The sequence below is a fragment of the Netta rufina genome, assembly GCF_964035555.1.
Source record: "Netta rufina genome assembly, chromosome: 13".
Lineage (NCBI taxonomy): Eukaryota > Metazoa > Chordata > Aves > Anseriformes > Anatidae > Netta > Netta rufina.
In genome coordinates, this window is record NC_140136.1 from 8636793 (window position 1) to 8708881 (window position 72089).

Below are 72089 nucleotides of genomic sequence, written 5' to 3' on the forward strand. Positions count from 1 at the left end.
TTGTGCTCTACAAGCTGCACAAAAGTCTACAAAACATCTCCCAGAGCAGGCCCAGAAGCCATTTTGTTCCCTGTGTCAGACTAAGACACCAAGAAGTCCAGCACTGTTGGCTGTTACATGGCCTTTGAGCTGGATCGCCACCAGGAGCCTGGGCACACAACAGAGGTGGCAGGTTTGTGTAGTGGGTTTACGTGGCAAGGTTTTGGTAGCAGGGAGCCATAGGGGTGGTTTCTGTGAGAAAGATCTAGAAGCTGCCCCATGTTTGGGAAGGGCCCCATTGTTTTCCAGATCCGAGCCAATAAGCGATGTTGTTTTTCGCCTCTGTGAGAGCATATTTAAGACAGGGAAAAAACGCTGCGCCACACAGCAGCCGGGAGAGTGAGAGGAGCGAGGAACAGCCTTGCGCCAAGGTCAGTGTAGAAGGAGGGGGAGAGGTGCTCCAGGCGCCGGAGCAGAAGTCCCCTGCAGCCTGTGGTGAGGACCATGGTGAAGCAGGATGTCCCCCTGCAGCCCATGGAGTACCACGGTGGAGCAGGGTTTCACGCTGCAGCCCGTGGAGGAGACCACGGTGGAGCAGGTGGCCCTGCACCGATGGAGGCTGCCGCCTGTGGAAGACCCCTGCCGGAGCAGATTCTGGGCCGGACCTGTAGCCCGTGGAGAGGAGCCCACGCAGGAGCAGGTGATCTGGCAGGAGCTGCTGCCCGTAGGGGAGCCAGGTTGGAGCAGTTTTCTCCTGAGGGATGGACCCCGTGGTACAGACCCATATCTGGAGCAGTTCTGAAAGAGCTGCTGCCTGTGGGAAGCCCACGCCGGATCAGTTCATCAAGGACTGCATCCCGTGGGTGGGACCCCACAGCACAGGGGATGAGAGTGACCGAGAAGGAGCGGCAGAGAAGAAGTGCTGTAGACTGACCATAACCCCCATTCCCCGTTCCCCTGCGCCGCTCGGGGGGAGGAGGTGGAAGAGGGTGGATGGGGGGAAGGTGCTTTTGTTTTTTTTTTCCTTTGTTTTCTCACTTCTCTTGCTTGTTAGTTGTAGGCAATAAATCTTACTATCTCCTTATGCCGAGTCTGTTTTGCCCGTTACAATAATTATTGCGTGATTTTCTCGTCCTTATCTCAATCCTTGAGCCCTTTTCACATATTTTCTCCCCATTCCTCTTTGAGGAGGGGGAGTGAGAGAGCGGCTGTGGTGGAGCTCGGCTGCCCACTCGAGCGGAACCACGACAGTTTGAAAATCTGCTGAGCAGCCACATACCAGACATTTGAATGAGTTAGGTACAAAATATGTTCTATCCCATTGCCAGCCAGGCTTAAATCAAATTGTCTCGGGTAGTTCCTTGTTTGATTTGAAGCTGAACTCTGTGGTACTTGAATTTTTCCAGGTGGGGCTAGGCAGAACTGGTCAATGCTCCATCTTAGCCCAAATTAATGAAAATAGTAGCAAAGCTCCAGAGAGCTAACTCTAGATATCTAACTAATGTTATCAAGCTCACTTATTTCCTTACACAAGCTATTTATTTATTTATTTATTAATACGGAATGTGATTCTGATGCTGACTGTTCATCTCTGACTACTGTACCCTGTACCTCTGTACTTCAATCACTCACCACAGTGGAAAACTACATAGGGTCTGATTTTTATTTTACTTTTAGATTATTTTTTAAGATTTACTTTTATATTTTTATTTGCTACAGTTTTCAATAAAAAACACATAATTTTGAGAATTCTGATGGAATAAGGACATAAGACATAAAAGAATTCCAAGCTTTTGGGACCCAGAAAACTAAGGCTGCCTTTTTGTGAGCCTGATTTAAATTCCCATTCTTCAGTTTTCCTGTAGGCTTACTGGCAGCAATGCGTAAGATTCAGCATTCTATTTCGTCAGTCAACAGAGTGGAATAAAGAAACATGTAAGTTATTTAAAAGCTTTTCTCATCTGTGGTCATATCAGTTTCTGAGGCATGATTTTGCACAAGATCATGTAAATGTTGGTGGCAAGATTGTACCCCTTGACATGGTATCAAAAGCTGCTTGACATATTGGCAAGAACATGACAGAGGCAATCTAAAAAACCCCAAACAAACCCTCCTCTCCCATATCGGTGTAGGTTTTGAGAGTTCCCTTAGCAACCAGCACTGAACCTGCATACCTAATTGCTTCCTGCTAGTGATGAGAGAAATTGTGTACATTTGTACTGTGGATATATGAGAGATAGGGGACGCGTCAGCCTTGCTCAGATGCAAGTTTTCCTGGTGACAAGCAGCTAGAAAAGGAGGGGACTGTTTTTGCCAATGGGAGCACATACATCTACGTAATGTACTCCATTCGCAAAATAAACATTACTCTTGGTTAACATCTTGATGTCTGTAACTGATGGAATCAGAAGGAATTTTGTTGTTCCCCCTACTCTTCCATCTCAAAATGATGATCCTTAAGCAGGATGTCTGAGAGGGAAAATATGGCCAAAACATTATCTGGATTTGGTAGTGTCCCTTAACTTACCTGCCGCACAGTTGTGCTGATCCTATTAATTACTGTTTGCCTTCAAACCCACTGGAGTTACAGTGAATCTCTCTGTGGCCTTCCATGGATGTGAGGCTTCAGTCCTTCCCTGAGCTCAGGCAGACAGTGAGAGAGATTACCTTAAAGTAGCTCCTGCAAGTAAATCCCTTCCCAGGTCGCTCAGATCCTTGGGAGCACTGCTGCAAACTACAGCCCCAGCCTACAGTCTTCTCTAATTTCTGTTGGGGACTAACCCAGCACTGCTGTGCTGGGCTGATTTTTGCACTCAAATTATAAGCCTGAGACTCCAGCAACCACTGCTGTGAAGTTTAACACAAATAAATGCCCTGTCGTTCTGCCAAAACACACTGTTCATTGGGGTACTGCAGATGATACGTAATGAGTATAATTCCCAGCATTTCAGAGGTAGTGTTGGCTGAGATTAGCAAGACTAACTTAATAAAGCACTATCATAATTGCATATTCACTGGGAAAGGGAAAAATAATCAAATGAAAAAGGACAAAACCAGCAGGGAAAGAAAATTTATTTCCAAGCATCTACGAGAGTGCTACAAACAATAGAGACTAAAACTCAAAGCATTTAAAACTATTAAAAATGTAGTTGACAATGTCCTTCTTAAAAATCAAACATAAAAATGTAGAAAATGCAGTTATTAATTCTAAAACTTGCTCAATAGTGAAACAAAACCAGATAGCATCAATGAGGATGGAGTCCTACAAATGACTTTTTTTTTTTAACTTTATTTCCATTTGTTAATTTGTAAATTGATACTCATTTCATTTTTTAATGTTTATTTAAATTTATAATGGAGAAATGTGCAAATCTAGCAAAATATTCTTTGGATTATAAACAGAGAAAAAAATCAACAACCAAAGAAATTTGAACCGAGTTAATAATAAACTATAGAATTATATAGAATGCATACAGCTATAATAAAGTGAAATATTACAATAAACATTGTAGAGCAAATCTGCTGATTTAGCAAACTTTGCCTTATAAAACATAGGGATATAATGGGACAAGTGAATATGTTATGATTATAGAGCTGAAACATCATTCATAATTTTAATGAATTAAATTTTAATCTAACTACACATATGGGGGTCTTCAGAAAAGCAATACACCAACAAATCAGATTTCCTCTCAGATCAAGCAGTTTGGTACTTGACTGCAAATGAAGGACAGGGTCTGTAAAATGAACAGTAGAAAAATGTATATCGCTTCTATTTATTGCCTCTTCCCATATTGCAGCTGCTGATCTCTGACCCTAAACAGCAAACTATATTAAATTTAGCACAACTACAGCTGTACACAGATGCTGAAAATGTTGATGCACGGAACATATTCCAATCCCTTGCTCATTCTGAACTAATATAAAAAAAGTTATAGATCATTTTTCGATTAAAAACATACATTACAAAGAACAACTCTGAAAGCACTCTGTATTTCTGTCATCACAAATTAAAATGTCTTCCTATCAGTGGATGATGCTATTCTAATGCAGTAAACAAAAACAAAAAAATCAAAATAAAAGTAAGTGCCAGAATCTTAATTAATACTCAGGTAAGGTAATTGTCAGGTAGAACAGTCTTTAGGGAAATTATAGCTAAATTGGGTCAGATTTAAGTCTCTAAAACCCGCAGAAGCTTAGCACAGGTATGGAAATCACAAGCCTGGAGTAAACTGTAAACACAGAGTGCTCCTGTCCACTTATAAAGTCATTTCTGAAACCTCTGGAATTCCTAAGATATAAGATAAATGCATATTACATGGGACATATTTAAAAGTATTACACTTAATTTAATCCAGAAAACACAGTCATATTATATGATGATTATTACTGTGTTCTGGGAGCAGCCACAAGCTGTATATAGAGAGGGTACAAAATGTTCACCAGACGTTACATTTTTTTTTAATCTAAAAAACATTTGTAAAATGTACTTGATTTTTAAATAATCACTTAACAAGGCAACAAACCAACTACAAACACATAATAAATAAGGCTATTAAAAGGTCACAACTGTAGTAAATTAGTCAGAACTATAAATGGGACATTAGAAACACTATGTTTTTCCTTATATGCTTAATAACCAGAACAAGAATTAAAAAAGAATCAGTTTATTTCAAAGTCTGCTTCTTATATTGAAGCACATATTAAAGCAACAGTACAATGTTCATAAAATATAAGTGTGATGCTGTAACATTTCTTACATGTCAGAATACTGATATTTGTATGTATACTAAAATAAGAATTTTAAAATTGTACAAATAGATACATTAAAAATGACATAGAAATAGGGCGCCTCCCACTGCAACAAGACAGAGTTTTTATATCTGGCACGTATTAGTTCAAGATGAAAGTATAAGCAAAAAGATTTACAAGAATCAGCAGTAACAAGTTTGATGCTCAAGAGACATAATAATTGTACATTGTACTGTACATACATCATATGGGTTTAAGCTGGCTGAATATTATATATTTCAAGTTTAAAAATGCACTACCATATAGAGTGTCCATAGTTTAAGGCGAAATTACAGCTCAGAACTGTTATCTTTTCTAATTTGTGGAAGCTTCTTTGACATAAAAGATTTAGATGTTCATAACACATAAAAGATTTCCCTTATTTGTAGGTTCACTTTTAGCATTTTCCTTCATTTAAATATTTTGTATTTCTTAAGTGGGTATTTTTCCTCTAGTGAAGTTGGCAGCCAACTTCTATATTTGCCTTTTGCAGGAAAAGGTACTTCACAGTATTTACCACTTTTATGTCCTTTTTTATCAAAGGAATCCTTTCTGTCAAACTTACATGTTTAAATGAGACTTTTCTTGATTTTTAAAAAAATACCTGCTTAAATTTCTTCTGGATTCTTCAGAACATCAGACACAGTTCTTAAGGCCAAATCTTAAACTTTATTGTTAAGAATCATCATCAAAAGTGTCTTTGGAGCCATACAAGTCTGCAAGTTTCTTAAATCGAGGTCCCCAGTTTTGTAGATAGTCGTAGTCCAAATCAGAATCTGTTGTCGCTGACTCTAACGAGCTAAGTGAACCAGCCACTGAGCCTCTTCCTTCATAGCCGTAGATCTGAATAGAGTCATACGGAGGAGCAGTTGGATCATTATCAGCTTCTTGTATTCTTGTGTTGATGAAATCATCAACATCAACACTATTGGGAGCTGGTCGAAGCCCTGGTCTTGGCATATACTGATACTCAGGTTTTATGTCTTTACGAGGAATAAATCCATTGATGCCATCAGGGTTCTGCAAAGTAGCTATGTCAAAAGCTTCAGTATCTTCTTCTCCTCCACCTTCATCATCATAAGTAATAATGTTCTCCCGGACATCTTCTTCTTCAAAAACAATCAGAGGTTCTTTTTTCTGCCTTTTCAGTGTTACAAACAACACTACAATGACTATAGGGAGGGGCGGGGGGAAAAAAAAGCAAGTTAGTCTGTACCTCAAACAGTAGCTGCTTTATAAATAAGATTATTGCCTTCACTGAAATCTCAGCTTTTAAGCAGCAGTTCAGCATGTATTTTTGCTAACATCTGCATTTTTAGAATATCCAGCTAAGCAAAAGCTACGATGTTTGTCCACACGAATTGAGCATACTGATTTGAGGGTTTCTCATTGGGCTGAAATCCACTGCTCATACTAATTGATCATTAATGCAAGACTTTAATTCAGGAAAAGCATTTGTGGGTCTCTAATGCAGCAGCACTGCCTGAGCTACCCAATCACATCTCTGCCTGCAGCAAAACAAGGATCAATCTTTACTGTCCCCTGTATGCCCAAAGCTGAACTCTAATTCCATGTTCTGGGCATTTCCATGACAATGGAATTTTTCTGAAGTAACAGATGAAAATACGTGCCTTTGTTGACGTGTTCCTTCTCACTGCAGATTTCTTTAAATTACTTAAAAATACATAATAAAATACTATAAATTACTATGGACAAATTAAAACATTTTATGTAAATATTTTCAAATCATCAGGAAAAGCTTTATAGTGCTTTCTTAAAAGCAGGTCTTCTGAGCCCTTCATTTGTCTTCAACACAAGAGAAGTTAGAGGGAAATAGCTGGCAGGAGCCATTAATCCTGGCTGACCTCAATAAGGAACCTGTCATCCAGGGAAGATCACAAAACTTAAAACTGTATGTCGTGACCTCCTTTAAACAGTGTCCCTGATTAACTGATATTAGGCCACAAAAGGACATTCTCTGAGCACACACAGACAAATTCTCTGGTGCTTTCTATTGCAGTTATCATATATTGTGTTTCAGCCTGCCAGATTAGTGCCACCTGTAAAAATAAATGCTAAGAAATTAAGATTGACTTCTCCATCTTGGAGCCAAAGTTTTTTTTTGCTTTTGGTGTTTTTGTGTTTTTGTTTTGTTTTGTTTTTTAATACAAACAAGTATAGAAGAAAAATAAGTATAGAACTTTTTTACCTAACAAAATCACAATGCAAGCGAGAATGGCGATTAAAGCTCCCGTGCTCAATCCAGCATTGAGGATGTAGGCTTCGGCATTACAGGAGAGCAAGGAGCCATTGCTGTCGCAGCCGCAGACTCGAATGGTGAGGGTGTTGGTGCTGCTCATAGGCGGGAGTCCACCATCACTTATTACAATGGGAAGAAGGTATAAATCTTGCTTTTGGCGACTAAATCCTTCACGTCTAACAAGAACACTTGCTGTGTTATCTGTTTAAAGAAGGGAGATGGTCATTATCATTTTTTCCTCAAAGTTTTCATCTTAGCAAATATGGAAAAAATATATTTTGCCACAGTGGCCCTGATTATTATTATTATTTTTTTTAACATTTTAGAATGTAAAAACAACATGAACAAAGTATCACCTTCCTAATGACCCCAAAGCAATTACAGTATTTTGTTTCATCCATACCCCCCCAATTTTAAGGGTGATGAGGGTAACACAAGGAATACAAAAACTGTCTCTCTTGGTTAGTACTTTTTAACATGTATTGTTCTCTTTTCAAAGTATCTTAGCATCCTTCATGTGCAAGTTCACCAATTACTTAAACACCAAAAGGGAATATGCTAACAGTAAACAAAGCAGTGATTATACGACTCGTAATGTTTATGTTTATTATAAAACAGACATCATATAAACACTTGAATATTAGATATACCAGCTAAGGCAATGTAACACATTAACCATAAATACTAAACAGTGCATATGTCACCGAAATCCTACCCTGCAAACCGTTATCACGGAAAATGACAATATTTTTTGCACCCCAGCAACTTTCTGGGAAAGTCACAATACTTCAACAACCGTTAGAATAACTGGGCCTTGGTATTGCTTGGTATAAGCAATTTTGAAAATTAAAGCCTTTAGCATAGGGGAAGAAAATGAATCCCCCTATTGACCTATTGCTCTTGGTGTCAGACCTGCAGGAATGGAAAACACCGACATGGCCTGTGTGAATGAGACTCCCACCAAAACACAAATCCAACGCTTACTGTGTATTAGCAGATCAGAGCCTCAATGTTCATCTCTTTCAGTAAGATGCACTGAAGCAAGCAGCATTTTGGCAACACCAGTTTTTCACCCAAACTCCTCCAAACCAGAATTCAGACAGCTCGATCATACATGCACAGGCTGTCGGGACACATTATGAATTATGTGGCCATGTACTGAGTTATGGTGCCTGTCTAACACCATTTCCATTTGTTATCACTGAGCAGTTGCCTGCCTTGGGCTTCCTGGTCCAGGGCATCAAAACCAAGCATCCATCTCAGCACAGAAAGCTGTTTTGGATAGTCCTGGGGCAAAAGCATTTGAAAGGGAAGTGTGTGACGTGAAACACTGGGATGAGATGGCTAGGGCTTCCTGCTCCCAACCTTGACAGACAAAGACAAGGAAGCATGAACAGCATTGCTTTATTTGTGCTTCTTGTTTCTCAGTTCTCAGACTGAATCAAAGTTTATAAAATTGTAAACATCCCGAAGTAAGTAAAACAAAACAACCACATCTGTGGTTTTCAGACCTTCAAAAACTAGTTTATGACGAGAATTTAATTCACATAACCTTTTCTGTTTTAAGAAAGTTCTTTGCTTTTCACTATATAATGAAAAGAAAAAAAGAGAATAGAATGGTCCTTTTATCTACTAACAGAGGGCTATTCTCTTCCATTTTATTGCTGCCTTGGGGTACTGCAAAAGATTAATCATTTTCCTGTTGAAGAGTCAGCATAAATTCAAGAATTTAATAATGCAAACCATAAAACCTCTTTTAATGATCTAATCATTTGCCATGAAAATCTGTGAATAAATTATACCAAAAGTGAAGTGCTCTTGCCTTAATCACCCTTGCAGACAGTACCCCTGATGTAGGAGAAGGTCTGAAACAGTCCCCAGACTTGATGGACACAGATCAATTTATGGGATGAGAAGGACACTTGTACTAGGGTACTGTTTATTGAGACTCTCCACACTAGAAAATTTTGCAGATCACACCAGAATAGGATGAATTTTTTTAGGACTGTCTTAGATACATTTGATACATGCAGAATTAATTCACCTCCCAATATCACTTCTGGTTTTTCGATGTGCCCTTTGTCTCCTTTCAAAGTCATTCTACCCCTCTAAATGTTTACATGAAACATTTCCCAAGCTAGGTTTTGTGGCACAATTTTTTGAAAGGATTTTAGTGTTTATCTGATAGTCTTATTTTTGGACTGTAAGTTAATGGGCTCATGATAATTTTATATAAATAGAAGTGTAATATCTGATACCTATTAACCTAACAACAAACACCTGAACAAACATATATTGATACAGCATCAAATTAATCCAAAGGGTTTTCTAAAATGCATTTAATAATTCATTTCATCAACCTGAGAACAAAGATCTGCTCTATTAAATTAGAGTGCAGCAGGACAGACAACTCTTGTGCCAAAATATATGAACATCACTAGAGGACTGAGATACAACTGCCTAGAGACTGTAAAGGCAAACTGGAAGGAAATATAAGCCGTATCAAGTATTAGTATATTTAGTTTCTTGGTTACACATTTTTTATATCATATTGCATGTTTCCTGAATTTTGGTAAATATTATTAATAGCTTAAATAGTATTCCTACTAGAAATAAGAAAAGGATGGAAAATTACTCAGTTATTATACAGTGTGGCCAATTATGTTATACTAAAGCTGAATGTGATCCAATGGGTCATTTATCTGGTTTAAGTTGAGGTGATTTCTAAGTTAATATATACATATATTTTTAAAAGTAAAATCCAATCAATATTCCTGGCTAAAAATTAAAAAGGACTAACACGTCATTTAATTTCTTTTCTGTGTATGTTCACTTCTCACATTTAGAAAGAACATAATATCCACAAGAGAAAATAAAACTCTTTTACCTAGATAAAAGGTAACATATAATCCTAGCTAATATTCTCATCCTCGCTTTTTCATCATTTTCAAGTCCCAGGAGTATAACTATAATCCAGGTATAATGGCATATTTTTTTTTTAAGTCAAGAAACAGAAGTTAAATGTCAATACCAACTTAAAACTATTACTTAACACGTATGGGAACTACTTGACTGGCAGTCTTGAAGAACACAAAGACAGAAAGAAGAAAATATCTGTCTCAACACCATCCAGAAAATACACATGCTCTCATTTTTCCAGCTATTATTGTCACTGATTTTAGTGGACTCATGAACTTAATTTCAGTCTTCATAGAGCTCTGTCTTGCATATTTGAAAACATCACTACACCTCACTTTTGCCAGTGTGGTATGATGCATCCTTGTGCAGCATGCAAAAGCGAGGTGGTTGCAATACTGCCAGCAGTATTGGCTTTGTGCCTGGCCTCCACACAAGGTGAACCCAAGTAAAGGGCGTTTCAGTTTAGGACAGACAGGGCAGGATTTAAAGCAGGAAATCCATCTGCTAAAAATCCATCTCTCTGTGGTGAAGTGCTATGAGCCTCTGCTGCTCTTTTGAAGCTCTGACTTCAATAGGAGTAAAATTGAACAGAGCCTGGGCAAACACAGTGCTGTTTACTTATGTGGTATAATGTAAGTAAACAGCGCAAAAGTAATTCGGTGTTTTATCACAGCATGTGATAAGCCATTATCTCATGCTTTCTACTGAAGATAGTCTCAGCTGAAAAACTTGGTAACACAGTAGGCTATTAATAGGATGTAGAATGTGATTACTTTTTTGGATTACTGCAATATGTGATTACTTTTAGGAGTTGGTAGAAAGAAACTCTATTAAATGATAATTATAGGACTGTATTCACTTTAAAGTTTTGTAATAGACCCAAACATTGGAGTTTTCATTAACTGTTCTCCACAGTTAATAAAGCCATTTTTCTCTGAAACTAGTAATTCCCTCTGAAAGCAGTGGCATGGTATATAGACTGCTCAGATTTACAAATGAAAAAGAAGCTTTAAATGATCATGTAAATTATTTGACTTGCCAACGATAGCACACTGTTTCTGAGAAGTTCTTTATATGGAAGTAAACAGAATTTTAACTCTCTACAATATCATAACTTTTTTTTTTTTTTTAAATGAAACAACACAGAAATAGTTAAATTAGCAACATGACTGCAGTAAGGATTGTACAAAAATGATAGAAAAAACAGGATGTAAATGGATGGATTGCACCACACTATTTATTTTCTAAACAAAAATTTGTACAGGAAGATTCAACCCTTAAATACTGACTTGTTGAAATAACCTTTTCAGATATCTAGGTCCACTCACTACATTTGATGGACATCATCATTTCTATCACTAAACAGTTTTATCTGGGCTTTGTCATGAGAGAGAGAAAGAGAGAATCTGCTGAATATGGAAATGAAAGATTAATCGAATTGGCTGGAGTCAGGCACCATAAGACCATTTGCCGGCAACTGTATCAAAGCATCTCAATTCTGATTTACACATTCTCTGTTAGATTATACAATCTAATCCATTTTCAATTTAGTATGTTGACCAGAAAATATCTTGTAAGGAGAAATTTGACCTCAGGGTCTCAAGCAAAGCATTCATTTCTATTTACTTCTCTCTAAAATACATTCATCAAATTTTCAAAAATGGTGTTTTTCTTACTTCAAAGAGAATAAATATACTCTCTCCACTGGATCCTTTATGAATTGCTTATGTATGTACAAGTGTCAAGTACTAGGCAACAATATTACTTTGATCCTTCAAGAATTATGGAACTTTTGTTTAGGAATTCTGATGATAATTGCCCTCACTTCAGATGTTGATGGCGATAGAAAACATACCACAACATAACATTTGAGAGAAAAAAAGTTGTTACTGAAATTATGTATCTGGATTATGTTGCCTTTTGTACTTCTGTCAATCTACAATAAATCATTATTTAAACCAGTTCAACTGAGTTCTACATTTCAGAAAACAGTTGTTTCCTTCACACATTAAAGCTTGCTATTTAAAACCAGTTCTTTAGAAGCTGAAACTGTATTTTTTTTTCCCTGTACAGGAAAACAACAAATGAACATTGAACATAAATGCCATACTGATTATCACTAAATAAACAGAATAAATATTTATAATGGCTGAATCTGTATTCCTCCCCCCCCCCCCCCCGATTCCTCAACATTTGGTAAGTCAGGTTCAATGATGTTATAATGTTAGAATATCTAATAAATTTTAGCTTTCATCTATGCTTGTTTGTTTTGTTACTAAAATTTCTTACCTCTTATGATGCTCATTCTGACTGCAAGACTGTATTGTATTTCATTAAGAGAAAATTGGCAAAGGGACCGGGATACCCATACACTGCGATATCCCCGCCCTGGATTTCTGTTTCACAACAGAAATTTCCTACAAAGGTTTAGTTTCACAGTGACTTCTTTCCACTAGGACCCTAGTCCATGTCTCCTGACATCCAAAAACCAGCAAACAGATTAACGTAAAAAATACAAGCAACATAATAATTTATCCTTCCCTCACTAATTTTAGATTAGGAAGTAGTTTTGTTTAAATCAAGGAGACCTGCTAATTAAATTTACTGAACATTTTTCTCAATGTTTTTTATCCTCTTCCTGGGTGATAAAATGGCAGTGGATTTTCATGTAGGGTATTATTATGTAATTTTAAATATGTATTCAAGAAAATAAGGTTAATAAGCATTACACTACTCCAAGAACATTCCTGTATTTCAGCTGCATTTTTTCTGCCTTCCTCCCCTAAATCTCTAGAAAACAGGCACCCTGTCAAAATTAATGAAAATGCTGTTGCATGACATTAAGTTGGCCATTAGTTTTCTTTTGTCATTTCTTTGGACACTATTATAGAGGGAACCTTCATACAAACCTCTGTTGTCTCTGAGTGTAAAATTTGGATTATGAATAATTTCAGGTGGTAAACTGAAGATAAATCTTGGTCCATTGGCCGAGTCATCCTTGTCATCAGCACTAATTGTAATAAATTGCTGTAAAAGAAAAGTAGTTTGTAAGCAAACAGCTCCTTCTCTGGATACATCACATATAGACAGCATTCTGAGAAATCATTCGAATACAAAGAATTACAAAGTCAGAGGAAATAGCTGAAAACACCAATATATCTCAACAAATGTATGCAATTATAAACATATTGCAGACTCAAAGCTAGAAAGGCAATCTTTATTTTACATTTAATCAACACAGGATTATAGGTGTAAAAGTATAGATATACCTAGATATACATTCTTATATACAGACCTGTGCTAATGATAACTTAGTAGGCTAAATAACATTTTGCAGAAAATTCAGCAGCTCACAATGTCTCTTCCAAACTGCTACACCAAATCAAAAAGTGCAGGTAGTGTATAGTGCTTTATTTCCACCTGATGCTCTCCCTTTTCCTCGCAGATTGTTCAGGGATAAATCTGTAAACTACACCATACAAGCACTGTACTGTCGTTCTTCTTGTAAGATGCTGAATATTTCTTAATATCCAAACCAAGCTCACAACTGAGAAAGTTGTTCCCAACCAGCTCTGTTGCCCATGTACTGGTGGGTACTTACAGCCAACATCATTCATATTCAATACACAAAGCACTCTATTGCTATCTGTTGATAGCAATACAAAATAAAACCACAGGAAAAGTACACACAGGATGAGTGCTTTAGGCATTTTGTACAAAATTTAAAAATAAATGTTCAGTTGCTGCAATTTATTCAAGCTTTCAACACAGAACTGGGCTAACACCCTACAGTAAGAAATTCAAATGTGGTGAAGGTGGAGCACACAGGCTTACCTGATTGCTTCGAGCATTCTCACAGACAAACGCTTCATAGGCTGCCGCAAATTTGGGGGCGTTGTCATTGACATCAACAACCTTAATTGCAACCGGAACTTTGGCTTCCTGGTGTTGTTTGTCTATGGTGTAAACAAAACCAGAATGAAATGGAAGCAGGAGGATCCCTCAAAACTAACAAAATCGTAGCAAAAACTGTATTACTTGTATGCAAGTGAAAAAGAAATAGGCTAAGGTATTTCTGTTAGGATTTACTGCAACATACCAATTTGAGTCAATTGGAAGACAACAGAATTTATAAAATTGATAACAAAATAATTCAGTGAAATACTTACGAACTTCAACTGCAAAGACAGAGATATTATGCCAAGCAATTTCTTCCCTATCCAAAGCTTTTATTGTCTTGATGTTGCCATCATCTGCATTAATAGTAAAATATCTTTCAAGGTCAGTGTGACGATCAATTGAATACCTAAAGATTGAAAGTCGGTAATTAGGTAAAAAAAGATTTAGCAGTTTCATGTATCCTTTTTTTTTTTTTAAAAAAAAAAAACATTATGATTTTTAAATAACTGTAAGCAGTACCCTTAATATTATTTTGAATGTAATGATAAATGGTTCTTTTAAAAGGATGTTCACTAGCTTCAATTCTACATTTAGAAAAAATATTGTCAGGATGCTAGTAGTAAGTGAAAATTGTTGTTCTTTGAAGTCTCTATATTAAAACCCCCTGATTTTTTTTTTTTTTACATTCTTCTCTTACAAAATATGATTACAATATCTACAGATATATTTATGTTTTTATCTGTTTCATATTAATGACAAAGATCTTTAAAGTCTTCTGATCTTTGGATTATTCAAAATGTTAGTCGATCATACTAGCTTATTAAATATTATCTATTACCTACACATGTCCACAGTTTTATGCACCTCTGATTTTCATCTTTACCATGCAATTCTCCAAAATGTTAACTATACCCATAAAATGGTGTTTTATAATTTAAGTTACACCGAGAACATGACAAAAAAAAAAGTACCCTAATAGAAGACTACCCAATATAACTGCAGAAAGTAGGTGTGTATACGTGGTTTTCAGTAGAAATTAATGCTTTGCATTTATCTATAATAGTCTGTAAGGCACTGTACGGATTCCTATCTTTTGAGAAAAAGATGCTGTGATAATAAAATAAGATATTTTTAAGAAGGATAAGATATAGAATAGAATCTAATTCAGATGTCCTCAGGTATATTTTAGGTAGACACAGCTGTGGTACACTTACAGGACTTTCTGATACAGACTTTGAGAAAAGAGTACCTTATGGAATAAGGCATAAAAGCAATGCTGTATGGTTACACTTAGTAATATTCTATGTAAATTAGGAATCTTACTGTCTGAGGTCTATTGTGCTATCTTAATAATTTGTATAACAATACTAAAAGCTTACCATGCTTACAAAGAAACAGCCTGCTCTAATGAAGCATACCTTATAGCACTGTTTGCAGCATCAGGGTCTTTGGCATGTACTTTTCCAACCACAGTGCCAGATGCTGCATTTTCTTGTACTTCAAAAATATAACTTGGTTTTAAAAATACAGGTGGTTCATCAGCATCTTCCACTGTAATCTTCACTGTTACTGTGTCCTTGAATGGTCCATTGCTGATGAACTTCGGATCGATATGTACGTTGGCTGCCTCTACCTTCAGACTGTAGGACTTTTTGGTTTCAAAATCTAAGAGCTGTGAGAAACAAGAAAATAACGTATTCATTCAACAGAGTTAGCAAAACTAGTGTAAAAGCAGTCAACAGTCTCCTAGTATTCAATAACATAAAACAAATGTGAGCATATCTGTCAACAAGCTTGGACTGAAATGTGTGTATTTAAAAACAAAAAGACTGAAATAGAAGGAGCTACATTCTATGTATGGAGCAGCATAAGAAGGCACTCAAAATATCAAGACGAGTCTTTGTCTTGCTCTTTGCTTCCTGCATCTCTCAGGAAATCATCTTTACTGGGGAAATTACCCTTTCCTTTGTGCAGCCTTCCACATAGCACGGAAGAGGAATGGATAGGAAAGGGGTCAGCCTTGGACTATCCATGTCTCTTTAGAGATATGGATATGGACAAAGTGAAGTTAATTTTTTTGAAGTAGTAGAGGAAATACAAAGATGGCTTGCAGTTCTTTGATTTCTGTAGTTCTTTCCATCCCTAGATCTCATGTCACTTTACAAAGTGGAGGTGAAATAATGCCAGCTAGGTCCTTTAGAGAGCCTGATCCAAGACACAGCATATCTGCATTGTCATCAACGTGAAATGGCTGCAGTGTTGCAGCATTAGTCACCTCAAAATGATCGTGCGTCTAAATACCTGAGAAACAGGTGCCAACCACAATTCACAAAGTAGGCTAACAACATAAAGTGAATGCAGGCAGTGACAGTATGCCCACATTTTAAAATGCACATGACATACATTCCCACTTCTAGAACAAGTACAGTAATTGAACCACAGGATAATTTTGATTAGAGGAGATCTTTGGGTCTCCTCCAGAGAGACTGCCCCAATTTACAGAGCAGGGCTAACTTATAAGTTAGGTTGCCCTGGCCTTCTGGTTTGACTTTTGAATATCTCCAAAGGAGATGAATAAAAAGATATGAAGGGCAAAATAATAATGCTTAAATAATATTATATGATTTCTAAATTATAATTTAATAACACTTTTAAAAATCATATTGATGTATGAAATCACCTTAGTATTTCTGCTGCTTTTGGCATAGCCTGTGACTCCTTCAGAACAGTATTTTGGACAATGCACAGCTGAGGAATTCAAACTATAGGGCATGAGGCTGTTCAGACTGAACATAAAGCAACAGTGAATGTCTGCTACTTATCAGCACTAGGCAAAACTTCATTAACAATGAAGCTGATGGCATTGTATTTTACCGTGACTTTTTATTATGAATTCATTTAGTTTGTGCAATTAATCCACTGTACAGTTTTTATGTAACTCTTCTTGGTTATTTTCTTCCATTCCAATTCAGCTAATGGGGAAATGGAATATTAAGAGTTAATCACAGCTTTAGAAACAAATTAAGTGAAATTGCATTTACTGATATTTTAGCTTAGGTGATAACCCATTACTACCAAATACTCTGTCAGAAACAAAGAATACTGCACTTTGGTAGGTTTGAAAGGACAGTACTACTCACCTTCTTAAGCTTTACAACACCTTCCTGAGTCTCATAGTCTGTTGTAATTTCAAACATATCCACTCCATCTCCATCAATGATGCTGTAAGCTACTAAGCCATTTTCTCCAATGTCCGGATCTTTGGCCTTCACCCTTCCTACTTCCTCTCCAGGAACAGCTGCTTCTGACACTGACATCTGGTACACACCTGGCAGAAAAAAAAAAAAAAAAAAAAAAAAAAAAAACATTTGCCTTAAGTATGCAGTCTGCTCTCCAGTTGTAAATTTACTCATTTAACTTATAAATTCCAACTAACCACAGTAATTTTTTACACTTTGAAATTCCCCGAGGGAATGTTATGGTATAAAGAGCTCTGAGAAGGCATATGTGAAATCTTAAAACACATTGCTAATCTATATAAAATTACCTCTTCATTGATGTTTTACATAACATCTGTATACCTATCTGTTCTGGGAGGGGTTAAAAAGACAATTGATTAGTCAGAATAAAGAAATTGTTGTGACATCATCAAGGTTATAATTCATATCAAAGGTGTTACTAAAAAAAATGAAGGAAAATTTTTTCATACAACTCACAGTATGACATTCAATTCTATAGTTGTGAAGTGTTTCTGCCAATTTATTCAGTAGCCACAAATTACATAATATGAATTGGATAGACCTGACTGCTGTACTGCCTAAAGAATAAAACTGCTGCTTTATATGACTTTAATTTGGAGTATGAATGCATTGTTGTAGTGATTATAACAGTTTACCACAACAGAGAATACATATATATACCAATTGGTGTAGGATTCCATACTTAAACAGGCTTTACCTCATCAAACTTAAAAGGGAAAACCATCCCCACACATCCCATAGTTGTGGTGCCACACATTTCTCTTTGTGTATTAAGGACACTAGAGGAGACCAATACTCTTTCTGGATAAATCTCTTACCAGCAGTTGTCCTTTAGGGACCATTGCTTCCTGGAGCTTCCCAACCTACCACAGCATTCACATAACATAACCTGGTTCTAAACCTACAGATCTATGTCAGCATTTTCTGCCATTTCATCAGTATTAGTACAAACACCAAAACAGCACGAGAAAATAAAATAATCTGATTTATCCTCCTCTCCATAATTGTTCTTTGTTGCTACAGTAGCACTCTAGGAACATCCGGAGACTTACACCAGTCAGGTCTTGGCTCATTACCCATAAAAACAATTGGCACATGTCATGGAAATAGGCCATTAACTCCTGTCACAAAGAATCCAAAATTTAAGCACATAACTCATTAAGGGTTTGAGCAATGAACAAAACAAAAAGAAAAAAAAAGTAAAAAATTTGCATTTGGCTATTCATATAAACCGGTCAAACCCTGGTTTTGTTACAAAGCACTCCCAAATAAGGTTTTAAAATTAGGGGCAAATGATTAAGTCAAATAACTGATAGCTCACATTTCTGAACACTGATTTAAATATTCTCCCAAAACAGATTTCTTGTTTTTTAAACTCGGTAAAATGACTAGAATTTGCTGAGAAGAAAAATACATAATTTGATGGAGTTACTGAGCAAAAATACCATGTAGCGGGGTCCCAGGTTATGACTGGATTAAAAAGATATGGTTGTGAAATGTGTAGAACCTGACTTTTTTTTTTTTTTTTTTTTTAAGGATTTAACACTTTTCTGTTAGAACGGTAGAAAACGCTAACAGATTTTTACATTTACGGACTGGCTATGTCATTTAAGCTCTGGCTTGAGGGTCCAGGAAATTGCAGCATGGGCAGAGAGCCATGTTCACATCCAGGATGTATCAGTGTTGTACGGATGCTCAGAGGGGAAGTAGGGTGGGGTAGGATGGTGCATGTGCTGCACTCCAAAACAATCCCATGCAGAGATGAGATGTAGGACAGCTGTGTGGGTCCATTAATATACTTCCCTCAACTGGGAAGACTGAATCTGTTAATGTCATCCCTGACTAATTTTGTACATGAAAAATAAATAGCACAGGTATTGAAATAGACTTATTTGACCACCAGCAATGTACGTCAACCATCAATTCCAACATGTAATTGTACCAAATTGGTTTTATTGCCATGATAAATATAAAGCATAAGGAACTTCCAGTCATAACTTTTATACTTACTGACATGCATCATTCCCTGAGAGTGTTTAGAGAAGTAAAGGATGAAGCATCAACACTGAAAATGAAAGGCTACGTGTAATTAAAAAATGATGCTCATTCAAGGGTCTGTTAAAGACCCGAAAGGACATAATCAGGAGGTGTTAATACGCTGTACAACACTTCTGTCAAGGGCCCAAAAAGCAAGACTCTTGGACATAATGTAAGAACTTATGTAAGAACATAAAGTAGATCTCCTTTCCTTTGTCCATCTTCATCAATAAACAAAACGGATTACTGAAAGGCTTGAGGTTAGGCCACTTGGAGACTTCTTTCAAACATGGGTAACCTTTACTGCTTTCTGCTGCACACACACTATGAGAATACAATTTACTGGATCTCTCTCCACAACAGAAGAATCTGTTCCTATATAAAACTTGTAGGAATTTTGTTTTAACCTCCTCCTATTTCCCCACAAAAATTACTTAATATTCTCATGGTCTGAGCAGAGAAGTAAACACACTTTGATTTTTAAATGTCTTTTACATCCACACTGTAATTATGAAAATGGCAAAGGCAGTAAACCAGCTTAGCCCAGAACTGCTGCAGAGGAGGTACGTCTTCTAGTACAGAGTTGCTTGAACTGTCCCAGAAAATGAGACTTCTTTTTCCATTAACAGAGAAGTCCACACTGTGTCTCCCTGATCACATCACAGGTATATTTCTAATATAACATGGTCCAATAGTGTTAAAAATGAAGTATAGAGTTAGGAATCTTTGAAATCCAATTTTAACATTAAAAAATGGCTCATTGCAACACAAAGTAAATCACCCAGATACTGAAGTTCTATATGTTATTAGCAAAAGTGTGTAAATAATATTTGTCTATTCCTATGTGTGCTGTGATAATCCATCAGTTACTGATTTTTGAAGTTTTGAATGTCTGATGCTATGCAAATATGGGTATTAGTAATATATGTTATTAAGGACTCTGTTACTTACTTTGTGGGAACTTTGGTGGGTTGTCATTGACATCTGTAAGTGTAATTGTCACTTTGGTTGTCCCTGAGAGGCCTCCCATGTGTCCTCCCATATCTTTTGCCTGTATTACAACATGATACTCTTCCTTAGCTTCTCTGTCCATATTTGGAAGGGCAGTTCGAATAATTCCTATAAATACAAAGAAAATATGTCACATATGAATTTTCACATGTTCACATCATGAAAAACAGGACAGTGTTTTTTTAACATGCATTAAAATGCAGAAATATTTGCAATAATGTTCCAGATTATCTTTCCTCTATGCTGTGCATGACACTATGCAAGCAAACTAGCCCAAATATATAGAATAGTTGAGCAAAGAGCTGCACCAGAAAATTACAGTTCAGCACAGAAACTGTTATTTCTATCATACCATATCATACCACAAAAGATAGAAACGTCTTTCTAGTGTAGTGTACCAAGAAGTTCTACCAAATGCCAGGGGAACAACCTGCTAAGCAGCTTAGCTACCATCAAGAGAGAACAAAGGAAGCTTTGCTCAAACACACCAGCACATGTACTGCCTTGGTCAATACATTTAATTCTTCATTTTAATGGATTCCAGTTATGAGGTCCTACTCAAATAAACTGGTCAATAATACCTGTTTGAGCTTCCACCGAGAAGTACGGCTGACCTTCAAGAATACTGTAAACCAGTTTGGCACTGTTCCCATACGTAGGATCATCAGCATCGGAAGCTGTTACCTGAATAACAGATGTACCTAAAGATGGAAAGCAAAGACAGAGGAAATACAAACAGAAGCAAATGTGTCTGTAAGAACCAAGGAGAGATACTTTCAGTACGGCTACATCTTTTTTTTTTTTTTTCCAGGTTTGGTAAATGAAAAAATTCACTTAGCAATTTATACATGACAGAATAAATTTACACAATCCACAAAGATTTGTCACCAACTGTGATGTGGATTAATGTTCTAAACACTGAAGGTATAAAAGTCAGCAGTCACTCTGTATCATTATGCTTTTTTTTTTTTCCCCTCAACAGTGTATAGCACTATATTCCTTTTGTCATTAGACAGCCAAACAAGTTTTCTTTTTACATTTTCCTCAAAAAGTGTCAGAGAAATCATTCCTGTAGAAATCTCTGTGATAGACACAAGCTCAAACAAGACATAAAAATGGAATAAATAGTGTGGCAATAACTCCCTAGCTTTACTATACAGCTCAGCCAAAGGAGTGATCTTGATGTCTACCCCAGAGGATTCACACTCCATAAATTCTAGGGGACCCTCATGCTCCTTCCTAGGAGGAAACAGATGTGTTCTAGGAGCAATCTAAAGACACCTCAACCATGACAGTAGCTGAACAAGTTTTGATTTGGTCAGCAAATTAGATAAATTGACTGAGTCACTGGCTGAGCTTGAAGTAAAATTTACCTCCCAAAATTCTAGAGGCCAAGAAGTACTGACAATGCAACATCCTCAAAAATCAGGGACTAAAAGTGCATTTATGAGTACTCACCTACATTTGATCTCTCTGGCACATTGGCATGGTAGTTCTCATGAAGGAACTCAGGTGGGTTGTCATTTATATCTTGAACTTTAACAATAAATTCAGAGGGTGGTTCCAAAGGTCTATTAGTGTTCCTGTCTACAGCTTGTGCCGTGAGAGTGTACTGAGCTCTCTCCTCCCGGTCCAGTGTCTTTGTTGCATGGATGTTCCCTGATTTGTCATCAATAACAAAAATGATGCCTGCTCCTTCACCTGAGAGAATGTATTTAATGTTTCCATCTCCAGAATCAATATCTGAGTGAAGCTACAAAAAGAGAAACAAATATACTTTCACAAGATGGCATAAATATTATGTGTTTACAAAAAAAAAAAAAAAAAAAACAAAAAAAAAACATGAAATTAGTATAAATTCACAGTTTTCTAAAATCTTGTCTTACACTAGGCAATGATCCATACACGAGCCCATGTTATGAACATCTGCCCTGCATTCAGACACTGCCTGCATAGAGTTGCATGCTACCACACAGAGTGCAACTGAGACTTGAGCTTTGAGATTTAAGGAAGAAAATACGTGAGAAGATAGTTATAACAGGATCCTTATTTAAATGAAGTTAGAAGAAAGAGCTTTACAGAGTTTTTACAAAGATTTTGTACCTTTCACACTAATCAGATTCAGCAAAATGTAGAATTCTGTGTAAAAAAAGTTAATTGACAGATGGGATGTAACAAATGAGCCAATTGCTGATTGCCAACTAGCTTTTAATTGCAACTTATTTGTTACAAAAAAAGTAACAAGTCCTTACTGAATTATCTTACTTTCACAATTGTACACTTCAGTTTGATGAATGAGGGAAATATTGAGCCAAATTATGGATTTATTGATTTTATGTTTACATCTACAAATTGTATGCTTTTAACCATCTTTCAAAAAAGAATACCCAGAATGGTGTTTGGTGTCACCGACCCAGTTCTCCATTCTTCATGTTGGCATTAAGTCAGCACAGTTCAGCTGACTTGTTATAAACTGGTAAATATGCCTTTAAAAAAAATAAAATAAATATATATATACACATACACACACACACACACACAGGTAATCAGTTACTGTTAGATAGTAACAGAAAAAAAGACCAGCCCAGGATGTGTTTATACATAAGCACACACAGATATATATCTTCTACTATATATATACCTACCCCTTGTATACTTAATTTTACTGATAACTTCAAAATGAAAGGATGAAGAGATATCTTTTGAGCTGTACACTTTTACTGAGCTGCTGGGTTAGACATTACACTTTTAATTACTCATTTTAAAGAGAATGATACTAGATATTCTTGGGACATACTGTTGTTCAAGTCATTGCTATGGTCTTAAATGACAGCTATATACATTCATTCAAACACTGCTGAGGTCAACAAAAAAAAACTTGTATTCACTTAGGTAGTTTTTGATTAGCTCCTTAATTGAACTACAATAACGTGATTAATTTTAGGTAAATAATTAGCTGCTGAAGAAAGAGCTAATGCAACAGAAAAGCAATGGCAGGAAAAAGAACAACTCACAAAATAATAATATTAATTACTGATTATTAATCAGTGAATGAAAAACAAATTCTTACCCTTCCCACTAGTACAGGATCTGGTCCCGTGTACTCTTCTATAACAAAGAACTGATTCCACACCCAGCCTCTTTTTGAACGATGAAGAATCTGTCCTTCTTTTCCTTTTTCATGGTGACCATGAAGTGATGGCCTTGTGTGGTTCAGTTTTTCTGTAGTTATGGCATGGCTGTAATACAGCATGCCCAGGCAGATAAGAGCGGCATGTAAACAATTGTCCTCCTTCATTTTTGGTTATTTTGTAGGCACAGGAGTATTCGAGAATCTACCCCTTCCACCTTGGAAGTCAAAAAGTTTGGGCCACGTAAGAGTTTCAGATAAAATGTTCTGCACATAGGTTGCAACCACACATTGAATGCATCACTTTAATGCTCTGCAGCTTCCCAACTTAATTCCTGAAAGAAAGTAAAATGGACAAAAATGTCAATTCTTTTATGTCTCTGGGGTGCAAAATTTCTTTATCAAGCAAAACAGAATCAGAACTAACTCAGACCGTTTTGAGATAATAAGATTAAAATATAAAAATGATTATGAAATGATTATGAATACTAAGTAACAAGCATAGTTGGTGCTTTGGTACATGTAACTACCGCCTTACAAAATCCTTGGACTTGCTGGTTAGGGCACTCATTTGAAAGTTGAATTATATTCCCTCATGATCCTTCCAAATGGACTTAGCCCAAGATGTGAGATGACTGTAGAAATACCTAATTTATATCTAAGCCTTCTTAGGAGCTTAGATATAAGCCTTAGATATAAGCCGTTAAGACATAGGTTTAGATATAAGACAGATACCAAGATACTTGCTTATCAAGAGTGGAATATTTCTACACATGCCTGCAAAAAGGCCTTGGATTGACCAATAGATTTTCATGCCAAAAATAAATGCCTGGGGGTTTCAAGGCAGGAGCAGTGGCTGACCGGACTCTGAGGACCTAAATTTTGGACTTAGGTCCTTGAAGTAGCCTTTCCACTCCCCCTGAGGATCAAGTCATCAAATCAAAGAAGCAGCACTGATTGCCAGTTCTTCTGTCTTTGTTCTGGTGATGATAAACGCCATAAACTAACACAAACATATTTAGATACTTTTGATAACATAGCAATTGATGTGGCTATTTACTTCTGTTTTCCCTGTGGCATAAATGACCAGAATTACATGGATTGCTTATTTTCTAATATTTCTAATAATACTAGGTCAGAATTAATATTTGAAGTAGCAATTGAGTAATAGAGTGAAACCTGAACTAAGGTCTACAACTCCATCAGTTAACAGTCTATCTTAAAGGCCACTTTGACTTATCACTTGGGTTTCCAACATCAATACTTCAATCTTCACAGAGTAGCTAATTTTTACTAGGTCCCTAGGGTGTTTTGTTTCATTTTTCAGTGTAATTCATTTTATTCTTCTGCCACACACTAATAAAATACTCAATGCTATATTCATACAGGCATATGTATAAATTGCTACCATCTTCTTTAAAACAGAATCATTTTTCATGAGAAATAAGAAGGTACTTGTAGCACAGAAAATGTGAATATAGGGAAAAAGCTTCAACCTACATCACTACCTATAACTCCAGCAACAAATAAACATCTCACTAGTAACCAGCCCACTCATCTGGGGAAGTCTTTCTTAAATCCTGAGCAGTCAGGTCTTCCCATCCACGTTCCTTTGCATAGCTACGTAACAACACACTTATTTATAAAACTCTGTATCTCTGTGTTGAGTGTAATTCCTAAACAAGGAAGGAAATATTTGTTCTTCATTTCCTCAAAAAAGCTGCTTTTTTTTTTTTTAAAAACTGAAATAACTTCATTTATAACACCATAATGACTCCAGTATAGTGAATTAAATCAAAGTTCCACATTTAAATACAAACATAATCTGGCATGAAGTGAGGAATTCCTACATTCTCTTTTCTTAAGCATATTACAGCATTTGGTGTATCCATTTTCATTTTTTACTACTGCTACACGATGCCACATTACAGATGACTCATAACAGCATGGGAGATATGAAAACGAAAATGATCTATTATTTTGGTCAGAAAAATGCTCTCAAAATTCAGTTATTCTGATACAACATTTGTGTGTGAACTGTGGAGCATTAGGCCTGTATTTTTAAAGCTTATTTTATATCTCTATTTTGTTGAGAGGTAAAAATCAGGTAGGACTTAAAGGACTTGAAAAATGTTATTTAACCTGTTTTAGAAGTGGCTTAAGTATGATAAGTCTTTCAACACTAATTATTGCAGTAGCTTTTGATGATAAGAAGATCTAAAAGGAAAGGACATAGGTTTTTTTTTTTTCAGTTTTAAATAGAAAAAAAATCAATTTGAAACCCCTAGTATGCAGTATTTACTTACCAAGCTTCCCTACCATTTAACTATCTATTAACCCAAGGGTCTTTTTAAATACAATCCATCAAACTCTGTACTCATCCCACAGATGTAAAATCAGCTCTTCTGTCTTGTTTAGGAAACACCTCTGGGTTTACATCATTGTGGTAGGCAAAATATGACCCCACAGCTCTGTTAACTCTTTTGGGTAGTCTGTCTACAGAAATTTAGTGGTGTAACTAAATTATAAATAATAAAAAAGTTACATCACTAAAAATATGTATATATAATTTACATAATACCAGTTCAGTCTGCTTCAAAATTGCATTCAGTTAATCAACGATAGTGCTGCTTCAGAGGTGGCTTGCTAGGGGCTGGCCTTTCAGCCAAATAGCCTTCAGTGCCATGTCCAGTATAGCTAATTATGCTGGACAAGTATACTAGCATGGTATTTGTGCGCAGCAATTACTAGTGGGGTTGTTAAACAGGGTCTTCATGCTCCAAACAGAAGTGAAATAGAAAGACATGCCTAGACTGCTGTGCATTTTATAACCTGCTGCTAAAAAATGTTAAGTAAACTCCTTACATTACTAGATTTTGGATGTGTTTGAAAATTAAACTCTCTGATAGTTACTCTTCATTAACATCCCATAATGATCTCAACAATGAAAATAAGTAAACAAATACGACCATTATTCCCAAACTTCTCAATACTGTTACGTAAATCAGTAAACACTTTATAAAGATGCTTAATAATAATGGAAGAGCCAAGCTGACACATACCCTGGTTATTATCAGCTATTCAAGTATGAAGTGCTGGAAACAAAACATTAATCACACATCCATGCTTAATTTACCAATGAGGATTTAAAACAAAAATTGCTTGCTACCTTTTGTTTTTATTCTCTACATAAACATATATAGAGAGGGAGCAATAATGCTACATGTCTTCAGGTTATATCTCATCCTATGAACACTATTTGGGGAAAAAAAAAAAAAAATCACTATAGCTCTTATATGGTAATTGCTTCTATTTTGAGTTACATTGTGAAAGGACTCCATGCTAGTAATACCAACCTGGCTCTTAAGTATGTGATCTGCTGCTAGCTAGATAGGTGAGAGCTGCAGGCTGGAAGATCTGCCCAGCCTCCGCGTGCCCCCCTCTCCTTCACCCTGCCTGCAGTTCATTCTCTCTGTTCCCTTACATAGAGGCTGCCACAGCGGTAAGCCCTATGGCTCCTATCGTCATTAGAAAAGTTAATAATATAAAGCAATATAAAGTTCCACTGAAGTCTGTGAAATAATTAAATTCCTAACAGCTACAGCTTGGCTTTCTGCAAGGTACTTTCTTCCTAAAAGGCAAGGTGCACAAGATGCTCTTTAGCTATAGTTAAAATAAACTGCATTAAGAATGAAGTGATATTATTAACAAAAAGAAGTCTCTCTTTTTTTTTTTTTTCTTTTCTAAAACAATCTACTTGAGGCCTTTCAGATATTTTAATCTGCTGCTGAAAGCTAACAGTTCCCCCCACCCCTTTTTTTTTTCAAGCAGAAAATATAGAAGAACAGCTACACAATTTATAAAGCTTTTCCTTTTCTCCCATGGACAGCGCTGAGGGACAAATACCTCACCATCCTCTAAGCATGGAATACAGATCTGAGGCCAGCACTTGCAGCAGCTAGCTGGAATGCTGCTCTGCTCACAGTCCACACACTCTCTGTAGGTAGTGTTTCTTTTCAGACACTGCAAAACATTACACATAGAGGGAACTGTCACAACTATTTGCTGTGACTGTTTCTACACTTTTTTTTAAGTCATAATCTGAGAGAGATCCTCAACATCAGTGTTATTTCTGCACACAGATTTTATTCCTCAGCTACAGCAAACAGAATCTGGGTGGGCATTTTACCAAATTGCAACATCCTGATGTTTTTTCCATTGTTGCTTAGAATTACACAACATGTAATTTTGAAATCCTAGGTTTTCCTTAGAAATCTGTAAAAATCCAGCCCTGCTTCCCACTTCCTTAAGTGGAAGAATGGATACCAGGCTTGAACTAAGAAACACCTTTTCACAAAAGGAGAAATTCCATCAACAGATTTCAATCACATACAAACAAACATTCACAATTTTGGTACCAAATAACAGCTCTATCAGAGTAAAGGAAAAACCATGCAGCACACAAGATTAAATCACATCAGTGGCATACATGGATGCAATGGGACTCCAAAATGCTCCCATGTAAGTTATCAGTTGACGTATGTATGACTGAGATTTTTTTAAACAATATCTAGTCCGCACTCTGAATACCATCATGCATAGGGGGATGTCAAAATGTTTGCATGGAAATAGAGTATTTCTCCCTAAATAGTTGTGAGAAGAAGCTGTCAGGGCACTTCTAGCTATGTGGATAATAGGTCAATGTTTTTTAGTTACAGTTGTTACTTATTTTTGGAAATGCAAAGCTAACAAATTTCAATTTTATCATAAGCAAAGTCTGTTCTGCTACCACTAGAAAATACAAACCACCACCATTCCTAATGGAAATACGCTATGCAACTAATTAAGAACTCATCCATCAACAACCTGAAAAATAATAAAATTATGTCCACAGACTACAGCACAGCGTAGAGACGGAGTATTGGCGGCTCCAGCATGCATCGGCTCCACTGCCCTTCTGCATCCTCGCACTGAGACTGCAAAATGCAGAGGGACATCAGAGAGGCGGTGTCACTCTAACAGGCTAATCTGAAAAGTCAGTCTGCTCGACAAAACTTCACACGTAAATTTGAATGACTGCTTATAGATGACTAACAGACAAAAATAAAGAGCCAGCAATGATTATTTTAATGACAAGACCAGTCGCGGAAATGAAGTCTAGCCAATTTTAAATTTCTTTCATTATATTTATAGCAAAAATAATCCCAAACATTCATGCTGACTTCCTGTGTGCTATTAAATGACCATATGCCAAATTATAATAGACTAAACAATTTTTTCTGATTTGTCTAGGCTACAACTTCTGGATGATACATTAAAACAGCAATTGTTCTCAGGAATACACTTGGCAGAAAGCAGTCAAGAGCTCAGTGTAGCAATATAATAACAGATGATTATATTCTGAAATGTTTTGCAAGAGCGTCAAGTAAATATAGCAAACTCCCAGTCCAAATGAGATTTTAGCTGTAATTAGAATTAGCTGAAAAGATGAAAACTTACTTTACAATAATTTTATTGTCAGGTGAAAAAAATGAATAGTTTTTTAATGACAGCATAAATATTGGATCCTAGTAGCTCTGGAGGTCAGAACGCCCAAGCTCTGGGCAGAAGGATGCAGCACCCACACAGCTGGAGGAGGCCCTGCAGCCCACAGCAGGGAGGGACCTGTTGAGGCCAGGCAGTTCCCCAGCTCCTCAGGAACCTCTCGTCCATGCAGGCAGGTGTTGCAAAGCCAGCCTCGATATTTCTCTCCTTTAGGGTCAGGGCCATTCTGAACAGGCTTGGGGCTCATAATCTGTGGCTTAACTTAAATGGTTTGTTATTTCTTCCTTGAATACTACAATCAGGGTCGTGAAAATGAACAGTTCCTATGGAAAGAAGGTAGGAAAGATTTCCAGATCAAATAATCAGTTAAGTCCCACTGAGCTCATACTGGTTAATCTTTAGGGCGCATCCTGAATTTAACTGCTTTGTGAGTTTTTAATAAAACACATGAACTGAGGGATGTGGACTAGTTCAGTGTACATCTGTCCCATACTGATGTGCATTTGTAAATGTACGCGTAGCAGTGTGAATACAGGATTTAGACATGCCATGTATTTTTATCACCTTGTAGAAATGCTCTATTCTAATAACTGATGCCCAAATATTTTCAAGAAATTCACGTAATTAATATGAAAATATTTTTGAGTGAAGCTAATTCTTGCTGCAGAAAGCTATTCAGCCCTAACCAGTAAGTTTCACGTATCTTTATAACCTAATCTTTGGTTTCAGTTCAATTTTTCCCCTTTTAACAGAACTTTGTTTTCCTCCTTGACTCATTTCAAGAAAATAGCATCTAAACATTTAAAAGTATCCTGGTCCCTTTTGATTATGAAACAAGATAAAATACTTAGCATTTTGTATGTTATTTTTTTCTATTTTAAAAGTAACTTCCATGTTCGACTTAGTTCTATCAATTACTTTCTGATTTTAAACTGCACTGCAGTATCAGATCAATCTCTGAATATGTTTTTTAGCTTAGATAGACTCATTGCAAACAATTCTTGTGGAAGAGAAGGCATATCTCATTTTATTTACTTGAGATAGTGTTTCACAAAGTATCAGATCTGCTATACAGCCTATCCAGCTTGCATGACACACATGGAAAAAACAGTTCCAAGAACAAGTCCTTCAGTCCTGAAAACTGCCAGAGATTCTAGGTACCCTGAATCTGGACAAGATTAGAATTAAAATTAGAATTACTCTATTTTCACACTGTAAATAGAGTATGCCTGGTTTTTCCTTCCCAGAGCTACCTATATGATGTGCAGAACTGAGAAAGGTGCAACACTGGCACCTCATCATTTCAGCATTCCCAAGGTGTACTTCAAATGGAATGAGCTGAATGAGAGGACAAGACAATATTGGCTTTTCTTTTTCTTTTTTTTTTTTTTTTTTTTTTTTTTTTTTTAATCTTTCAGCTGCAGTAGTAGCTACAGTAGTGAAAGGCTTTGTGCATGTTATTCCAATCAAAAAATCATCCGATCAGGAGATGGATTTTCACTTTCTCCAGTGAACCCCTTCTCCCACAGCAGCATCAGGACATAGAGCTCTATTCATATACCAGTAGAGTTCCTTCCCAAAGTGCCAGAATTGTGGCTCTTTCTCATCACATACAAAATAGGAAAATGAAAAACTAAAAGACTCCAAACCCAGCAAACTGACTTTATGAATATGACAAATCCCATGAGACTAGTCATGTATATAATTATCTACTGGCAGTCAAGCATTAAAGGACAATATCCAGTAGTCTAATGTAAAACATTTTGTTTAAATGACAAGAGCTCTGATCTCTGATACAGGAAAAGATTTTCACGCTGTATATGTAACCAGTAAATCTCATTTTTCCCAATGTTTAATTCTAAAACAGACCGCCAGCAACTAACTCCCTGTGAGCCCTTCGGAAGCACTGAATCTCTCTTCTTGGTGAAGCATATTTCAGGTCTCACTGGAGCAAACAGCAAATAGCCCTCATCTGAATGCCAATTGATATCAAGTCTTTTGTGTCACTCACAAAACATAATTAGGCTTTTGAGACAAAAGTAGTCCATAACAGGATTTTTTTTTTTTTATCTTTAAAGATATTTGGGAAAACAATTCTGGTAGTTATTCCACTAAATGAGAGCCTCCACCCACCCCCAACACACACTCTTCATATTCCACTGTCTTGCATGGGAGCATGGTGCAATTATAAAGGATTATAACCCAAAGTTGCAGTTTTGCAGAGTTACATGTGTATATATCTAAGTTTATACATCATGTGCAAACAGATGAAACTTCTAGGGGTATCCTGCTATAGCAAGACTCTAGGCCATGGTAAGATTTGTATGTACTAAGTATATAAATAAAATCTTAACAGAACTGGTGATGTTCATCTTTAGCAATAAAAGTTACCTTCAGAAATGCATAGTAAGCTTTGTAGAATCCTATTCTGAGTTCTGTAGAATCCTGTGCATAGAAATCTTAATCCTTTGCAATTTTAAATTATATTTTATAGCACTGTATTGGATTACTGAGATGTTTAAAGCCAATAATCCCCAGCTGCTCCAAAGAATAGTTTCTGAAATGTAGCTATATTTTCCTGTAGCAGCTTTGAGATTCAGTGTTAGGAAGCCATAGACAAAGAACCATAAAATGATGGTTCTTTGAAAATAAAAGTCATTTTGCAAGAAAGAGGAAGAAAAATAACTTCTTTATGTTGTGATATATCCTTCAGTATTCACCTCTGAAACCATCATGGAAGGAAAGTATTTTCACCAGACTTTGATTTAATTTGTACTCATTCAAGAAGAGTGAAATTGCCATTTGGTGTTGCTCATACAAAGCAGTAGAAAGTAGGAAGACAACTTAGTACATTATGAAGTGAATGACATAGAAATAAGCCTGAGAGAGTGATATTAAAAGGCTTGGGAAATGAAAAATGGCTGTAAACAGAGTTTTACATTTACTTGCTGCCCCAGGGAGATCCACTTAAGATAAATGTGACAGAGGCTGTCTGTTTTTAAGCATAAACTCTACAGGAAAACAACTAGCATAAGAAAGGTAGTCTTATTAAAGAACATGGTGATTGATAGAGTCATTTGAAGTAATGACTAAGCTCTTCGTAGAGTTTATTTTAAATAGTAATTGCATTCTCGCGCATCTCAGACAAACTGGAATTCTTATAATTTCTTGTAAACTCAAAGCTGAATATAGCTGCAGCCTATGCCCATGCTAGTTTTAATGTATTTTCCTATTATGTAAGTGGTTATAAATGACACCTCAAGGAGGAAGTAAGTGGCATCTAAAGTCAACTTTCTTCCAACTACTAATACAGTGCTCACATGCTAAGACAACCCTGAATATTTATTTTTCTCTAAGAATTTATAACTAACACTTGTGCTGTGACTGAGGGTCTTTTTGGTTTATGACAAAAATGAGACAGAAAGTCAAGATTAAGGAATGATAACTGAGAACCTAGCAAAAACTAACGACTACAGGCAGGCCTATTCAGCTACCAAACCAAGCCAGAACAAATTCCAAATGATCAATTTCTGTTCTGATCTACAACCTCTTGCTGAAGGGCAAACATCCTCCACGCAATCAGAAATCTAAACTGAATCTGCTGTATTGTACTTACAGCTTCAGCAGTGCTGTTGAAATGCCAGACAATTATAGCATCTTGCGTGGTCTTTATATAACCAACATCAATACGTAACTCTAAGGAGCACAAAAGCTATGGAACATCTTTCTCTACAATGCATTTTATAGTGCCAAAGCTTTTGGGTTATTCTGGTTGAAGTCCTACTATGTAGTGAAAACAGTTACCCAATGCAGATATTGCATAGTTTTTGCGTACCCCATGCACAGCATGTGTAATACATTTACCTATATATAGAAGTACCTTAGAATGAGGTTTCCCATACAGTTTTTTTTTTTCCTCTCCAGAACAACAATTTAAATTTAAAAATATTTTTCTTCAAATAAAGTGATTCCAGTTTATCGTAGAAATAATTATTTCTGCAAAACATCTGAGTAGGGAATGCACTGCTAAATCTATAATCAATTTCTTCACTGCACAGAGCCTTCCTCTACAAAATGTTTTGCCACTTTGAATATAATTCTACTAGACTACTTGATCCCCTGGTCCCCTTCCATTTGATCTCCCTCAAGTAGGAAGGTTTCTGACAGAAGATCGCACTTCAGAAGCACATGCAAACCACCTTGAAAAGACAGCAGTTTGTTTAAGTCTAGCAACCATTGTGATTCTCATTTAGAGAGGCTCACATAATTAGATTCTCTGTAACACTTATCTTTATAAAACTTGACAAGTTAGTGAATTACCAAGAATCTCTTTCATTTTCAAATACATTTGACAGAGAAAGAAAGGTGAGAGCTAAATTTCTAATCAAATTCCCCTCCTTTTCTCAGCTTTCCTGGAGCTGCAGAGGGATGAGTTCAGATCCTTCAGCCATGCACATGTAAGGTTCTTTCTGATTGCTTGCTTAACTGTTCGAGTTGAGTGCAAATTTCCTCCGTAAAGAGCATAAAAGCCACTTTGAGATATTTTGAATGAACAATTGAATCAATAATTAATTTTTTCATAGGCAGATACTGTCTGTGGAGAGACTATTTTGGCTCAACAGCATGAGGCAATAACAACAGAATACTCAAACCCATTCCTAATGCAGTGTCAATAGCTCTAATAAAAGACACCATCACTGTTTAGGTACCTAATGGGAGGCTAAAGCAGACAAGATCAAAACTGCAGATTTAACTGATTACTTAAAATCCATTAAATCACAAGATTATAATTCAAACAATATTTTCATGAGTATTTCCTGGGATGTCTTGTTGTAAGTAGTCACCGTAGAATTTTTGCACTTTAAAAAAACAAACAAACACATGCACAAACAAACAATGCCTTCATTAGATATAACCTTCCCTTTGGCTCCCTGTGCGGTGTGATCTGCTCTGAGCACAAATCAGAGGAGCCATTTGTATATTCACTGTTCTAAGTGATGTGATCCAAAGCTATGAGGACTAAAACATAATTCCCAGTATTATGATAAAAATAAAATAAAATTTGTAAAGGGCAATGAGGTGCTGAGGCGCTGCAATTAGACACTAAGCATATAAATAGATGCTAAGCAAAAAAAGGCTTGCCAGCTTGCAATTAAAATTCGTTTTTCATGCAAGTGATACATGTGCAAAAAAGAGCAAATGATTTTGCATGAACATAATTCATTCCAAGTCAAACCTGTTCAATTTTATATTTCTAACCGATCATACGGAACACTAACAAATCCCAGAGAGTATGGATTGGCCTATTTCTGACCTGTAATTACAGGTGATTGTGACAAACCACTTCATTGCTTTCTTCTGATAAACACCATTAACAAGAGCTGGGAAACAGTGGCTTCCTGCAGTTGGAACGATGCTTGGGGCCTACGCGATAATGCAGAAGAGGCAAGCTTCAAATATCTTGAACCTATAGCTGTTCTTGCATAAAACCACTAGCTGCAGAAGCTGATTTTCCACAGAAAGCTGATCATGGGAAACTGGCAAAAAATGTGCATTTGTTTAATTAGATTAGTGTTATTCATTGCTGAAGCTACGAATCAGCTAGGTTAGATATATTCTGAAAGCACATTACTTGAATATGAAATACTCTACTTTTTTTTTTTTTTTTTTGTCAAATGCACATCTTGACCTTAACAGAGCAATAATCAGGATTTGTGGCATATATTTACAGCTTAGATCAACATTCTTAGATCACTAATGTCCTTGTTAAGCAACAGGACAGTAGGAAAGTACTTGTATGTAAATAAACACATGGCCGGTCAAGTAAAGCTTTAGATTCTGGATCAGTAACAGATAGCTTTCTCTCTAATGGAGACCAGTGATGTGTGACTTAAAAATGAGCTTGAGCAAAAGAAACGGGAAAACAACCTGACACTTGGTAGAATTGCTGGATTGAAAGCAGCATAATTTTGGGATGTAATGACCTTAGTATTAGGCAACTACACATGAAAGAATTCATATTCATGGAAGAAAAATAGAGGCCAATAATAACAACAAAAAGAATTAACATACACGTATACATTAAAAAAAAAAAGAAAAAAAAAAAAGACTGAAAGCTTCAGTCAAAAGGATAGAATTACACATTTCTTTTCACATTAAGTATACCCTAATGTTCAGCATATTTTGTACCAAAACGTTCTTTTCAAAAAGTTGCCGGGGTGATATCACTATTTCAATCCAACCAATTTCCTTTGAAGTCTCCCATAATGGCAATTAAATAAATTGCTCTTGTAGTACTTATGTTTTTTCTGGAAAGGGAACAGTTAGGGTAAAGAGAGATGAGAGAGTCTGTCACCAAACATAATCTTTCTAACTACATTTGTACATTTATGGGAAAAGTGATGGAATACTTACAAACTCCAGACCTTTCTAGTTTTTTTTTTTTTTGTTTTGTTTTTGTTTTTTTTTAAAGGAACCGTCTACCTGACAGTTGAAATAAGAAACAAACTAAAATGACTGCTGACAGTCCTGGGAGCGTATATAGAAAGCAAATGGAAGCTATGAGTCAATAGAAAGCTTTTAAAGACCATATGTGTTAAGCCCAAGAGAGAGAGTGTGAACTAGAAGCCCAAATTACTGTCTTAGAAGCAAGTGGACAAGATGAAGGTGACTGAAAGCCTAAGAGTAATGGGTAAGTGTATAGTATAAAATGGCATTCTCCATGCAAGCACAAATACATCATGTTTGTAAGAGCATGAGGCCTTGGAGGCCAGGTTACTATAACTCCATTAAGAAAGTTCCTGCATGGCAATTCACCAGTTCAAACATCTCTAACCTCTGTGAATTTTATCTTATTAGACAGAGAGAAATGAGGCTTTCACTGTTCCAGTGAATTTCCAAATGTATAACAACTCCATTTCATCTGTACTTTTCCTCTTGTTTACAAGTCAGGTTAAAATTGTTAGTTACAGCATTCTGAGTGTGCCATGAATTGAGTTTTGTTTGTTTTTCCTCAGTTAAGTTTCTTACAATTTTTGGTAAAGGGTCTCCTATGTAGAAATCGGCCATATGCCTGCCAAGCAACCTGTGGCATCCACTGATTTAACCATCAGAACAGACTGATGTAACCTCTGCCTTGTTCTCTGCTCTAGTCTGGTATCTCAGCCTTCATAGAATCTGAATACAATACTGGTGCTTGCTGGTTTTGCTTGCATTACAGAGAATCTGCAGTTTTTCCTATAAAAGCCTACATAAAACCCATTCAGTGGATATTTGCTTTTCTTAGCATGTAGTGCTGAACACTTCTATCTTTCTTTTTCCTTTAAATCTCTTTGGTAAATAATGTAAGGTTGAATAAGACTAGCCCACATGGATCAGTATTTGAATTTCTTTATGGTGTTTTTACAATATCACATCCCAGGATGGTGATTTGGTGCTCTTCTACAATGCTAACCCTGTATTTTCTTGCCATATCAAAGAACAAAAGACAATACTTTGAACCCAAAAACTCAAAAGAGGGAGCAAAAAGGAAAAGGAATGATTTGGTACCATTTGTCCTTCACCTACAGCCAAAAATAGTTTCCTGGAAATACAGTGGTCAGAGAGAATAAAGCACCAGACAGGCACCAGCTGGAGAAACTGGATTTGGGGACTCATCCAAGAGCTGGGAACATCTTTCTGAACAGACACTCATATTTCTTGTTCAAATGCAATGGCTGTCAGGGTAAACATTGCCTCAAAAAAAATTAACGTGTTCTTTTAAAGCTATTTCTGCAAATGATGTGGACCCCTTCTGCTTTAAGCTTTAGTAAGTGCTCAGATATAGACCCAAGGAATGATAAATGTGTACTATAAGCAGGGAAGATTCATTATTAAGGTCATATGCAGGCACTTCTATATTATTTGAAAACAAAGCTATAACTAAACCTAACACATGCTAACATGAGTGACTATGTAAAAAATGAAACTAATATATTTTCTGAATGCCTATTTAATAGAGGGGTTTAATTAAATAGTGTAAAAATAATTTTCCATGTGTACCATGAGCTCGTTAAATTTTCAGAACCTTGTAAGCCAGTGAACGTGGTGTTAGCATTGCTTGCAATGTGACAAAGACTGTGTGAAGCTGACAGCACAGGCCTCAGGACTTGTAGGCTTCATCTGGATTTGTTCTGGCCTGCATGGGACTTGGTTTTGTTTAGCTTGCTTGGATATAATGTTTTATCTGAGGACCACCTGACTATTGCCTCATTTGTTGGTTTTTGTTTGTTTGTTTGTTTTGCTTAGTTTTGGATGACTGTGTGATGTAATACTGATGCTGTATGTATATTTTTGTAATTAATACATAACAATAACAAGTAGCTAATTTGTATAGAATGAACTACCTACAACCCTCAAATAAAATGCAGCATAGAGTCACACATGGGATGATATGAGGAGGCTCTGAAGTCCAGGTACAACATGTTAGTGAAGACCCCAGGCTGCTCGCTAGGGGTCTACTACTGGCCACTGAAATAATTTAACCTTGGAAGCTGCCCAAAAGCTATTTTAGGGATAACACAGGGAGCACATAACACAAGACAATATTTGATATACATGTAACACACCATTCACAATAGAACTGGATGCAATATGGAACCAGAGAGCCATGAAAAAAAAAAGAAAGAGCAACGTGTAGAGATGTGGAGTGTGTCAGCAAACATAAAAATGACTACAGGTGGACTCTAGAGTGAGGAAGAGGAAGGAGCCATCATCATACTGCTCTGGGATGCAAGGGCCCTCTGTCCAGCCCAGGCTGAGGACAACTGCCTGAGAGGCAGCTGGCAGCCAGAGTGACACCAGAGGAAGGGTAGATGCTAGGAAGCTTATGTGTATCACTTAACTGTACATAATATTGGACTAATGATTCCTTGTTTAGACTGTGGAGACTTCAAGGATAACAACACATTCTTGGCTTCACATTTAAGTTTTGTTCCTTTGGCCTAAATGAACCACACAGGCATAATAAACTGATGGAGGAATCAAGCAACCTAGTCTGTAACCTGGATGCAGCACACTGCTAACTGCTCACAAAGTAGTTCGCTTGAACAAAAGACAGTATCATCAACTCTATGTGAGCTCACATTAAAGAAAATGGAGCCCATGCTGACAGGAATTAACAGGATGTGGGGAGCAAAAGTTTAACCCAGATAATGACTGGGCCAGCAGAGCACTAACCTCTGTTCAGGAGAGTTGGTTCTGACAGTTTTTAAAAGAACCATTACCATTCCATTCCTTGCTGAGAAGCTTCCCCACTTAAATATTTAACTTATCCTTATATTTGTTAAGCAAAAGCACTTTTAAGCAAATCAAATTGCTGCAGATCTACAAGGAGAAAAAAGGTCATTCCATTTTATGCAAGGTTTCTTGAAAACACAGCTATTGTATTGTACTGTTTATCCTGCAAGCAGCAGAGTAGCAGTAGGCACCGGGTCACTAGCTTTACTGTGAACCAGCACAACACAGTCTTTTCTGAGCTTTCCTTGGAGTGAATCACTGTGATTCACCGAAAAGCTGCTCCCTGTGATGAGGCTGTTCTCTCCTGTGTCTTATGCAAGGCAGAGAGAGAGAGAAGACAAAAGCAGTACCTTTGGACATGCAAACAGAAGAACATAATAATGACGTTTGCAATTAGTATTCGGTCTTGTAATGAAAAGCTCACTAGTGAGTGCTAAATGTCTGTGCAAACACACACTGCAGCTCATGCATGCTGCCTACAGTGAAAGTTTGAGAACAGCTCTGGAGGTCTAGGGAGAATCTCTTGGTTGGCCAGTTATTTCTGCTTCATTGCTGCAGCTCAGATCAGAAAATGTAGCTTATAGCATGAAACTATGCCAAGATAGCCAGGAGGCCTGTGACCAGCAACCAGACTTTTGAGGTTACGTAATTTGTTTTTCTATTTTGAGGGGAGAGAAGGGAGGATGGGAGGCCAAATACCCAAGTTTCTCTTGTAATAATAAGTATAAGCTTGTGAAAGTCCAATGAGATCAGATCCCAGAACCATCGCTTTTCAGTATTTTAGGCTGTTGTTTGTAAAAGGAGATTGTGTTCATAAACTGAACCAGAGAATACCCTAGAGGGTCAGTCCTGTGTTTGATTCCAAACATTATATTGGCTCAGGCTTCCCGTTTTATGGCCTCCCTGTTATCCTGCTGAATTCATTAGAAGGTTGTGGCTACTGGCCAAAAGAAATGGTTAATCCATCCCAGACCCTACATTGTTTGAAATATCTTCTAAGGCAGGAATTTATAGCATTGCTATAATAAAACTCAGATTTCAACATTAAAGTACAAACTTGTGGTACTTGCCACGCATACCAGAATTATACAGAAAATCTGAACCATGAAACTCTGAGGAAATTAGGAAAATATGCAGTAACATCTAGAAAGAGGCCATTAACATTTAGTTATATGTTTAAGCAAGAGCTAAATCACAGATGATGCTATACAGGTAGCTACACTGAATCTAAAGAAATGCCACTGAAATATAAGTCTTTTGGTTTTGCCACATAGCGATTTTGGATAGCAATTTTAGACTGGTCTGGGGCACTTACTACCTTAGACAAGAAAAGATGGGAAAGAGTCCTGATTGTGCCCTCACTTGGCCCCTCTGTGCCACTTCTCAGCTCCGAGAAGGTTTGTTTTTTCTTTGATGCATCTGCTTAGTGTGTTCTAGTCTATTCTCTTTCATAATATGTTTGTTATTATGCATTCAAAGAATAATGAAATATGTGCTTTCTATCCCAAAAGAGTGCATATTAATCTTACAGGAATTACAAAGTATTGCTTTTATGGACAAGAAACTGTATTGCTTTTTCCTGTGAAGGAACAGAAGTGTAGACTTAGCCTAAAACCTTGGAACAAACCTTCATTTATGAGACAAGGGAATCATTTTTATTCCACTGCATGAATTCAGTGGGCTGCCACAGGCCAGTCATAATCTGTTATTGTTTCCCTGCAACCTTGTACTATTAATTTTTCTTTTTAATGAACTGTCCAGTCTAGTTTAGCTATGGGAACTATGATGGAGCTGCAATATAAATGGTTTATGCCATGCCTTTGTCAAAAGGCTTTCCCCTAAAGCACTAGAATATAATTGAAAAGCCATTTTAAAACAAAGTAACTGAATGGTTGCAAATGCAGGTTGTCAGGAATAAAGTGGGAAAATCCTATGCATTATATTAGATTTTACCAATCACAACTTGTGTGACTTTATTAGTGTTTATGCAAATTAGTAAAGCCACATAAATTGTATGTTTGCATGGTTATATTAGAAAGTACTCCTGAAAGATACTGAAGCTATTTTTAAGAACTTTTTCTTCAACAGTAACTACCACTGTAGCAGTTGGTTTGATTAAATGTCTCAAAATAATTAAATACACTACATTTTGTTTTGCTTTGTGGCATAAAAAAATACATCCACGTTTGAGACAGTAAATGAGCTTCTGAGTAGCACTGAAGACAGTTTTTGTTACATATGAAACCTTGAATGGCTACATGCACAGTACTCTTTTTATATATATGTATGTGCGAGATAATTTTTTCTTTTGCTTAGATTTTCTAGTCCTCTGTGTGTATTTTTGTATTGTTATTACGATTATGAAAGACCAAAGAGAGGAACTATAGAGCATTTATAATTAAAGATGACATCAATTTTCTCAATAAACATGCAATGAGTTCATTACATCAGTGATTTGAAGATCAAAATTGTTTCTGAAAAATGTTAATTTAATTTTTGGTTCCCACCTTTAAAATAACTATGGAAATTTTGTCAGAAATTAATTATATAGGAACACATATTGCCCAACTAATATCAAAATACTTGAAGTTGTTTTGACTCACGGGAACTTGGGGTTTTGGTGATTTTTTTAGCCAAGGTATGAACCTTTCCAATGTCTTTTTCTTCTCTTATGGTCAGTCCCCGCCATTTGTATAGTGCAGTCATTCCTTTGCTTAGTAAACCTCTTGCCTCCAGGGAGCCTCCAGAGTTTCCTGTGACATAGCCCAGCCAAGGTGCTCGAGCATACAGGGCTGAGGACACTGTAGCCCAGATAAGGCTGGAATTTCCCAGAAGGCTGGGAAAAGGCAGAGCTAAGTGTTTGACAACTCATTTCTTTTCAACATTAGAAACAAAATTTTTGTCAATAAGACCTGAGCTTCAGTTGTTTTAGAAGCCTTGATGATTTATGACAAAATAATGATTTCTCTTGTATCTGTTTGACCAGAATATACCTCTTATACCATCCTAACAATATTTCCAAAAGTTCTTGGAAATAAGCTCAAGCAAGCCTTCAGGAGCACCAATAAAGCAGAGGTAACAAATTCAGACTCCAGCTCATTAAACTGAACGTGTGCAATGAGACTGACACAAGCAAATTGTACTTGACATTTCACTCTCTGGCCACAGATGTACTTTGGACCACCACCCCACTAAAATCAAAAATTTTGCACTTGTCTAAGAGCCTATGCCATTTAGACTACCAATATCCACCTACAATGTATGCAATAAGCTAATCCCGCACATATGCTGTTTGTTCTGTGTTGTAGTTTTGTGGGTTGAAGTTGAGATTTCAAAAATTTAGGGCTTAAAACCTATATAAATGGCTACTTGTTCAGAACTGAAGTGAGATGTAACAGACTACAGCAGGCAACTGGAGATGTAACACTTTCTGTTCAGATATGTAGGCCTCATTAAACATGCTAGCATTGTAATAAGACAGGGTGATTCTATGCAACTGAAAACTAATCTCCTTTCCACATGGCATTTGTGCAGAAACAAAGCAACACAGCAATTTCCTTTCAATATCTACCCTGTATGCCAGGAACACTGTATTTTTCCTATTACAGGCTAGGTTTACTATGTGACAATTAAAAACAAATATTAAAAAGGGTATTATATATGAAAGAGGCAATTTATACAACACTGAATTTGTATATCCAGCGAGTGAACCTAGGTTTCTCATCCTGTATGAGATAGACTTTTAATTATGGCAGTATTCTTTTTTGGGGTCTTATAAATTGACCCCCATAGATTAAGCATTCATATATAATTGTTTTTCAGAGTAATGTAATTGCAAGAAACTCAATCAAGCCTGCTCTCACTCCCTTCAGAACTTCAGTACATAGACCCCATGCAGCACAGAGAGGAAATCCCTAGTCAGGATAATCCCACTTAAGGAAACTACTGGTCATCTTTGGTGTGACCTAGTAGCCAAGCCTACACCATAGCTCCAGAAGAGCTCAATTGTGTCTTTCTGTCTGTGCTGTTCCTCTTTGTTCCATTAACAATAGTTAAACATGAATATTTACTTTGTCAACTGTTTGATTATCTGGATACTGCAACAGGAAATTTGCATTCCTGAACAGGCACAGCTGGAAACAATTTAAGGAAGAAAGATCCTTCAAAAGAAGATAAGAGAATTTAAGAAGCATATGGATGCCCAGGTTTACATGATAATCAACGAAAGCATGCTTGTTCCTCCTCTTTTGTAAGGAGCCACTTCACACTATAACCAGAGAGAACATCCTACAGTCACTCTGCAGGAAGCTTGCTTTCAGAAATGATTTGCTTAAACTCTGAAATGTAAAAAGGTCTTCCAAATTAGATACAGCAGTTTCTCACATAAGACAGTAAAAAATAAAACAATTTAAAAAATCTTGAGTAGAGATCCAGTCTGCTAAATTCATACTGAGAGTGAGGAGATTTTGTTTAAGGTTATTCATCCAGTCATTTAATTTGTTAAAATTAAATCTGTTTGGAAGTATAGCTCTGAAGTCAAGAACAAGAAGAGTAGAACAAACCCTAAGCCAAACCACTAAGGCAGATATAAGTGCCTGAAGAGGCAAACTGAAACAGTTCAATGAGAAACTACAAGAAGATCCACATAAGAGTGCATGGACAGAAGCCTCAATGAAACTGAAAGCACAACTACTTTAAGGTATTTTTGCTACATCTTTTTGATGCCCATATGTGACTTGAAACCTAGTCAGGAAGTCTTTGGTCAAACTGAACTATCTTTAATTTCATTCAACTGAAAAGCTGCATGTGAAAAAGAACAGAGCATTGCTTGCAAAATTTGGACCTTGTGTTCAGTGAATGACAGGATATGAATCTCATATGCTGAGCTATTCCTAATGAAGAAGCAAAGGAGCTCACACATTTCCCAACTAAATTAAATTGAATGCTGTTGATATCACTGTCAAATACACCCTGTTTCATCTTCACAGTAATTGCTGCAGCCTACCTTAACAAGTTGGTAGAGACCATATACGTATATCCTATATAGCTGCTCACAAGGATGCTGTCCCATTTGGCTTCTAGAATTAAGATTATCACCATTTAAGGACATTTCCACTGAAATGAAGCATCTGTCAAGAGTGCACTGAACATGAAAACTGTGAATGAGTCAGCTAGACAAAGAGCTTTAATATCCTGGCTTTGCTCTCTTTATCCAAGGCAATTCAGATGGGATCTTACTTTTGACCATAAAAATTATAATATTTATGTATTTGTTATCTAATACATTTAATGTATTTCCCTGTTAGGTTAAATTAAAAAAAGGCATGAATACTTCTGTAGGTGGACAATTCTGATATCTGAGGAATCACTGGTTGAAGCAACCGTAACAACTGAAAGTCTCAGAGGGTATGAAAAATTAAAAGCAGCAGAGCAGCAGATATACCTATTTTTAGGTATAGGGTTTCCCATATTGCCCTACTTCCACACTTCCTACAGCCGCCTTCTCTGAAACCCAAGAGTCACCACTGCAATTTTTTTTCTAACCCAAGTCTGAGCATTTCCTTTCATCTCAGAAGTATTGCACAAAGTATTAAAGAAGTAAACCAAATGTTGTCTTAATTACTCACTCATGGAGGTGCAGAGTAAGAAAAGTATGAATCTTTTTGACTGATGAAATCAAGTTGCAAGCCTACGTATTAGAAAATTAGTTACATTTCTGCTTTTCAATGATACATTGCTGTGAGTTTTCAAGAGGTTCTCTGATGTTTTAAACAAGGAATTAGTGTGATTCAAAAATGTACCATACCAAACCATGCTTTACACACATTGCACGACAGACACTGTCCTACAGCACCAGCTGTCCTGAGCTCAAGACCAATAATAAATTGTATGAAATTGCATGAGATAAACTCGCTAATGGCTCACAAGAGAGACATTAGTCATTGCAGAAATTTTCCCCTATATTGCACAGATATTGGAGATACTGTAGGAACATTGAACATGGAGATACTGTAGGAACAGGAGATGGCTAAACGGAGATGACTTGTTACTCAGAAGATCGTACAGTTGGATGTACTACTTACCTTCACCCACTGGAAACTTGTTGCCAATTTACGTAGCATATTCCGCACATTTGAAATGTCACTTAATGACACTGTGACAGCAATGCAGAAGCAAGCTTTCTACTGCCTCTTATCCAGTACTTCAGCTCTGGCTGCAAAGAACGAAAAACTTCATTTGAAATCCAATGCAGTGTCAGTACCATATTAAAAGAAAATTCAAGTCTAGCCTATAAACTATCATAGTAGCCCAAAGAGAGTTTAAAGACTAGCAATTAAATAATACTTACATGCCAAAAACAGAATTAATAAATAGCTTTTACCTTAACAGACTTACTATTGCAAGAATGTTCCCATAACTAAAATGCTGGAGGCCATCTCAATATTCCTTCACATCTTTTTTGTTATCTCCTGAAAAAACAGATTTCTATGGAAAATCTGTTCTGGGAACATTATCCAATACAAGACACACTGCAGGGAAAAAAAAGAGTAACAGCTGCAGATACCATTAGCCAACACAACGTGCTTTGAACATTTCTAAGTGCTCTAAAGGCATACTAGAAAATCAGTATTTTTACCATTATGACAGAGAAGGGAGTAGATTATTTTAGTAAGTGGAACCACCACTACATTAGAGAATATATATCTGGGATTAGACATTTGAAAAAGAAAATGAGTAAGAGGTGCTTCTGTAAGAAGTTCATCTGTGGTTATTTCAGTGGTCAAATTGTTTGGTAAATGGGATAGTGCACTGTGACATTCCGTATAAAGGGCACAGAAACAAAAATAAACCAGCTAAGTCACTTCTTATGAGTTGAGGTAAGTCTTCTTGCATTTAAACAAAGAGGTTAAGAGTGCTCAAGTTTGAGGGGAGCATGCACTCCTTCATCATTTTAAGTATTTCTGACAATGTTTTCACACAAGTAAAAAAACTACAGCTGATGTGACTGAATGTCAGAGAAACGCTCAGAATTATCTACTGTTATGCACTGTATTTCTGATTCTACTTTATACCTCAATAGACTCTTAAACGTGTACTAAATGAATCCTATGACTAGGCTTCATTTTAGCCAAGGAAATCAGGCTAGGTTACCCAGTACTATCAAACTTCCTAATTGGTATTTTTAAAAGGAAGAATTACTGCACAATAGCCTCCACAATTTGTGTTGTTACCACTTAAAAATATACGTATGTACATCCAAATCAGTAATTTTTTTTTCGGTATCAGACTATTATAGCTGCCTCATCTATATTGATCCTCCATTCTATACTGCCTTTCTACCCCCATTAAAGCAATCATGATTTACTGGCACAAAAGTAGTTCAGCAGTACAGGGTAAATTCCAAAGTTGCTAGCAAAAGCATTCAGGAGAAATGGATAGGCATTGTCTGAGTATTAGATTTTCAATATTGCAATATTTCACACTTAATCCACCAAAGGAAGACATAAAACCACATGGAAGACATAAAACCACATTGCCAGTTGTGTCTGAAGATATGTTAACTCACTGTTTTAAAAATGTCATACATGTTCATTGAAAAACACATTCCTAGATAGTGAATTTTACTGATAAGCTCAAAGAAATATGGAATGTTCTCTGTGATGACAGTCCCTAATACACAAAGCACTTGGTTTATTAAAATACTCTACATATGCAACATATTTATGCAATTTGCTATGATGTGCATACGGCATCTTAAATATGTTAATTCTGGAAGCAAATTCTTTTTTTTTTTTTTTTTTTTTCAATAAAGAACCCTTTTGAACTAATTCACAATTCATCTGAATGAACGAAAAGAAAGACTACAACTGAATAAACTTCATTTTGATATTTCGCTCAATATCTTTACAGATGACTTCTTTGCAGATGACTTTGCAGTTCAAGGATTCTTTTTGCCCAAGATAATTGAAGTTGCTTAGATATGTATTTCTCAAAATATCCTCTTACATATACCCATAGTCTAATTTTTTTTTCAAGATCTGCTTTTGCTTTTAGAAGCAGCAAATATAGTTGGTAATAGATACTACCACTCTTCAGTATGTCTGTAGTATCTGAAGCTACACTATTAAGCTTTATCCTGTACGTTTACCTGACCACCAGACAGTGAAGTGCCCACATAAATAATAATTTAACTGTCAAATAAAGACTCCATTTTCCTGCTACACTGCATTTAAACAGACATCAGAGGTTACAAATCAATATTTTTTGTAGTACTAATCATTAGTTGAAGCAAATAAATCTTCATATTAACATCAGGCAAGGAGAGAGAAACTCCTGCAGATATCAATTTTCATGAAAACCATGATTTAAGACTGCTGAATGATTCCATTATTAATACAGCACAAGAAATAGTTTAGCTGGTTAATTCTGATACATAGATACTAGATAATATCCCTTTTACTGTACATTATTTTTCTTATTTTATGTTATAGCCACAATAACACTAACTACATAACCTTTAAAACGGGGAGAAAAGGAAAACAACTGCTGTATTTACAGAAGACTGTTTCAAAGGCCAATTATAATTATAAGAAAACTCAAAAAAAAAAAAAAAAAAAGGAAAAAAAAAGAGCCATTAAACAGTTCTAATGCTCCAAATAGACTTGACACAGTGGCACTTCAAATCAAATCTTCTAACAAGATTTTTTTTAATGTAAAATAGGCCGTGTCTTCAGAGTCAGTTTATACAAAGTGACAACTTGAACAATTTTTGAAATGTTGCTAGTTAAGAGGGGAAAAAAAAGCCAACCAACCCCATTGTCACTATGGTAATTATTTCACAATGCCTGATGTTAAATGGGCAGTCCTGTGGCCTAAGAAGCCGCTGAATCCTGCATTGTCCTTGCATGATAAAAAGATTTGAGAGCCTGAAAAGCAGAGGAACGGAATCTCACAGCTTCTTAGACTTTGCACTGAAAGGGCCATTGTAACATCATCATAAATCCTGGGCTCCCCAGGCACTTGACAACTAAAGCAGTGGACAATAGAATTCTTGTGTTGAACAAAACACTCCTTGTCTGCCAAAGGGCTTATCTGCTTCATTTACAAATGTCTTTCGTTGTACCAAAATAATTCCCTATTAGAAAAACTATTAGGAACAGAACTAAATAAATATTCACAGCTTTGTGGTCTGTTTGGCAAAATGAATGAACTAATACAATCAAGGAGCATGCAAAATATGAGATTTAAATCAAGGAAACCCTAAACAACCTCAGACCTCTCTTTATTTTCCTCTCTTCGTTTTCCCTCTTCCCGATTGCATGGAATTACACTGAATACATATTTGTCTCTATAAAAAGGACTTGGGCTATATCACACAAGAGAAGAAAAATTTTAGAAATCTGCAAAGATCTTGGGTTGGAGTAAAATTGTGTCCAATGTGCTTTTAAAGTTAAGTATTTCCAGATGAGCAATTACAGAAATAAACTTGGGGACATATCTGAGAGTTCACTGAAATAGAGGCAAAATACTTAGAATAATAAAAAGATTAAAGCTGTGGGTTTATAACTACATATGCTTAGGTGCTGAGAGATACAAGGGGCTCAGATTCTGAAACAAAATTGCGGCCACATTACTGCAACTTCTTTTTGCATGAAGCTCAATGAAAATTCTGGCAGTCAACATAAAAGTGAGTGAGAGAGAACAAAATATTCTAGAAATACATATTTGCAACTTTAAAAAGTGTTTCTAACATATTCAGAATTCCATTGCAGTGGATTTTTACATAAACAGTTATTTGATTACAACTCACTAGAAAAGTGCTTATGGAACAACAATTTCCACCCTGCACAATTATTAAGACAAAAACCTACCAATCTGAACTGTTCCTCAAACAATCAACACTGACCATATCCAAAGCAATAAAGTAATCTGTATGGCTAAATCAAAACACAGAGCAGTTGAAACTTCTTGACTGAAATGCTGATCATAAGTTATTATTCAAATCCAATACAGAAAAAAATGCTTTTACACAGCTCAGGCAAATGGCTGAATATTTTGTTTGTTTGTTTGTTTTACTGTACCTAATAATTACTTGCCTAGCAGACATACAAGTATTTCTAACTTGCATATTAAACAGATATTCAAGTGGGAAAATGAAATATTCAGAATGTATACAATGAAAAACATCAATACTGTTAAAAATACAAGAAAGATTCCAACAGTACGGAAAATAAAAATAAAATAGATTTAAGCTCTCAACCACAAGATGACAGATTTAGGAATACGTGAGCTTTCCATGGTTCCAACATGAATTTGCAGTGCCACACACCACTTAACCTTCAAGACATTTCTAAAAGCACACTGTAAAAGATTTCACCTATGAAAAAAGTAGTTATCAGTACAAAGATCAGAGGAAAGAGGCCTGAATTCAGACCTCCCACATGCCAGCTGAGTATCTCTACTGTTTGGGCTCAGAGCTTCACCATTTTGCCTCTCACATCTCACGCTCTCTCCTCAGTGACTATATCAGATATAGATACCTATATCTTTAGAACAGTGAGGTTCTGTTTTAACAAAGAATTTAAACCTAACTTCTCATATGCTATTTATTGATTTTTGCTGTTGTAAGCTACGCATCACCAGAACTACCCCCCCACTCCCCTGAAGATGCATCACCTGTATAAATATAGTTTGCATAAAGTTATTCTGATCACATGTCAATTCACAATTCTGGAATACGTATTTTAATTTTTCATTTTTAAACAAAATATGTTTCCTGCCAGCTCTTCAGTTCATTCCAGCTCCTACTACATGATACACAGCCACACTGCACTGTGCTATCGCCAGCAGTCTTTGCTTCAGTCTCTTAGTGCAAAACCAGCATTTAGCCCTGCTAGTGAATATATATAAAATATATATACACACATACAAACACACGTGCCTTGACTAGGGAGGAAGTGTCCTTGGCTATGTATAAATTGTTCCTGCAAGCTATTATTTTAGCATCTAAATAAGCTTATGCTCAGATTCTCCCGGAAGGTGATTCAATCTTTTTTCCATTTACTACGGGCAGCTAAGTTTGGTAATGTGAATCCCTATGTGCAACAACCAACACAGCATCCTAGAATACTTCAGGTGGAAAGGGACCTCTGGAGGTCATCTGGTCCAACTCCAGCACTGAAAGCAGTGTTAATTTCAAAGTTACTTTAGATAATTAAAGCTGTCAGTTCATCAGTGTTAATAGCTGCCATTTGCAGCACAACCAAGTGCACTCCATGTGGACATGAATGCTCCAAGGACTTACCATCATAGGCTGAAAGACAGACAAATAAAAAGTCATAGAGTAAAGAAAAGCACCGAATCTAGAAGAATAAAAAGACAATTGTGTATAGTTTGCCTTATAAATATACATACGCATACAATTTCAGGGCCTACAGGCAGGTAAGCACCAATGCCTGACTGACCACGTTTCAGGGTTTATGGGATGTTGGTACAGCTCTGTGTGTGCTCCTAAGCACCCAGAGCCCCCTGTGCCGGGCAGCAGCGACGGAGGAGCACACATTTCCTCTCTTACTGGCTTCCTACAACACAACACTTGAACTCTTTAGTTTGTTTCAATTACCTCCTGGTTCTGAGGTGAGAAATTGTTAATACTCACATTTTACAGTATTGAGTTGAGTCCCAGAGATGTTAAGTGTTCAACGCATGATTTGGGTAAGAAGCCTGTCATAAAATGAGGGTTGAAAACATATTTTGTTAACCAAACAGTTGCACCATCTCCTCTCTCCTCCAGAAGGAAAGAAGGCCCTTACCATGCAGCAGGGACACCTTGTGGTAATGCAGGACATGTGAGGAAAGGACAAACCTCGAGAGCTGCAGAGAAGGCTCCACACAAACAAAGCTCAGTTCAAAGCCAGTAAACAGCCTATTTCTCTTTCTTATGAACCACACCGATTTTATATTCAATTCTCTAGCAAAATATTTTCCCCTGGTGTTCCCTTGCCCGCACCGTTGAGCGCATGCCGACGAAGTTCAGCAGGGTGCCAGGAGCAGGCCGGCCTGCAGGCCGAGGGAAAAGCTGTCCTGAATCCTGTCAGAACTGAAGGCCACAAACGATGGCTGAAATTAGCAAACTAAAAGGCAGAAGAGCTGCATGCTCTCATAAGAGACAGAAATACATATTATTGCTTTTCTGAATACTAACAGGCTGCAGACTGAAGCCCAAATCCTGTGTGCCCAAAGCCAAATTAAATAGCAGTAAAAGCAACATTTCACATGGGCTCACAATGAACAAATTAACCCCAATCTAAAAGCTCTTCACAGACCCCATGCACACCCAGGCCCTGTGCTCACCTAATACAATACAACTTCATCAGTTCCTCTCCCGCTTTTGGGTCACAAGTGCCTGAAGGCAGGTGATAGGCCCTTAAGGATAAAGTCTGTATTAATTAGCTTCATGCTGCTCCAGTCCCGTCCTACCCAGGTACTAAGAATACAAGCCGATTGGGAGGCCTGAAGGCAGGTATGTTCTGTCATTTTAAATATCATAAATCAAGCCCTATATTTCCATGTTTCCAACTTCTCTGAATTTCTTCTAAAAATTGAATTTGGAAGAAGAGAATCCACAGCAAGTAGATACATAGTTTTTATCCACACATGCCTATACAGATATACACATAAATAAATCTTAATAAAAACATTTCTTACATCCTCCTCATGCATAAACAAATATTCCTGTGTACCACACTGTGTATGATTTTAATTTCTTGGATTTGGGAAAAAAAGAAAAAGAAAAAAGCACAAGACCTTATATTTGCTGTCTACTAGATTAATTTAAGGATATATTCTTAAAACACCACCATTAAAATGCTCATATATATTCCCTCTTGAACAAGCATATACATTAACAGCCTACAAAACCAGTTACTACCACTGCAAAAAAAAAAACAAACAAAAACAAACGCGGAATTGCTCTAAAACCACCTAAGTCATTCTGGAACTAATCTTCCCCCAACAATAGATGTCAGTGCCTACTGGAGTGGGATCCTGTTGTCATGGAAAAATTCTTACGGCAAATTTTCACTACAGATTTTTTGTTTGTTTGTTTCCTCCCATTGGCACATTCACTGGTGTTTTTCTTCCACTACACGCAAATGGCCAGATCCTTCTATAGTAATCAATAGCAAGGCTATAGCATGGGCCATCTTCATAAGCAATTGGTGCTCACTTTATCGCATCTTTCCCCGCTGCCAATTTCAGTAGACTGATTTCTATTTCTTTCCTTTGGCTTTCTTCTGCTCTCTTTTATCAACCTCTTCTAGTGACCTGAAAAGAAAACCTAAAAATCGAGAGCCACTGAAGTATATGCTGAATGCTCCCATTAGTCAAGCTGTAGGGGACACTCAGCACAGGAAAAAAAAAAAATATTCAACTAACCTTTCAAAAAAATCTTTATATAAATGTTCAACAAATGTTCCTGCTGGTTCCAGTTCCACTGGAGACACCTGAGAAAAAATAGTTCTGGGACATCAGAGATACCATAAAGGAGAATAGCTCAGAATTCGTCCAAGAGACTCGAGAGAGACACAGTTCTTTGGTCTTAGGGACCATTTTTTTCCTACCTTCTCCCTTTTATTAATAAATAAAGAAAAGAGGAGTTGTTTAAAGTCACCACAGAGATCTGACATTTTTGAATATCTGTGTGCCTCATTCAACTCACTGAATACCTCTGTCATCACAGAGTGATACATGATTCATTCTGGGAAGCCTATTGCAAACCCAGCAATAACTCTTCAAACATTTTCAAAGATTTTTAAAAAAGTTTAATTCAGGCTTATTTCTGGACTGAATACACCTCTATTTCCCCTCCCCCCCATCCTCTTCCCAAACCCCCACTCATCATAGCTTGTCTAAATCTAGGGAGGATGGAGTGAGGGGAAAATGGATAGTAAACTTATTTTAGGTCAACCAAAAGGCATTCACTCTCTTTCCTACTCTTCTTTTCCTCATTTCCTTTTGTACTTTCTCAAAGGACATTACACAGTTGGCTTCTCAATCAATGACAAGGCAATGTCAAACACATTAATTTGTCCATGAAACATTCTTTAAGGGTTGACAAAAGAAAGCTTAAAAAACAAAAAAGACAAAGCTAAACTTAATGATTCTGCAAACAAGCTTCTTTAAATGGTGCATTTCAATTTTCAGTACCGAACAATACTGAACAACCAATATTTTGATACTATTCCCAAAAGCATATAACTTTCAAGAAATGGTAAGTAAAGATACAGTGAGGTATCAATGGGTAAGCACGGAATTCAGAATACAAGCAAGCATTAAGAGAGTTCCATGATGCCTGGTGCATACATTCTGCTCACAACTAATACAGCTTTACAAAATTGCAGCAATGTTTATGGCAAAGATGATATGTTTTTCCACTGCCTATTATTTTGGGATATTACAGTTCAGAAATTACGATATACTAGTATTTTTCATGCAGTTATTTTGTCTATATTTGGTAACATGCCTATACTGTATTCTGGAGTTGAAATATAAATGCAGATCTGTTTCAGTTGCATCATGTAATGAAGTGCTCACAACACTGAAGTTCACAGTCAAAATTAACCAGAATATTTGACAATATTAATATTTAAGATTTGTCTGCTCTTCATTATGCCTCCCAAATACCACAGAGCTGTTAGTTTTCTGTTGTGTAATTATTACAAGCTATGAGCAAGTGCATTATGAGGTTTCTTCAGAACAATTATTGTGAAATAGAAATATGCATAACTAAATAATAACAGAGCAATTGCTCTCCATATTCAGGAGAAACTGCATGATTAGGAAAGAATTCCTACTGATGTCTATGGAAGTTTTGCCTGATGAATACAGTCCAGTAAAGTAGTAAACTCAGACTAATGAGGGAAGATACACTTAAGAAACAAAGGGTTGATAAAAAGCAGACAAATGAACAACAACAAAAAAACACTAGTTGGCTCAAAGCTGAGACACTACATGCACTGTTTTAAATAATGGGAAGTGCTGATCTCTTCTCCCTGGTAACCAATGATACAACATGAGGGAGTGGCACAAAGCTGCAACAGGGGAGAGATTCAGGCGAGGTATCAGGAAAAATGTCTTCACTGTGAGAGTGGCCAAATACTGCAACAGGCTTCCAAGAGATATGGTTGATGTCCCATGGCTGTCAGCGTTCAGGAGGCATTTGGATAATGCCCTCAACAACACGTTTTAACATTTGGTTAGCCCTGGAGTGGTCAGGCAGTTGGATTTAATGGTTTTTGTAGGTCTCTTCCAACTGAACCATTCTGTTCTATTCTATTCCTCAGAAACGCACCTACTCTCTAAATTTCAGTTGTTTTCTTTTGGGACTGAGCCAGGAGTGCCCAACGTTAACATAGCCAGACAAAATGGAAGACTGTACATGGAAACAACCTAATGCCTAATAAAAGTCAAAGATAACTTTACAATAACAAAAGAAGTCTGTTTGTTAACTGTGCAGAAATGAGGCTTCTCAGCAAATGAATGGAAAGGTCTCTTTGCCAAAAGATTAACTAACAAAATGTAAGTGGAATAATTTTCATACATCAGTAACATTTTTCCTTTTCAACTGAATTGGACAGGGACAGAAGAATATTCCAGGCCATAACTTAAGTCTCCTGGGTGGCCTTGGGCAGATTTGCTGGGAGTATCTACACAGTATATTGCTGGCAGATGTGAGTTCCTCTGCCCAAGTTCCAAGCTGAGTTGAATGTGAATAAATGTGGTCAGCACAGCACTGAGCCCAACCCACCAAGTCCTACTGTGAGGCGAGGCATATGAGCTTGTGATCAGACCTGCTAATTCAGATTTGGCACCATGATAAACATGTTTGCGTAGCTCCAGTGGGCTGAGATTCCATCTGCCAACAATAGACTTTGTCAACATGCCCTCTGCTCCTCAGCTCTATCACTAAACTGGAGATAATAATTAACGTCTGAATCTGGAAACTATATTGTGAAGGTAAGTTAATTTACTCACACATTGATCGTTAAGATGCTTTAAAAGCAGAATCATATACCTGCATAATTATTAGTTAAGGTAAACCTTTTTCCCTGTGCATGCTGCAGAACTGAGCCAAAATAAAGCTGTATACATACTTTATGTTCAATTTGGTGAGCTCTCAATTTGTAAAGTATTAATAAATATACTCATGTCTTCATATTACCCTCAGGTTAATGAGATGTATAAGTATTTGACAACTCAACATATCTAAAGAAACTTGTTATTTTGTTTTCAGAGGTGTCAACCTTAGTGAGTTTTATTAAATATGTCACCTAATAGCTTTACCTAAGAGTGTGGACAACTTTGCTTCAACAAGTTGCTGATTCTCCAGTCAATATTCACAGCAATTCTAATTATAAAGTAGTCCTTTTTAACAGATAGCATTCTGCATGCTAAATTGTGGCTGAACACTTCAGAATACTCTTTTGAGAAGTTTCAAATGACAACAATAAACTTCCTTACTCCCTTTTTAAAAAGAAATCTAGTGATTTATTCTGACCATCTCAGACAAAATGTCCAGTGTTTTCACATTATTGTTTACTTATTACTGTAACTGTAGCACACAGAGAAAAGGAGAGGATGAGGAGAAATAGAAGCAAACCACAGAAACTCCACTAAATGTTGGATTTTTCCTTTTATATTTGTGTTTTATTCATGTGCTCTTTTTATGCTTTTAGTTTTCAGGGCACAAGAACCTCACAGGCCACATTTGAGAAAATAAACCTCAACAACCCCCTACATCAATACAGTATAATTTTATAAGTGGTTACATAAATTATCTTCCAAAAACTTTGTGAAGAAATATCTTGTGGTATTGAGAAATACACAATGCTGCAACTCTAAAGGTCAAGATTTCATGGTTTAAAACACTACACATCCATAAGTATGGTACAGTAGACCAAATAAAAATGACCCAAAGTTGCAACTTTCAGAAACAAAACCTGTGCTGTGTTGAATTTATAAATTTAGATGACAGCAGGGAAAACCACATACCTACACAGCATGAGGGCAAGACACCACAAAGCACCACACGCTGCTCTGCCCTTCTCTAGGTATACAATAATCAGCCAGTTACCCAAGCCTGGTGCAAGCACAGCCTTTTCAGCCTCTGGAAACACATAAACCTGGAAAGCTGTTCTTTATGTTATACAGATGTTATTAAGTGCCTTAGGAACAGGAAACCGAATTGTATATTATCAGAAATATGAAACAGACAGCTGGAAGTGAAGTGGTTGAGCTGTACATTTTCCCTACAGATTTCTTTGTGCCTGAGTTTCCAGTATTGAAGTTGCCTCATTCCAGCACAGAAAGATCTCAATTAATTAAAAATAATAACTGCAGGAAAGGTTACTTACAGAGAAGAAAATAATTCCAAAGCTTCCAATAAATTCAGGAGCATAACTTCAACTGAAAGTCTTAATTTCATATATCATTAAATCACATTGATTCTGAAAAAAAACAAACTTGTGATGCTGGGCACTTAAATATTCTCCTCCATAACAGCAAACACAAACCTCAGAGTTAAATATAATAAACCTGCATGTGCAATGAAACTTCAGTGCAACTGTTCAGTGCCTTTCATCAAATGTCATTTATTTGAATTTCCAAAATCAGAGCCAGTATTTGGTTTGTGCTCTAGAGAGCATATTTTCCCTGAATCTATCCAGGTAGGGAAGTGATTGCTACATGAGCTCTTGTACATACACAAGAAACAGTCACCTAAAGTTACTGGCCAAACTCAGGAGCAATCTCAAGGGCCATATTCTGCATTGCCCCGTACCTGCATTTGCCAATCTGACACCTGGAAATGGACATGCCTGCTATCCCACAGCCCTGTAGGGGCAAACACGACCCCAGGCTTGCTAAACCCAGTTCTGAGTAGAACAAAGCAACTTGTGAAACAGGAAGACAAGTATAGCTGTCTTGGAAAATAAAAAAAATAAAATAAAAAAATTTAAAAAAAAAAAAAAAAAAAAAAGGGAGCTTTAAGAATGAAGCCAGCAAGCTCTGAAGAGCCAGCAGGCTCCCATGTTAGCCATATGCCTTCATATGTCTGTTCTGTGGGAGTGTTACAGCTCCTGCTGTTCCATTCTTCACTTTTTAAAGAAAATGTTACAAGGCCACGAGGACTCACAAACATTTGTTGACATTTCTTCTGGGTCAGCCTTAGGAGGCCTGCAAGAATTTAAACATATGGCAGTATTTAGTTGCATGAGGGAATGGGCTGTTTCAGAGAAAAGCAGTCTTTGGTTGCAAAACAGTTTAAGCCACCATAAAGTGTTGTGGGTTTTTTTTGGCCAAAATCCAACCTTTTCTCATTATATTTTTACATTATATTTTTTAAAGCAACAGCAGCTTTTCAGCTGAGCTGGTATAGTGAAATATTTCACAACGTTTTCTGCTGTCCTCCACACAGGCAGTATCTTGATCTGGGGTTCCAGATCAGACAGACTTGATGTATGTTTAGACTTGGACAGGGGAAAAAGTGTTTGACTGACCACGGAAATGAAGGCTATTTTCCAAGCTAGTCAAGAGACACAGAACCATGACCATTTTGAAACACAAGATTATTTGAATTGGGTTCTCAGCATGGTTCAGCATCAGTACTTATGCATTTGCAAAGCAGAACAGATTTACAAGGCTTTATCTTGTTATTCAGATGACATTGTTCTAAGTCAGTTGCTAGTAAGTGTACGATAGCTCACTTGTTGCATTCTTTATATAACGCTGTATAACACATCGCACACAGGGATCTGAGCTGAGCTTTGTCTCAAACCATAAATAAAGGGCAGCACAATGATAAGCTTACCCAGTAGCAGACCAGAAGCACTCCTGACACAGCCCTACTGACCAAGCTGCAGCACCAGATGTATAGCACAGCAACACACCTCACAAGCAGAGGAGAAAGCCATGAGCAGACTGGTTTTCCTTCAGCACTTTTTCCCTCAATATCACAGCACGCGAAAAGGAGCTGCTGCCACTCTTTCCATTTGCATGAAATTAAATAGGCCACAACCATGCTTATCAATGGTATAGCACTGTACTTAAAATGAGTAATTTCAGCAGTTGAAATGAAAGGTCTTGCATGGAAAAGCAGGGTGCAAGAGACATGCTCTTTTCCAAACCATACAACGGACATGGTTTTTAAAACGTAGATCTGAGCAAGAAATGCTTTTCCTAAAACATTCTGTTAGCATGTCACGTTAGATGTTAGTTAACACAGATGAACCAGAAGTCAAATATAAGCCCCTAGCCCTTGGAGCCCTTTGAGGGCGTCAGGAGCACCCTCATGTGTCCCTGCAGCCCTTCTCTGGTTTGAACAACACTTTGAAGCCTAAAAAAGAAGCCAGGTTTATTTTGGTGAAAACAAGTACAATAAATTCATTGAAGAATGACTGCAATAGATAAAGAAATGTTTTTGAAACTATAATGGAAAAGTGAAGTTATCTATTTTTAACAAGTGAATTGCACAAATAAATAAAACAAATCTGGATGAGGAAGTTTAAAAGCTGTATCTAATATGCTTTCTATATGCGCTGTCTTGGTAGGTTACTAGCTGCCAGCAGGCATTGTTGGTTGCATTATCTATGTTGTTAGCCAGAAGAATGAAAGTTACTCATGTGTTATTTTAATACAATCACAGAATGGAAAAGCAGCAAACTCTCTGAAATTTCCAATAAGTCAGAAGACAAAACTTTTGTCATTACAAAACTGAGATCTACTCTTTCTGTAATCAAACCAGAAACACGCACAGACAGTGTGTGGACATATAAATGATTTAAGTAAAATTTCAAGGTCAAGTTACTTTTATCTAACTGCCACACTCTCAGCAAAACTATCATTCAAACTTTGTTAAGGTTATAATTTTTTGAAAAGTGGTCTTTGCAGTCTTTTAGAACCACAGCACATTGCATATCAAAATTTTACAATTTAAAAAAATATATAATTGCTACCATTAATGTGGTATTTTCTGAAAGCTACCAACTTACATTAATCTTTCATCCAAGATTACATTTTCTTCCAAACTGTTCAGTCATAAACTGCAAGAGACAAACTGAGTTTTAGAATACAGTGTTCAGCCATGATCACAGGCAGGCGAACAAAAATTACTATGAATAAGAACTAGTAACTTCAGAGGAAACAGTAAATTGAACAAATACTGGTTGTTATCATCAGGTAACAAATCTGATGGCTTTGGAATAGGCAGGTCTTGCTGCCTTGTGCTCAAGAGCAGAATTTGGCCATGATGGAAGGACCTGAATGTAAAGAAGACAAGTTGCCCAGTAAGAGGAAAGTAATGTCCTCAGTGGAAACCAGCTGCAAATACTTTACTCAAATGCCCAGTTGATGCAGTTCATTAAAATTAACAGTTGAAAACAGTCTAACACAGTAGTGTCCAACCTGGTAGCTGAATTCAAAGCTTAAGAACATGTAAGCCAGATGGATCAAAAGATATATCAGCAGCACAGGAAAAATAACAATACAATGAATAAAAGGGACCATATGAGTCACTGAAATGTCAGTGATAAAATGTCATCAGGGAGCTGAAGCTATCAGCTTGTAACAATAACTAAGAGGTTAAAAATAAGTTTTATGTATTCAAAGAGTGGCAGGAAGATTTAACTGCAAACTTTTCATTGCCTTCAGTGGCAGGGCTGCAAAGCAATTAAAGCAGGGAATTGGAATGAAATTTTTGTACAAGCACCTGGCATTAAAGTCACCTTCCTGCCAACATTATGATAGAAAGCAAAACACACAGGTCCATTTTTAACTTTAAGACAAACAATGGATTCTTGAGCCTACAAATCAAAGCCTTTTTTCAAGGAAATAATGTAAAAAAAATAAATAAGATGGGTTCAGTACTGGTTCTGTACAAAACATATATAAATACGAAAAATAACAATGTTTGGTATGAAACTGCAAGACTACTGAGTTGAGGAATCCTTTAGGAGTAACAAATTCTTGTAGGATCGCAGCGGTATACTAAGGGTTTTCTCACACGTTCAGGCTGAGAGCAGCGTGCAGTGCAATGCCCAGGTGGGCAGGCTGCTGAGGGTGCTTCAGGGAGCCAGGGAAGCTGCCCTGCACTGGCACAACTGCATGCCCCACGCTGTACTGCAGAACCAGTGCTATTTATCACAGGTTTCACTACGCAAGTCTTTGTCTTACAAAGATCAGCAGTTGTGCCCTTGCACTCCCTTGATACAGTTCTAGCTATCAGCTATATTGAGGAGAATTTAATTCCAACAATCTGAAATCAGCAAAGAGTTTGTGTCTGTATTTAGCTACTTACCACTAGCTATTCATTCTTATTTTACGTGATAAGAAATTTGAAGACACTCTGATACACCCATAAGCAATTATAAAAGCTATGCAAATATTGCCAATGTATCTATAAATATTCATTTCATATTAAATCTTTTTGATCAGTTTCATGCGCTTTCAGATTCTGTTTCTGCAAATATTTCCCTGAATTCGGATAATCAAGCATGTTTGCTGAAACAGCATATTTTAAGTAACTATTCACAGCAGACTTTCAACTTGTAATTGCTAATATTCATGTCAGAAACCTAATTCAAAGAACTACACTTATCCATTTAGGGAACTGAAGTTTATCATATTGCTTGTATATCCTATCAATACAGCTCAAAATGCATCAAATGTGTCACAGAATTTATCAGAATAAAATACGATCCTGATAAAAATACATGTTAGGGGCATTGTGCAAGCAGTATACTGAGATGAGGAAAGCTAGTGATATACGTGTTTCTTGAATATTTTACTGAAATTAACTCATTTTCAATGAATGTATTAGAATATGACTATCACAAGGGGAAGAGTGAGAAGACCCTTATTTAATGAATTATTTGCAACAAATTAAATATCCTTGTGAAAAAAAATACTTTAAAATCTCTACTATATATACACAAAAATTTTCTGTATGAAATGATTTCATAATACCTCATTAATAGATACAATTCTAGAACAAGCAGATGAAAATTAAGTTGATGTGGTTTAATATTATTCTCTTTAGGCCTGATGTAATCCATCTGAAATGAATGGAAGCCAGTAAAATAAATGTTCTTGGCAGCTACTTGCTTGTGCCTTACCATATTATCCATTCTTTTGATGAAATCAGTATTTATTAATGATTTTTTTTTTCACTTTTAAAGCACTGCAACTGTTTCTGAAAGCCACCAAAAGCATACTGTCTTCTGCACAAACATGAAGACAAAAACTTGAAGATCAATTTAAACTCATAACACATAGCCACATTTTCAGCTCCTGCAGTTCCGTATTATTATTTGGTCAATATTTGTATTCCTCTACCAGCTCAGCCTGAGAGAGTGCTTCAACTACTTGTAGCAACTCTCATCCAGCAAAGCTACCTCTTTGGCAGGGTTTGCTCTTTTAACACACTCCTCTCAGCTGAACGTGCTCCCATACACTATCATTGTTAACGAGACCATGCCCAATCCCAAATCCCAGAAACAGTTGTACTGTATCAATTCACATTTTTCATTTGTATGAAGGGCTATGAAATATAAAAAGGCCTGGCTAATTCCAGATTATTGTAAAGCTTCTCTAGCTGTTAATTTTCATTTTAAGTATTCATAATTAACATCCCAAGATTTTTTAAAGGAAGACTCTCAGTGGCACGATGTGTGCTTACTTCAGCTTCAACTTTTCCTACCATGGCTGATGTACATTGTGAGCCAGATACCACAGAGATATGTAGCTACTGAGAAGTGTCATAATTAAAAATACAAAGCTCGAACACATATGAGATTAAGTGTTACATCCATTTGCTTAATTTTAATTTATAATTAGAAATTATGAGGAAAGGACAATACATTATCATGATTCAATGGCAAATTAGGAGCATCTGTTAGGATAACTGTAATAACCACAGTTAGAATTTCCTATTATCTACGTCCAGTTGAATGCCCAACACTTCTGGATATTGTCAAATCTAAAACAAACTGTAGCCCAATTTTCAGCAATAATTAGCTACAATTAGCAACCTGGTGGCTGCCTCAATCAAAAACATCACAAGCGGGGCTTAGTAATTCCCACCACTTGGGCTGAAGTACAGATTTGATCAAGATAATTTTCCGGTTATATTAGGTCTAATAAAATATATTGGTTCAAGCAACTCCTATTTTTATTATCCAACAGTATAAATGTCTTTGTTTCACTGAAACAAAAAAACATGATGGAAACTATTCCAAAGACATCTGCTCTCTTCCCAAAGCTCAGTCCCATGAAATTAGGGAAAAGCAGAGAAGCCAAGCACAAGTTCAACTCACCACTAGAATTTTTAAAATATCAAGCAATTCTGACATATTACTAGTACTGCTCTCCGCTCCTGGCAAGATATCAGCAGATCGGCGATGCCCGTATTCTTATTTGGAACGATTTGTCTTCCTTCATGACTATTTATTACAACCCCAAATAAATTGGATATAGTTCAAGCCTAATTTCTTCCTAGTCTTGGGAAGGAAGACCTCCAATTCACTAAATAGATATTAACCTTTTCTACTGTCTTGCATAAAGTGCCAGCATGTGTTCAGTAATAGCTTCAGTTCAGATTATCCTCAGGTAATTTTTGGCTTGTGATAAAACACCTTGTAACCTTTGTGTTTAACAAGAGCTAAGGATTAACCAGGCTCAGTTGAAAGGAAGATGAGGCTGACTGTATCTCTGAGAGGGACACAACCTTTTCTACATAGCCCAAATGCCATTACTAGCATATCTTCAGTTCAGTTGCTGTGCCAATGTCATTCTCCTTTCATTCTAAGCTGAGCTAGATTTATGTGCTTAAAAAGTTGCATATTCTTTTAATTTGTCAAGTTTTTAAATCTTGAATATCTCTCCACCATCTGAATTGCTCACTTTCTTCCTGTTTTGGCCCAACTCACCTTCTTATCCTTAGCTACTGAATACCAACAACGTATTTTTCTTAGTTCATAGTTTGTTTGTTTGTTTGTTTTTTCCCCCCAGGTAGGAAAGGTGACCAAAAAAAAATAAATAAATAAAATTCAAAGCATTCTATTAAACACAGAGGAGTAGCAAAAACATGGAACACATATAACTCAGTCAGGACTCTCACATATACACAAAGAAGAAACCACATCTGCACCTTATTTTCATTAAATCTGACTTCTGGGGAAAGAAGAACAAAGGAGTACGAACAGGAATTCATGCTAAAGGATAATACTAATGGAAGGAATTTGTTCTGTTTGTCAAGCACATTCCTTGACCCGCAGACAAAGGAAAGATTCAGCATCAGCTGATTCTCACCCTCTGTATTTCATTTTGATTTGTACAGTGCCAAATCCCTGTAATATGAACTCACAGATGCATTGCACATCAACCAATAATGGTGAGGAGGAAATAAACCCACAAAGGTTTCCATAGAGAGGAATGCTCCTGATATTTGCATCTCACGTCATTTGCATCTTCTCTCTACTTGAACATCTTCCTCAGCATCTCATTTCTCCTTGGTAGCTCCCACACATCTTAAGACAACTCTAACCCGGGATGGCTCTGACCTAAAGGAACACCAGCCAGCTGATTTTGAAAGCACAAGAACTTGGCACCGATAGTTTCTCAGTTATCTGGAATAACGAAGTGCTTTGTGCACAGCAGCAAAATGCAAGAATGCCATGTGTACTGCAGTAATACTAGCTTTCTTGGTGGGCAAGAAGCAACAGAGCTGTACCAATTTAACGGTTTTGTCCTCATGTAACTGCTATTGACGTATCCAAACTGATCTGTAACAAAGAGATTTGAGAGCTTTTTTCCTTTGGTTTCTGTCCTACCTCTCCCTAAACAACCATACCTGCAAGTACAGACTAAGAGAGAAAAACAAAGAAACAAGAAACACCCCAGGTCTGGTGTAGATATTTTTTGTACCTAAAAGCTTATATGCAGAAGACTGAAAAACAGCTTAACCACAAGCACTGATAATTGAATCCTACTGCATATGAATAACATGTATGTTCCACCAGCAACGTGTGACATTTCCTAGTTAAGAAGTGCTTCATTTTGATAACAATGTCAGTGTGCATACACAGCAATAACTCCTTCCTCATGTTCTAAACTCCAGGCTGCTGTTGGCCGTATTCAGCCTATGTTTCATCCACAGGTTTTGGGTTTCCTACACAAAGCTTTTATATAACATTTAAGAAAATTCTTCAGACGTTTTAAATTACTTAGACAAAAAATTATTCCTGGTTTGACAGTACAACCTATAGCCCTAAAGGATCTTGTTTTTTAAAACCATGTGCAAACATATTATAAGAGATGGGCAGAGCCATCTGGGGAGGTATAAAGAGATGAATGACCTGGATAAATACCATAAAACAAGTCATTAAAACGATCCACAATGGTAAGAGAAGAACCCACATTTTAAATAAGATTCCTCTAGATTAGAAAATGTGATATTAACCCATGTGCTCTATTAATCTTTTTTGTGGGTTTTTATGGGATGTAAAATCCCTTTTCATTGATACCTTCTTGTGTTGGTGATTAGTGTTTCTTTAAAAAATAAGACATAAAAAAAACCAAACTTTAAAAAACAGCAGGAACTTTAGAGATGTCTAAGTTAGTAATGTTGGACTTCCTCTGGCACCCTGAAAATGTGCATTCAGTCTATGTCAGCCAGGGACGTATGGTTTCACTCACAATGGTGTAAGATAAAAACCTGAGAATAGAAATATTTCAGCTGGCAAAGAGGAGTCATTTCTGCTATATGAGTTTTATTCATGAACTGATAAAAGTACTCCTTTGCCAACACATGCTGTGCCTGAAATAAGGATTGTTATTGATATAGCTGTCCTAGAATAACTATATTATCAAACACTTTCTACTGCAGAACAAGCCCAAAACCATACCCTCTTTGCTAGGATTTTTTTCTTTAAATTTCTGAACTTAAAAAAAGAAAAAAAAAGAAAAAAAAAAAGAAAAACTTAATTTTAGAGTAAAAGGTTTGGAGATATTTAAAGGGTTATAAGGGTTATACATAAAGTTATTTCTTTAAAATATAACATCTTTTACTTTTGAAGCAAATTTATTTTTCTGCTATTGTCCCAGTCTCAAACTAGACACAAATACTAAAGAAATAATTTCAGACCTCTTACCTGTAAAGGCCATTCCTATTCTCTGAATCCATCAGTCAAATCTAGTGGATTTTTCCTAATACTCAGCATGCTAAACAGAAACAGCTACTGCCAATGTTAAATGAAACAGAAAACTCTCCCACTACACACACAGTGCCACGCTCTCCAGAACAGCCCCAATCTGAGGAAAGCCATACAAGCAGTGATAACGCATTCTGCAGCAGAGACTAGATAAAGCCCTCATTGTAAAGCTGAGCACGATGTGTGGTTGTCTTTGTAGAAGCACCATGGTCTGAAAGCCACTCAGAGAGCTCAGGGGCAGAGTGATAGGTGGGAAAAGACTTGCTGGGCCTCCTAGCCCACTGGCTGCTGCAGCATCACCTGCATCACATTAAGCACCATCAGCCTCTTCAGAGCTGAGCCCTCACCAAGTCCAGCTTTTGGAGCAGTGTCCCCAGTTAAAACATCCATCCCTGGAGCTCTGCAAGGCTGTAGGGGTACAGCCCTGAGCAGCCTTGTGTGATCCTGCAGCTGACTCACTTCAAGCAAGAGGCTGGACTAGTATGACTTCCTGACATCTCTTCCACCCTGCATGATGAACTGATCTGTGATACTTACCCATAAAACACATCTGATGTATCGAACCATTATTACCTCTAGAGTATAAATTAAACTGTAGCACTTGCATTTAAAATATAAAAGTGTGCATACATACATATGTCTGTATACAATTACAAATCCCATTCCAACTCCAGGATTTAGACAATATTGCACTTCTCAAAAAAATATCAAAAGAGAAAAATGTGTGTCTGTAAACATCCATACATTCTGTCCTACACAGAAACAAGAGGCAGACAAGAAACAAATCTGGAAACTAGTCTCAATCAAGTCTAACTGATGTGATGTGGGAGCCAGCAATTCATCTCAAGTTCAATCTTCCATCTTATCAAAGTAAACATTTGACTTTGAAAACTCTTACATGACTCATTTGTTAAGAACACTAAGAGATCGAATTAATTTTCCTCTGAATTAAAAAAAAAAGATTTTTTTTTTTCTTCAAGGAAAGTACTTTAAATCAGAGCAAGTGTGTTGCTTTATGATTTTCTCTGTTTTAGAATCTGAGAAAGAACTTCCAAGTAGTGAATGCCCTTACTTTTCTGCATGAAGAAGTTCAACTACTAGGTCTATGACTGAAATAGATGGTTTGCTAACATTATTCTCAAAGAAACTGGAGATAATAAAAACAGTTCAAGAATAAGAAAAAATCTATTGGAAATCTATAGCATAATAGATGGGGAAAATATTTGGAAGAAATTATTAGACTGTATTGATTTAATGTTCTTTCTTTTGAAAGCCTTAACAGTTCCTTGGGAGACTATTACAGCCACAGCTATCTGAATTTTGTTTTGTTCTGTGGCGTCCTCATCACGTTCTTGAGGAATGGTTTGCCACAGAAACAAAATATTTACATTACCTCTATTTTAAATGTGAGGAAAAATAATCAGAAAGGCATTAGTAGTATTGAACTTAAACAATAAGCTGGAAAGCAGCAAGTAACATACAGGGAACACCTTGGGATCTAATAGACTTCAAACAGTTTTCACATTTTTTTTTCAATGGTAAAGGCAAGACTAAGAATTTCAAGAGGTTGATTAATCAAATGCACACCCGTAGGCTTTCTCAGGCTCTATGAGATTATAACAAATATGTAATATCTAATCTGAAAAAGCACGCGAGTCATTTTATACAGAAAAATAGAGCTCATCTTTAATGACCTGAAGGACATCAAATAAACCGGAATCTGAGTGGACTTAAATTCCACTTTCTATTTCCTTATTTAAAATATCTCTTATATAAAATATCTCTTATATAAAAGATTCTTTCCAGAATCTTTTAAGAACAGCTTTGGTATTCTCCGACTAGAAGATCCCCACTCCAACAGTTTTTCTTCCAAACTGACTTTAGAAGCAACAACTCACCCAAGGATGCTACTGGGGGGAAGTTATTTAAAGACTGCAGTTCAGAAGAACCAGACAGATTTAGTGGGTTCAGTCCAGGTTTAGGTAATCAAAGCCTGTACAGCTGAATGAGTTGGAAGGACTTTAGTAGCTTTATCTTGATCATTCAACAGGAGAAACTCTTCTGACAACCACTTAGGCTCAGTGCCATGTAAATAGTCTGGCATAAGTAATTCAATCCTCTTCACTCCACTTCCTTGCAGTAATCTATGGCCTCTTCAAAAAACTTATAACACTGTTTGCTTCTGAGGATAAGATGCATATTGTGTACCTGGTTTAGCATCCTCCATATCATTTAATACTCCCCAAAATTTGAAGTACGTAATAATGATTGAAGTAAGTGGAATCACAGATTAAAATACTACTACTACTACTACTACTACTACTACTAAGATCCCCGCAATAAATGTGCTCTAAGCTTGAACTGAGTTTTGGAAATCCACTGTACGTGGCACTTTGAATACTTAGACCTGACCTATTAAAATTCAACAGTAAAAATCCTACTGAGTTCAAGGAGTTCAAGAACGTGGAAAGGAAGTCTGTGGTACAAGTATATTTAAAAATGAGCAATAGAGACAAAAGCTAAAAGAAAAGTCCAGACACTAAAAAGATGAAAGGCTAAACAATATGGGGGTGAAAAGTCAAGAATAAGAATCCATTATCTCTGTCTTTAATGCAAGAGGAATAAAAAGAAATTTTATTTGACAGAGTGCATATGGAACAAAGAAGATCCATGTTCTTCCCAGATCTGGCACTGCTTACTCTATCTTTTATTTCAGTTCTCACAATGGAGCCCATAAACATAGCTTGCTGCAGAATAAAACTTAACATGAAACAGAAATTTTAAGTACACCACCTCCATGATCTTTCCCTTTGCCTATATTTAAACATGTTCATCTATCCTGAAAATTACTGTCCCCTTCCTCATATGTACAGAGATTCCTTTGATACTCAGCTTCAATCCAGAATACATAAAGTTGCTTATCATCTCCGATCACAATGCTATACCCTGCCCAGAATTCACTCATAGCACTTCAGGAAAGAGAAACCAAGACACTGATGTCAGTAATACGTCAGTAAGTAACGTGTGTTAGTCACATCTGGAGTCAAGGTTCCCTTTCCCCAAAACCACTGAGAAATCAGAGCTTCACCAATCAATTATTTGGAAATTTCTCGAAGGAGCAGTGATGCATGTCCTGTATTCAGTGACATAAAGCAAAGCGGAGAGATAATTATCCTGTAAGCACAGAGTCAGTGCAGTGTGAAAAAGGTGCCCAAAATTCCAGTGCTGTCATTAACTGCTGCTGGCTGCTTGTCATCTAAGAGTGGAGGACAGCCCATCATCCTGTGCTGGTAGATGGGGAGATGAGAACATACCTGTACACAGTAGGATATTTATAAAATCTAATCATGCTGGAAAAAAAATAATAAAATACAGAAGTTGCCTCACAAAGACTTGTAGCACTTATTTCCATTACATGACATTTCATTTTTCCTCTGGAGCCTGCAATGTCATCTTGCTGATCTCTTCCTGATTTAAAACCAACTTCCCAAAAACCTATTAAATACTGAATTTTTCTATAGCACCTGAACTGAAGCAGGATCAAAGAAGGGAAGAACCACTAAATTCCACTAAATTAGTGGAATATTTTGTCTACTTGCAGTCGATCTATTTCCTCTGAAGGCTGTCAACATCAGTATTTCTAACGTTTTTAGAAGTACTAAGAAACAAATTGCCCCTATGCAAAGTGGGTTTGACTGCTAAATAAGAAAGAAGAGGAGCACACAGCCAGACCTTGGTCACTGACTCTGGTCACCTCAGACAGGCAAAGCAGAAATACTTTAGAAAGGCGCACAAAGCAAAATCACATGTAATGCAGCAGATAGGCTGTAACACATATGATAGCAATCTGAGACATGTAACACAGAACTCAAATTTTTAAGTACAATGTGCCCCAAGCCAAGAGCTTGAGAAATCAGGTTTTGCTACTTGTGTTGGTACTGGAAAAAGAACATGTTTGTTACATAAAACCCACAGCTGATACTCTAAAATTCCACGTTACAGATATAGGAAAATACAGATTGAAAACCAATCCTGGTGAGTCTGATTTGATTGTCTACATCCTGCCCAAACTGCAGCATCTCAGAGAAAGGTGAACCATAGCTGGTTGCCAGCTATCCCTCAGGAGTTTGTAAGGGAAGTGCCTTCTCCTCGCTGTTGGCAGGTTAAATACAGCAATCTTAGGCATTTCTCTAATTGGAATACCTATAGCCTTTTCAAACAGAGCCGAGTTATTGAGTTAATAGGGAATTTGTAACTTTGTTTGCAGAAAAAGGTATTCCCTTTTTTTTTTTTTTTTTTTTGTAGCATCATAGCATTACAATGAATATCTTAATCTATTTCAACTGAAGAATATACATTTTATCCTGTTTTACTCACTGACCAAGTTCTCTACCCAATTCAAGAGACATTTGCTAAACTTCTAAAACAATTTAATTTTATGTGATTTCTCTTTCATCTTTCGAATCAAGTTGTAAAACACATTTTTCTTATTCATAAAAAGTGTCACAAACACAGATTCCAGCTGAAGTCTGATCTACATGACAGCTGCTGAAGCCACACACATAGAAAAACTATATATCAAATTGAATGAAACAGGATATAAATGATAGCACCCTCAGCAGTAGGTGCACTGCTGAACATTGTTCCAGCAGAACTGGTTAAGATATATTGCTTTGACTATTGTATTTTATTCTCATGGCAAGAGCAGATTGAGTGCACTTCTGTTTATACTTCAGCAGCAGGCCGTCTTCTCCTAGAAAGCTCACAGCAACAGGACTAAGCCAACTCTGAGGTGTTATTGCACACAGTGAAACTTCCCAAACCAAACTTGGTAGTTTAATTCATCTGTGTTAGACGTAAACAGAGCTTCACTTGGCTCAGTTAATCTCCAGGTGCAATTCCACAGAGAGGGCACATCCTCACCTGGTATGAACTGCCACTGCACCTAGCTCTTTATATATTTCCATCTTTTCCTTTTACTTCTTGGGCTTTGGAGAACACCCGTTCTCACTTACACAGAAAGGCAGGCTCCCCCCAGATGGATGGGAGGAGTTTGCTTGCTGGACAGGAACAAAGAGGAGCTTTGGTGACATTTCCAACTGGCATTTTTTCAGCTGATGCTTAATCAACAGCAAGATGTGCTGACGCTTGGAAACATCAGTGTCCAAAACCAGGTGCAGTTCAAGCGAGATTTTGATTTGACAGAAATATTCTGCAAAGCTCAGCTCTCACACACTGTGCGTAGAAAGGAAGTCATTTAAAAACTGCAGCGCATTCCCTTGCCCCCTCCTCTACAGCCCGTGTAAGCAGAATGGGTCCACTATATGAATATGAATATTGAGCACATACGTTGTTTATCTCTGAGAATATGACTGGGCAAACAGACAACTGTTCTTACATTACTCGCCCTTGCTACATGCCCCTAGCTGTAAAACCTCCGATTTGATAGCTCCTTGCAGAATTTTAAACAGAATATTCAATGGATATGAAGAAATGGTAGGAAAAAATGCAAAGAAGAAAAAAATGGAAAGAAGGCAAAGCTGTCATTGTCAGCGGAGCTTGACAGGAGAATGAGATGGTAATTTTCAAGGACTGTGCAGCACATACAGTAACTTCTGTTGAAAAACTGAAAGAAAAAAAAAAAGTGGCCAGTGTTACAGCTTCATAATCACTTTAATGGACCCTTTTATTGGTGAGTTCAGTTGCTAAATGAGTCTCCCCCTTCCTTGGATTTCCTCCCTCTCTCAAAGGTTAACTGACTTTACATTTGTTCATACACCTTTCTAAATCTACTGAGCTTTACTTGACTGTCTACGTATTAATCTTACAACTTCAGTAACAGTAACGTGAAGTTATTTATAGTATTCAGTCTCATTTTAATGTATGGAGTAGTTTCATCTACATTGGCATCACACTGTTTAGACGTATATTGGCATGTGTTGGATGTTAACAGCTACTATATATAACAAAGTTTAACTCCAGTCTCCTACAGAGATTGAAACATTCACAAAAGTCGGATTTGTGTCTGTTCCTACACTTACATAACATGAAAATGCAAGTCATCATGCATGTAATACACCCACTTACACTTAGCTTGGCTTAGCATAGACTAAAAGACAATTCACATACAATACACTATGACAATCTTAAACTCTGAACGTCAGATTAAGGATTTAACCATGTTTAAATAAAAATGTTTGTATGAATGTTTCAGTAAAAGACTGAAACAGCTGTCCGTACAGCTTCTTACTGGCATGAGTGTTGATATCTAAATATATTCTGCACTTCTGCTATTTGATCAAAGGTAGGTAAGTCTTGCATGACTTGAATTTTTGTACATGCTGGAACATGGAGCATATTTGTTTATACTGTTTCATTATATCATAGCACGGTATAATAAAAATAAATGTATATTCTTGCATTTTAGTCTTGAACATCCTTACTTGGGCAGTAAAAGGGACAAGGGAGCTGTCCGGCACGTGCCATTTATACAAATCTCAGCTAATTGAAAGACCTAAATGACAACTCTTATGCTATGCCTGGATTTGTGACACTCCTTAGAGGAACCTGTGTATCTAAAGCAATGGATGCATTACATTCCTCATTTAATTAGTATTTTCAGCTGCTACAGATGTTACCAAAATCCTCTATTTTTTTCCCTCTATTTACTAAAATATGGTGACCTTCTGTCAAAAATATCTTGTTAAGCAGTTTTATTTTCATAAAACAAAGGTTCACCTTGGAAAGCAGCAGTCAACAATGGAGGTTTATGCTTGCTGCATCTTAATTTCTTAATTGCTTTTTAGTCCCTACCTTAGTTTTGAAAAATTTCAAATCTCAGATTCTATATAAAAACTGTCAATGGACAAACTGAAAGGTATCTTTCCGTTCATATGGAAATGTTTACCTCCAGTATACAACAACAGAACATGCTGCAGTGGGTTTAGAGCAGCATTCTCCTGAAATCAGGACGCACAGTCCAGTCGTCAATGTCTTGCCTTAGCACTTCAGTATGACATTTTATCTACTTACTTGTTTCTATAAGGATACTTCTGTCTAATAAATGTTCTACGGAACTCCAAGTCTTTTTTAATTGCATTAGCAGGTTTATAGAAAATAAGTTATAACCAAAATTGCAAAGGTGGGGGTGGGGAAAGGAAGAATATTTCAGCAAGATGCAGCCTATTATGTAAATTTGTCACCACATGCCATACATAATGAATAAACCTTGTGCTCTTAACACTTTGATTATAGACTATACAGACAATGCAAATTAAAATTCCTGCTGCTCTATAAATGCAATGAGAGGAAATTATGTAAATTTTAACACATTAGATTGATTTGGTTGAAATGAAACCTGTTCCACTTGATGTTTTAGGGGAAGAGCCACAATTACAATGATTGAGAAAGTGCAGTGTTAATGAAGTGTGTTATTGCTAATCAATTCCTCCTCCTCTGGTAATGGCACAGGCATGTGCACTGTCACTACATCATTCACAGGCAAATGTAACCACTCACACCACAATATAGTTTACATGGCAGAAATTAAAGCTTCCACAAACTCATGCATGCAGTCCTGCTTAGGAACAAAGATTTTGCAGTAGGACTATGATAGACATTCAAGAAGGGTGCATGTGCACGTGTGCATATATATATATATATATATATCTGTGTGCATGCGTATACAAAGGTAACACTTTGGCAATACTGCCTGGTTG

At 36.7% G+C, this 72089-nt stretch overlaps 1 protein-coding gene across 1 annotated transcript; it reads right to left on the bottom strand.

Moving 5' to 3' along the window:
- Positions 1–4092: 4092 nt before the first annotated feature.
- On the bottom strand, positions 4093–23455 carry CDH11 (cadherin 11; the record flags this gene model as incomplete). Its single annotated transcript, XM_084294898.1, has 11 exons — positions 4093–5942; positions 6980–7231; positions 12859–12976; positions 13784–13905; positions 14119–14255; positions 15268–15521; positions 16990–17177; positions 20098–20265; positions 20739–20858; positions 21616–21910; positions 23228–23455. The coding sequence occupies 11 exons, from the start codon at positions 23453–23455 to the stop codon at positions 5446–5448; spliced, it is 2379 nt and encodes a 792-aa protein (XP_084151024.1). The 3' UTR covers positions 4093–5445.
- Positions 23456–72089: the final 48634 nt, after the last annotated feature.